This window comes from Hibiscus syriacus, unplaced genomic scaffold (genome assembly GCF_006381635.1).
Source record: "Hibiscus syriacus cultivar Baekdansim isolate YM2019G1 unplaced genomic scaffold, ASM638163v2 tig00003507_pilon, whole genome shotgun sequence".
Classification (NCBI taxonomy): domain Eukaryota; kingdom Viridiplantae; phylum Streptophyta; class Magnoliopsida; order Malvales; family Malvaceae; genus Hibiscus; species Hibiscus syriacus.
Window position 1 is genome coordinate 1,266,259 of NW_024061975.1, and position 63,485 is coordinate 1,329,743.

At 33.2% G+C, this 63,485-nt stretch overlaps 2 protein-coding genes across 4 annotated transcripts; both read left to right on the forward strand.

Annotated features, from left to right (window-relative positions):
* The first annotated feature begins 27,139 nt into the window (after positions 1-27,139).
* Positions 27,140-55,568, forward strand: LOC120178470 (MADS-box protein SVP-like). Of its 3 annotated transcripts, none has more exons than XM_039184305.1 (9): positions 27,140-27,332; positions 27,786-27,985; positions 28,860-28,941; positions 53,875-53,936; positions 54,034-54,133; positions 54,232-54,273; positions 54,932-54,973; positions 55,064-55,161; positions 55,414-55,566. In XM_039184305.1, exons 2-9 carry the CDS (start codon positions 27,804-27,806, stop codon positions 55,430-55,432), a joined length of 627 nt encoding a protein of 208 aa, XP_039040236.1. In that variant the 5' UTR covers positions 27,140-27,332; positions 27,786-27,803; the 3' UTR covers positions 55,433-55,566. The 3 variants fall into 3 exon arrangements, with proteins under 3 accessions (XP_039040236.1, XP_039040248.1, XP_039040243.1); XM_039184317.1 differs by lacking the exon at positions 27,140-27,332 and adding an exon at positions 27,362-27,443 and having other exon boundaries at positions 55,414-55,568; XM_039184312.1 differs by lacking the exon at positions 27,140-27,332 and adding an exon at positions 27,601-27,646 and having other exon boundaries at positions 55,414-55,567.
* Positions 55,569-55,910: 342 nt separating this feature from the next.
* On the forward strand, positions 55,911-60,207 carry LOC120178286 (guanosine nucleotide diphosphate dissociation inhibitor At5g09550-like). Its single transcript, XM_039184182.1, has 5 exons — positions 55,911-56,073; positions 56,365-56,427; positions 56,529-56,612; positions 59,366-59,446; positions 60,019-60,207. The coding sequence occupies exons 1-5, from the start codon at positions 55,987-55,989 to the stop codon at positions 60,205-60,207; spliced, it is 504 nt and encodes a 167-aa protein (XP_039040113.1). The 5' UTR covers positions 55,911-55,986.
* The last annotated feature ends 3,278 nt before the right edge of the window (positions 60,208-63,485 follow it).

Here is a 63,485-nt window from a genome sequence, read left to right on the forward strand (position 1 = left end):
AGTATAAAAGGACATCAAAAAAGGGGAATCAAAACAAGAAAACAAAACCCTAGAAGGGCACAAACTTCAAGAAATTAGGAAAGGTCAAGGCTGCAAAAACATTCATCAAGTACTATGTGTACAGTGAAGTCAACCACAAAGTTTATCAGTTCCAACATCGTTCCAACTACCAGAATGAGAACAAACCACAATTTTATGTTACGAAGAACAATATTGATAATGTTATCGTAGAAATGGTTTTAGAGGTGAATCTAGTGGAGAACAATGTTGAGTGCATCGTAGACACCGATTCTTCCATACATTTATACGCAATGAGGTAGTTTTTTACCAAGTTCAAAGATGTGGACGAAGGTGGATTTGTGTACATAGGGGAACTCTAGCAGCTCTGAAGTGCTAGACAAAGGCAAGGTTTTATCAAGCTGACTTTTGGTAAAACTTTAGCCTTAAATAATGTTCTATATGTACCAGCCCTGCATAGAAATTTAATAAGTGGTGAAATTTTGAATAAGGTAAGGATTAAGTTAGTTTTTGAGGCAGATAAACTTGTACTTTTTCAAAATGGTAATTATGTTGGGAAATGTTTTTTAAATAGAGGTTTATTTGTCATAGAAACTCAACTTAATAAAAATAAAGCTACCACTTCTACTTACACTGTTGAAACTGTTGATATGTGGCATGCTAGATTACGACATGTGAATATTCACTTTTTAAAGAAACTGATATAAATGAATATTATGCCTAAACTAGACATAACTAGCTCTAACAAATGTGAAATTTGTGTAGAAGCCAAGTATGCTAAACCTCACTTTAAGACTGTTTCTAAGAGAATAACTAAATTGTTAGAGCTTATACACATTGATCTAGTAGACTTCAGAAAAACTGAGAGTAAAGAAGGAAAACATTACATCACTTTTGTGGATGATTATTCAAGATACACATAAATATATCTCTTTAGAACTAAAGATGAATCTAAGATATTCTTTCTTATTTATAAGGCAGAAGTTGAGAGTCAGTTAGATAGAAGAATTAAACGAGTTAGATCCTATAGAAGTGACTATGGATCAAATTTCTTAAAAATGTGTGTGAGAAGAATGACATAACTCACGAAACTTTCGCTCACTATTTTCCTCAACATAACGATATACCCGAGAGGAAAATCAAACTTTAAAAGAGATAATGAACTTATTTTTTTTATAAGTTATAGGTTGTCTGACAACATGTGGGGAGAAGTCATTCTATTGGCAAATCATATTTTGAATCAAGTACCTCACAAGAAATTATATTCTACTTGATACGAATTGTGGAGGGCTACGCTCCAAATATGTAATACCTAAAAATGTATGGGTGACTGGCTAAAGTGGGCTTACTAGACTTTAAGGAGTTCACCATCGGACCTGAAACTGTTGATGCAGTGTTTATAGGTTATGCTACACACAGTGATGTGTTCAGGTTCATGTACTTACAATACTACTCTATTTGTGAATCTAGGGATGTTGTTTTCTTTGAAAATACTTTTCCACTAAAGAAACCTAGATTGAATAAGGAAACACAAATAGAAAAATGATTATGTACTTCTTATAGTGTACCTACTAGGTATTTTCAAGAGATTGAATTTGAGACTAGAATAAGTAAAAGACAAAGAACTGAAACATCTTTTGGACCAAACTTTATAACTTTTTTATGTTTGAGATAAGTGATTTAGACTCTTTATCTGATCCTATAACTCAAAATTTTCTATTAGATGAGGATCCTAATACTTATGAGAAAACTATAAGATCGATTGATGCTAGTTTCTGGAAAAGCTCTATCAATGATGAATTATAATCAATAATGTCTAACCATACTTGGGAATTGGTTGACTTGCCTAGAGTATTTAAAATATCAACAAAAAATGGGTTGTTTGGAAGAAACTTAGACCAGATGGTTTAATCCAATGATACAAGGCAAGGCTAGTTGTTAAAGGGTTTACTAAAAAATTTAACTTAGACTTCTTCGATACTTTCTCTCCCGTAATGAAAATCTCAACGATCTGTGCATTATATGCACTATCCTCCATTCACAATTGCAAATACATAAGATGGATGTGAAGACTACATTTTTGAATGAAGATATAAATGAGGAGATCTATATGGAGAAACATCTTGGTTTTGACGTGCCTGGAATAGAAGCAAAGTGTGTAGAAAAAAAAGTCACTTTACAACCTCAAGCAAGCTCCTAAATTGTGGTACGAGAAATTTAAAAAAATTATCCATAGTTTTGGTTTTGTTATGAATGGTTCGGATGTATGCGTATATTCGAGGATGTTTTGTTCTGATTGTGTCATCATAAGATTATATGTTGATGAATTGTTGATTTTCAGTACTAACATTGAGTCCATTAACAAAACAAAGAGTTTATTATCTACTAAATTTGAGATGAATGATCTGGGAGAAGTCAATGTAATCTTAGGATTCAAAGTTACCAAGATGGAAAAGGGATTTTCTTTAAAATAAACACATTATATTGAGAAAGTGTTAAAGAAATTTGACAGTTTTTAATCATCCATGTTCAAACTACTCATGACCCTGGCATACATCTCTTTAAAAATAAAGTAACATTTACCAAAATGAATATGCTAAAATAATTGGAAGTCTAATGTTCTTAATGAACTATACTCGGTCTGATATTGCCTACGCTATGAGCAGACTTAGTATATATACTAACAACCCAAGTGGAGTAGTGATCATTGGATAGCTCTTCTACGCTTAATCAAGTATCTTAAAGGTAAGATGGATTGGAAACTTGAGTTTTTTGGCTATCATACGGTATTAAAAGGATATTGTGACATCAACTGAGTTTCTAATAATGATGAGGCAAGCACTATGAGTGGGTATGTTTTTACTTTAGTTGGAATAGTGATATCGTGCAAATCTGCAAAGCAAACATGTATTGCTCGTTGCATTATGAAGTCAAAATTTATAGCTTTTGACCTAGTTGCACAAAAACTCGAGTGACTCAAAAATTTATTAGCAGAAATTCTGTTGTGGGGAATATCAACTCCTCCAGCCTCTTTATTATGCGATTCACAAGCTGCGATTAGTGTGACTAAGAACTAAGCTTACAATGGTAAGAAAAGACACATTCACAAAATACATGAATATGTTAGACATTTAACAAGGAATACCATACTCTCTTTAGAGTATATTAAGTTGGAAAGGAACCTAGTAGATTTGCTTACCAAATCGTTAAGCAGAAAACTGGTCCTAGATTTATCGAGGGGGATGGGTTTAAAGTCTATTGGTTGAGGAATTCATGGTGGATACCCAACTTAGTTATCTAAGTTCAATGTGGTCAAACGAAACTATGGAAAGACTCATAGTGTGCATTTACCTACCTATCCATATGACGAACAATGTACATGCACATGATGAGCTTGATTGCTCTTAATAAATTCATAGCCCATGATTGAGTGGTCTTAGTGAGAAAGATTTGATGAATTTACCGACTATGGCTTAATATATATTCTTAATAAGTTCATAACCCGGAGTTAAGTGGGTAGTCGTAATTGAGAAGGGCAAGATGAATTTACTGCAAGAAAGGTTGAGTTTTATGAAAACTCTCAATGAATTCAAATCTAAAATTTTGTATGGTCCTAGTGTGAAGGACATATCAAATTAACCGATAAACGAGGATGAAAATTTATTCTTAATGATTTATTATCCTAGAGTTTGGATTGTTCGTTTATAACGAACTTGAAGAAAATCAACATAATCTTTGAGAGGTTGAGCCATTGTAAAAGGCTCTTAATTATTTCATAGCCCAATTTAAGGGTGGTTTATATAGAGATAAACTTGATGAAATAACCTATGTAAGTGATAATGATTAACCACCTTCTATGAAAAACGTTGGGTCACTTTTCTAGTACATTTACTAAAATCACAAGGAAAGATGGTCAAAAATACACTTGTTTATATATATCTTACACATCGAGGACTTCGATGGATGAAGGGGTTAGTTGTGTGTTATGAATTTACCCCTATCTTAGAAAGTTCAAGACTAGTTTCACTTATCTAGGAGAAGGATTGTTCATCATCACTAGGTACTAGTTCAAGATACAAACACTAGTGCTTAAGCAACTAATTTCGTTGTTGCTATTCTGACGAAATTTTTGTTCAAGTTTCAAAAGAATTCTTTCATATTAGTGGGGGAATGTTAGTAATATGAAAATACACTATCCCACATTGAGTGGGAAATATCATCGGGTTGGATACTTATAGTGTTCATTTTCCCTCTCCTTGTTGAGTGATAGAGAACAAGGGGATATCCCTTGCGCCGTCGCCATTCGTTAGTCTTCTGATTGTTCTCACGAACGCGGTTGTGGTCGAGAGTCATGGCTCATGGAAATACGTGTCTTCGACACGTCTGAATAGATACTATATTTTTAGGGAAAATTCGTAAAGAATTTTTTGAGCAAATAAAAATGTGAAAGAATTTTGTTCTGATATTTATAGGATGCATAGTGCTTTGTATAATTTAAATTTTTCAAAGACTAACAATTGATTTCATAGTTGCCGTTTGATTTCTAAAAATTAAAATAAATCAATCTGTTTTTGGAATAAAACCCGTGAACGTTTGAATGAATCTGAACCTTTTACAATTATATTCAAAGCTAGTAATGAGCTGCTAAGTGTGCCAGTTACAAGTGTAATTACAAGAGTTACAACAATAATTACAAGAGTTACAAATGACTGGAAATTAAATCACAAACCTGGACAGCTTTTGGGTCAGGTTTATTAGGTTATGACAACAGTTTCATACAAGGTTTAATTTCATAAATTAAATATGATTTTTGCATTGACATTTTTGTCCCTAAATCTCAGCCTATAAATAGAGTCTCTCTCCAAGCTTCTCAAGTTTCACATATCCTCTGAACCTAAAGCATTATGTGATTCCTTTCTCTGCTATCAGAAGAGCAATACCATCGGTGATCCACTACGATTTTAAGTGTACAAAATCTCAAAGCGACTTTGTTAACCTCGGAGGACAATCCGCCTGAAGTAGCGATTACACACGTAAGAGCAATTTTTTTTCTAAGGCAATAGTTTTCATCATGACAAAGTTTTGGTTGATTCGTTTGTTCATTATTTTTATTGTTCAGTCAGTACTAACAGTGTGATTTTGTAATCTTTATTTCCAATATTTTTATCCAAACGAAAGTATAATTTAATAAAATATCTTTTAAAAGCAAACCCAACAACTTGGTGCTGATAAATATAATAAATACATAAGAAAACCAATAAAAAATCTAAAAGAAATAAACCCTAACAAGAATTTTACATTCAGAGTTATGTTTGAATTTGGAACTGAATTGAGGTGGACCAAAGAAGGAAGATGGATAATTTGCATATTGATGTTTGATGTTTGACATTTGACATTTCATCTTCAAAATATATTAAATAAAAACAAAAGAATAATCTTATCTAAAATTTAGAAATATATAAAAATAAAAAAAGAATTTAGAAGCTTGATCTTACTTAGAATTTTAATAACAATCTTCAACAAGATTCAAACACCACAATTGTTGATAAACAATTGTAATTTTGTGTTCGTGAGAAATATGAGAAATTGAAAAGTAGAAGTAATATAATTTTCAGATAATTTTGAAATATGAAAGAGAAAAGAAAGATGTTAGTTATACTTAAAATTTATCCTCTCATTGAGTTTTAAAGAGAGAGAAAATAATCGTTAATAAAAAAATTGAGAAGTTGGAAAGACCAAAGTTAAGAGTTCTAATTGATTTTTTTAAATTTTGGGAAGAAAATTTTGAATTAAAGTTTTAAGGGAAGTCATGGAACCAATTCTTAAAAAAAAAAATCACCATTTCAAACAATAAATTTATAGATTAATTAACCCTTAGCCATTTATTTATTTTATTTTCTATTGTTTTCACTTGAACATCTATGTTTTCATCTTTCGCTGAAACCATCATTTTCTTCATTTTCCACATATTAATCCTTTAATCATTTTCAAAACAAACTATATTTTAATTTTATTTATACAATGAAATTAATCCTAATTTTTATTAAATCCATTTATTTAAAGACTTGTATTACAAACAAGTTACTAAGGTATAATATCTTTTTTTATCTAACTACCTGAAATATAATTTAATCAAAATAAATATCTACAGTTATCATCTTATGATCAAAATAAGTACTTAAAATATTCAATCTTTTTCATCTAAAAAATAGGCACATGGCATTATTTAAAATATTTTAGGTGCTTAGATTAAACAAATAGAATGCTTTAAATACATGTTTTAATCAAAAAGATAAGTTTAAATACTTATTTATCATTTAAGCCTTACTAATTATGAGCAAGCCAAATTGTCCAGCGGGCTGAAAATTTTGCCCATATCCAGGCCGGATGTGCCACTCGACCATAGAAAGGTTAATTTCTTCCTATTTTCAACACCAAGGGAATCAAGCATTTTACACCCTACACTGAATAAATTATAATGTTAATAGGTGCGGATGCAAATGTAACCCCTTAGGCTCGACCTATACATTACGATTAGATCTAGTGAGTTACTATAAATTTTTTCAAAAACATTCTTCGATAATTTAAATACGTATTATGAATAATCACCTTTTAAAAAACATAGTTGTTAATAATAAATTCTAATTCAAGTAAAATATAAAATCATAAATGACTAAGTAAAACTACATCTTTCACAAATAAGTATCGATGAAATTCTAACATCGGTCGCAAAAGTAATATACGTCGCAGGACAAGTATTTCAAAATAATTAGGCACATCAGTAGTGTTTTTAGCTTAAAATACGAAATCGCCCTCCAATCGAACACCATATGCAGTTCCTCAGAACTGCATCCATAAGGACTTACCCTAGGCCCAAAGGGCGTATGTGCCAACCTAAAGTCGCACCTTGGGTCCATAAGGTATTCCCCTAGCCGAAGAGTAGGTGCCCACCTGAGGGGTGTGCCCTCAGTCCCATAAGGACTTACCCAATTCACATAGGAGAGAAACCACCCTAAAAGAGTACCTTAAGATCAATAAGGTCTTACCACTAGGCCCATTGGACCCAAGGGTCGCCTTAGGTCCATAAGGAATTATCAGCTTGATTGGTACAGACCCATATAAGGAATTACCAGCTTGATCAAAGTTGAACCTGTCTTCATACCATATCCCAAAGTACCCCGAAGAAAATAGTTTTCAGACAGTAATTAGCAGTAGCAAAAAAATCAGAGTTCAGACATATATTAATTTAATAAAAATAATAAACAATGAACACAATCAGATAAACATGATTTGAAACATATAAATCATTCGAAATCAAGTCAAACCAGATAGTCACATTGCAAATCAGATAAAATAGTCATGTGTACATGAAATTTCAAACATTTATTTAAAACATATACATATATATAGCACAGCTCACAAAAAGAATCAGTCCGGGAGATCTATCGAGCACCAGCTTCGCTACACTCTTTTGCTAAACGCGAACCAATGTTATGACAGAACAAAATTACTATCAGAGTAGTACATTAAACTGAGTATTTAATTGGGTTACAGAACTATACGAGTAATCACGGGCTCGCGCTTAAGGACAAATTGAGAGGAATCAGGTCGAGCAGACGAACGGTTGGGAGATCCATGAGTACCTTAATTATAAGATAACATAAATTAATTGAACCAAAATTAAATTAAATGCACTTAGATTAATCTCTTAAATAAATTACTTAAATTATATATGCATATTCGAGTTTATGCGTCAATTCTGAGGCTTTCGGGATCGAATTTGGCAAAATGGACTTCAAATTCAGACTCAGGACATTGAAAAACATAAAATTTGACTTTTTGAAAAACTTGACTTTTTTGTCAAAGTCAACGAGCATGTCGACGATCAACGATCAGGTCAAAGTCAACGGGTCATATCGTTTTGGGTTGACTTAGGCTAATTCAAGTTGATTCGAGTTGACTCAGACCGATTTGAGTTGACTCGAACCAGTTTCAGGATGTTTTAAGGTCGGAAGGAGCCCTATACGCACGCGACGGCGCGTGGCGAAGACAAGGAGGTTGGGTTGGTCGATCGAGCACTCCGGGAACATCCCAAACACTATATCAACCAATATTTAACAAAAAAAATCAACCAAAACCAAAGATCGAGTTTCCTAAGTTAATTTGAAATAGAATGCTTTAAAGAAAAAAATGGTTAATTATAAAAGCAATTTTCAATTTTTACTAGGATATGTAGAGTTGTCTTTAAAAATTAGATTTATAATTTAATAACGGTTAACCATCAATTAACCATTTTATCAAAATCTTTAATCATACTTGTAACTTGTACAAAAAATCATAATCCTAACTATTAAACTTTATTTTTAACATTTTGGTTAACTGAAACCGTTTAATCTTAACGATTTAGCTAATTAACCTATAAAAGGTGACGGTTACACCGGCTAACAGTTACAGTTAACAATTACATATTAATTTGCACACCTCTGACAGGTCTTGAAGATGAAAAATTTAATGTTGTATGTCACTATTGTGGTTTTTGCTCATTCACCTAGACTGAAGTTCACTCGTAAATTTTTTTTGACCTTATTGTAACACAATTTCTTTGCTCGACTTTTATGAAATGATGGAGAAAATATTTATCCTTGGTCCTCTAGAATTATTTTGATTAGTGTTTAGTGTAGAATTAACTGAATCTTCTATTATGTCTTTATCAAATTACAATGATGTAATGATAATGATACATATTTTACCTAGGAATAGATATATTCATATCTATTCACAAGGTAAGGGTATTTTTAAAATGGCAGTGTTAAAAGTAATTGTACTGAAAGTTGTGGCACAAAAATGGATAATACTGAAAGGGGTAATGTTGAAGGGGAAAGTGAAGAAGATAAGGCAGGTGGTGAAGAAGGTAGATGAAAAAAAGATAGGACTTCAATTGATTTTGAAGAAGTTGTTGTAGAAGATGAAAACAATGAATCTGATGAATTACATTCTAATTTTGGAGAAACTAATGGTGAAACTTCTTTTGATGAAGAAGAAACTTTATCTATTATGGTATAGGAGGATATTAACAATATTTTAAGGGACAATGGTAGGCATGATGAAATGTTTGACTCTGATACTATTAATTCAGAGGAACTAAATAGTGGGAAAGAATCTGATTCAGATGCTCATATCTTTATTGAGTTCAATATAGAGATTGATATAGAGAACTCTAAATTTCAAAAGGGTTTATTATTTTCTAGTAAAGAGATTTTAAAGGAGGTAGTTAGACAATATGGAAAAGTGAATAGAATTGATGTCTTGTTCAAGGTTAATGAAAAAAAGGATTAAAAGCAATTTGTAGGGAGTCTATGAAAATTATGGGGTTTCTCATGCTTCTATAATGATTCTGATCCGAAAACTTGGCAGATCAAAACTTATGAATCTAAACGCACTTGTGCTAAGTTGTTGAAAAATAAGAATGTCACTTAAATGTTCACCGGGATTAGATACATTCAGAAATTCATCTTTGATATGAATTATTCTTTGACTTCCCTAAAAAATGTAATGAATAATTGTGGAACATATTCCTCTTTAATTAAATGTGGCAGGGTTGAGGAGCATGCCTTAAATTGATTCAAGGTAAATTGAAAGAATAATATTGAAATATCTATGAATATTTACTTGAATTCAACAAATGTTAAAACTACAACTATTTGCAAACTAGACAATAAACTATTTCAAAGAATATTTGTATGTTGTAAAGCTTGCAAAGAGGGGTTTAAGGCAGGTTATAAAAGGATTATCAGCCTTGATGACTGCTTCTTGAAGAGTTATTATACGGTTTACTTGCTAGTAGTAGTTGGTATCAATGATAATGTTAGCATGTATCCCATAATGTATGTTGTTGTGGAGAGTGAGAATCAATATTCATGGTTATAGGTTTTGGAAATTCTTGGAAGAAACTTGGACATTGAAAACTTATACGGATGATGTTTTATTTCTGATAGAAAGAAGGTTATGTTATTAACTTTTGAATTTATTATAAAATTCTTCCATATTTATAATAATTATTTATTAGTTTATCCTCTTATTTTGTAGGGACTTGTTAAAGTTGTGGCAGACTTATTCCCTAATGCTAAAGCCAGAAATTATGCAAGGCATGTTTATGGAAACTTCAAAAAAGTTCACAAAAGAAAAGCTCTTAAGGATGCATTGTAGAAGACTGCTAGAGCAACTTATGGTAAAGAATTCTAACGATGCATTTGAGTAGCTGAAGGATCTTAACCCTCAACAGTGGTCCAATGCACATTTTTTACCATTACTAAGTCTGATATGCTCCTCAATAAGCTTTGTGAATGTTTTAACAAGGTAATTTTATTATAAAAGTGTTTTTATCTATATATTAGTTTTTTATAACTACTAACAAATTATATATTGTGTAGATCATTTTTGAAGCAATGAACAAACCCATCCTTACTATGATGGAGCTCAAAAATTTTAAAGAGAGTTATTTACATATATGAAACAACTGAAAAGACTAATGGACCATTATGTCCAAATATCCAGAAGAAGATGAACATTATAATTGAACAAGCAACTAGGTAACTAATGTTTACATATATGAAACAACTGAAAAGACTAATGGACCATTATGTCCAAATATCCAGAAGAAGATGAACATTACAATTAGAACATTATTGTCATAGTTATGTTTATTGTATATGTTAAAATTCTGCCATAATTTAAAAAATTAATGTTTTGATATATTGAAGTTTCATATTCAAAAAAATATGTGTAGTTTTATAGTTATGTTTAATGTATTGTTGAGGTTTATATTGAGGTTTTATATTCAGTAGCATATATTAAAGTTTCATATTAAACAACATATTTTTAATGTTATGTTATTTTTAATGTTATTTTGGTATTTTTTTGTATTGTGAATTATCCATTTGGACAAAATTAAGATTTTATTTATTTACAACAAATTCATAATATAAATTGTTTTTCGTTAATATATGCAAGTGTTGGGCTACATATACATGAGGGTTGAAATATCAAGTTGAATGTGGGTCGAGACACTGACATGTGATGGAAATAGGCTACATCTCTTGTTCTTGTAGGAAATGGGACTTGATAGGCATCTTTTGTATCCATGCAGTAGTGGTCATGCAACTCCACCATGATCAGCCTGAACCTTATGCTCATTAATGCTACCACAAATTTACCCAGTCACAATATATTCAAATTTCATTTACCCTATTAAAGGTGAACGACTCAACAATTTAAATATAAAAGAATGATTTATGTTACATTAATTTTCTAAACCATTTTCTTCTTCATTAACAGATGCTAAGGAATGGACTCTTATTACTACATAGAGCCCATTCTGCCTCTAAAATTGAGAAGACCACCTGGAAGGCCAACTAAAAAGAGGAGGAAAGAAGTTTATAAAGAAAACAAGAATGTAGCTGTTAACTTCCTAAAAAGACTACTTTTAAGGCCTTTTTCACTTAAGTTATTATTTGTTTAGAAGCCCATTCTAGTCATTTTAGGATCATGTAGTTGCATTTGTGGTGGTAGTGTTGTTTTATTTCTTAATGGTACTGTATGAGAGGAAGGTGCAGTTGTTTGTGGTGTACAGGGAATAGCAGACAAAAGGACTCTTTGGGAAGTAATGCCGCAGTATCACATATTGCTAAAGCATATTGAAATGCCTTGGCATTTCAGGCGCAGAAAATGACAAAAATATACAGATGGAGCTGCACGTGAAATGATTATTATAACCGCCTGCTAGAGGACCATTTCCACTTGGAGGATAAAGTTCACGCTTATGGTGTGATTCTAGGGGTGTGAGGGGTATTTTACACCCAACAACCTAATCATTACCCTTAGATATTTTTTATTATATATAACACCTCAAAGGAGAGAAGGGATATGACGCAAGAGACACACACATAGAGCAGAAAAAATCATATTTTTATTCTTCTTTTTCTCTTCTTCTTCCTTGGGTTTTCCTCCATTGATAAAGCTTCAAGGAGTGGCGAGCTAAGCGCCGAGAGGATCTAGTGAGCTAAGGTGGTTCGTGGTGGCCGAGGAGACCTCCAGTGGGGCGCATCGAAGGCTTCTTCTCACTTCCATTTGCTGCTATTTTTTCCATTTATTTGTGGGTTATTGGAACGAATATTTTCATGACTTTGTGTTTGGATATTTCAAACCCCACCTTGAACTAACTTATTTGGTGGTGGTTGGTTTTATGGTTGTTTAAACTTTATTTTAATGGTATATTTATGTTTATCTTGGTTATTTGCTTGTGAATACTTCACCATTTAAGCTTGTAAGAGGCATGAGAGTGTCCATTTCTTAGATGAAGGTTAGGTGTTTGAGAGAAACCTAAGCTAAAAATACTTGTAGTATTCGAGAGAAACACAAGATAATATCCTCATATGCAATGGCCTATAGTATTTTCAAGGGGCTTTGAACCGGCCTAGGAATACTATAACCTAATCCCTTAGATCTCGAGAGAGACTAGGATAGGATTTCAATGACTAAAAAGGGTGTCTTTATCAATAGGGTAGGCTGACCAACATCGTTGAGTGAGAGAAGATGCCTTGGCATCCTATTCTGTTAGGTTCCTTTGCGAACACTTTAGGAAAGCTCTGTCAAGTAAGTGAAGTCCATAAAACTTAAATATACCTGAGAGATAAATTTAGCATCCTTAAATCAATCCCCACTATTCACTCCATTGAAAGCTTGTCACGTGAGGATTATCTTCTTATCATTTTATTTGTTATTTATTTACTGTTTTTACCATTTCTTATTGCCTCGCCATTACACCATTTTCAGCACTAAACATCTTACCTTGCCACTGCATTTCCATTCACTACACTATCAGACCATCCTCCATATCCACCTTCATACACTTTTTATTTGCCGTGACATTTGTATATATCAAGACTAACTATACATAGATAAATTAGTGCTTTGCTTTGGTTAGACTTTTGTAATTTCACCTAATCCCTGTGGAGACGATACTCACTCATCACTGTATTACTTGAGCGATTGTGTATACTTGCACATTATTTGCGTATAATTTTATAGTACTCACAACACTCAACAAGATTTTAGCGCCGTTACCGGGGATTGGCAGCTTGAAGTTATTTAGTTTTGCCAGAGCATTTTATTTTTGCATTTTTATTTCTGTATAGTTTAATTTATATTTTTGTTTTATTATTTTTCAGGTTTATTTAGTTTAGGCCTAGAAGAAATTCTGAAGAGCCTTTAGAAGCGATAGAACCTGAGATTGAAAGACTCTTTAGACAAAGGAGACATGCTTAACGCGCTCGAGGAAATATGTATCAGATTGGAAACCAAGGCATTGGTCATGATGACGGAAATCAGAATGTCGTGGCATTAGACAATGCTGAACATGTTGGTAGGTCGCGTGTTATTCGTGATCATTTAAATTTGATGCTGGATGATCTGAATCCTAGGATTGTGACACCTGAAATTCAAGCTGCACATTTCGAGCTTAAACCAGTCATGTTCAACATGTTGAATTCTATTGGGCAGTTTGGGGGTATGTCAAATGAAGATGCCAGACAGCACATTCGAAATTTTCTAGAAGTTTGTGATTCTTTTCACCAAGAAGGAGTGCATGAGGATTTTCTAAAATTAAAGTTGTTTCCATATTCATTGCGTGACCGAGCAAGGGCTTGGTTGAGTGGTGTACCTTACGTTTCGATGGAATCGTGGGCTGATCTTTGCAAGAGTTTCTTATTAAGGTACAACCCACCGAACATGAATACGCAACTAAGGAATGATATAACATCTTTTCGCCATGGCGACGACGAATCCATGTATGAGTATTGGGATCGTTACAAGAGTTTGCTTTAAAAGTGCTCAAATCATGGTTTTCACGACTGGACTCAAGTAGTCATGTTCTATAATGGAGTCAATGCACCCACGAGGATGTTACTTGATGCCTCGGCAAATGGGACATTGTTGGATAAATCACCTACTGAGGCATTTGCTATCTTGGACAGAATTACTAACAACGATTATCAGTTTCCTTCCTCAAGACTTGGGAGTGGGAGGAGAGCACCTAGAGCATTCGAGTTAGATACCAAGGATTCGGTGTCCGCTCAACTCTCAACTATCATTAATATGCTGAAAAATTTACAACGATCCCCCAAGGTGAAGGAAGTGAAAACAACTAGCTTGGCATGTCTGTTATTCCAAGGTAATCATCACGAGAGCGAATTCCTGACTAACCATGAGTCCATCAACATTGTAGGCAATTACAATCGAGGCAACAACAATCCTTACTCTAACACTTGTAATGCTGGATGGCGTCAGCACCCCAATTTCTCATGGGGAAATTAATGAGCCCACAATGCTAGTCATCCTACTCGGCAACAGAATCATAATGAGACTCAAGGTTACCATAATGTTATGCCATGGCATAATGCCAACAAAGGAGCTTCAACTTCAGCAAGCATGAGTTCCTTGGAAGCTACAATTCAAGAATTCATATATACTACGAAGATAACATATATACTACGAAGACAATGTTGCAAGACCATTCTACTTCAATTAAGAATCAAGGAGCTTTACTTCATAGTTAAGGCGCCTTACTTCAAAGCCATAGCTCGTCTCTGAGAGCTTTGGAAGGTCAAGTTGGTCAGATTGCTATGGCATTGCAAGAGCGTCAGCAAGGACGTTTTCCAAGTGATACTAAAGTCACTAAAGGGCATGGAAAAGAGCATTACAATGTGTTAACTCTTAGGAGTGGAACACAAATCAATCAACAAGTCAAAGCTAGTGGGGCACAACATGATGACTCTATTCCCACTAATGACAATAGTGAAGCTGAATTGCATGATGATAGCATTCCTGAGAATGACAAGGAGGAGGATTCTGTTAAGGTACCAGATTCTGATGCCAAGGCAAAAGCTATTCCTACTATTGCAGTTAAGGAAGCTAGACCTCCACCACCTTTCCCGTAAAGACTAAAGAAGCATAATGATGAAGTTCAGTTCAAAAAGTTCATGGAAATTCTTAATCAGCTCCATATCAATGTACCTCTCTTGGAAGCTATTGAACAGATGCTGATGTATGCCAAATTTCTGAAAGAAATCTGTACCAAGAAGAGGAAAGTAGAGATTGTTGCCACGACAACAAAATTTTGTTCTTCATTGATTAAGTTACCACCAAAGCAAAATGATTCGGGCAGCTTCATTATTCCTTGTTCGATTGGAACTAATTTCGTTGGAAAGTCACTATGTGATCTTGGTTCAAGTGTCAACTTAATGCTGAAATCGATATTCTTGAAGCTTGGCATAAGAGATGCAAGACCCACCTCGGTTATTTTACAACTTGTCGACATATCCCATGTGAAACCTGAAGGGAGAGTCGAGGATGTTATAGTATGGGTGGATAAGTTTGTGTTTCCAGTTGACTTCTTAATTTTGGACTACGAAGTTGATGCCAATGCACCTATTATTCTGGGAAGACCTTTCCTAGCCACTGGACGTATCCTGATAAACTGTGAAAAATGTGAACTCACCATGAGAGTGGTTGATCAGTGTGTGACTGTCAATGTGTTTCGAACGCTCAAATATATCGATGACACTGAAGAATGCCAAGGCATTTCTGAATTGAACTCAGTGATTGAAGAAGAGATTGTACATCTTTGCCAGAACAATTTCATTCAGCTAGCAGAAAATGATTATTGGGTGGATGATGAAAGCTTAATGGAGTCTGACAACTTTTCAATTTTGGAGGAGCAATCTAGCTTACTACAAGTTAGATTAAGTATGAATTTTGAACCTCTAGATTTTGATGAATTTATTCCTCCTAAGCCTTCATTATTGCACGCACCTGCTTTAGAGCTTAAGACTTTTCCAGGGCATCCTAAATATGCTTACTCATATAGCGATGAGACTTTACCGGTGATTATTTTCGCTAACCTTACTGCTAATCAAGAGCAAAGTTTGTTAAGTATTTTGATGCAGCATAAGAAAGCAATTGGTTGGACGATGGCCAATTTGAAATGCATTAGTCCCACGATCTGCATACACAAGATTCTGCTTGAAGATTGTCACGACAATTCAATCGAACCACAAAGGAGACTCAACCCCATTATAAAGAAAGTGGTGATGAAAGAAATTCTGAAATGGCTTGATGCTCGAGTGATTTATCCTTTCTCGAATAGCTCGTGGGTGAGCCCTATCCAATGTGTTCCGAAGAAAGAAGGCACGACTGTGGTTACTAATGAGGATAATGAGTTATTACCCACTCGCATTGTTACTGGATGGAGGATATGTATGGACTATCGAAAACTTAACAAGGCTACTCATTTTCCTCTACATTTCATTGACCAAATGTTGGATCGATTGGTCGGCAAAGCATTTTATTGATTTTTGGATAGGTATTTGAGGTACAATCAAATTTTCATCGCACCAGAGGACCAAGAAAAGACTACATTTACTTGTCCCTATGGAACTTTTTCCTTTAGGAGGATGCCTTTCGGACTCTGTAATGCCCCGACAACATTTCAGCGATGTATGAAAGCTATATTTTCAGACATGGTTGAGGATTTTTTGGAGATTTTCATTGATGACTTTTCTGTTTGTGGGGACAATTTTGAACGATGCCTCGACAATTTAGAAAAAGTTCTCAAAAGATGCGAGGAGGCTGAGTTGGTCTTAAATTGGGAAAAATGTCACTTCATGGAGATTGAAGGCATTGTATTAAGCCACAAAATTTCTCACAAGGGTATTGAGGTGGACAGATGAAGATTGAAGTGATTGAAAAGTTGCCACCACCAACTTTGGTCAAGGGTATAAGAAGTTTTCTTGGACATGCTGGATTCTATATAAGGTTTATCAAAGACTTTTCCAAGATTTCTAAGCCCTTGTGCACATTACTTTAACAAAACCAACCCTTTGTGTTTGACGAGTTATGCCTCGGCGAATTTATTGAGCTAAAACGACAACTGATTTGGGCACCCATTGTAATTCCTCCCGATTAGACAACACCATTTGAGCTGATGTGTGATGTAGGCGATTATGTCGTAGGAGCTATTTTGGGGCAACGTCGAGGTAAAATTTTTCATGTTATTTATTACTCTAGCCGCCCTTTAAATAAAACACAATTGAACTACACCACTACTGAGAAATAATTACTTGTCGTGGTATTTTCTTTTGATAAATTTAGACCTTACCTAATAGGCACTAAAGTTATTATTCACACTGATCATTCGGCTATAAAATACTTAGTGAACAAAAAGGATGCCAAGCCTAGACTTATTAGGTGAATCTTACTTTTGCAAGAATTTGACTTAGAGGTGGTAGATAGAAAAGGGATTGAAAATCAAGTTGTTGATCACTTATCTAGGCTAGAGAACAATTCTGAAAGCCATGGCACTGTAGATATTCAAGAGGAATTTCCTGATGAGAAAATTTTATATGCCTTGGTATGTTGACCTTGTTAATTTTCTTGTTAGTGGAATTTTGCCTTTTGATTTTGACAGTCAGGCTAAAAAGAAATACAAGCATGATGCAAGGCACTATTTTTGGGATGAGCCATATTTATTCAAGCATTATGCTGATCAGCTCATTAGACGATGTGTACCCGAAGAAGAAGAACGCGACATTTTGTACCATTGTCATTCATCCCCATGTGGAGGCCATTTTGGTGGAGCAAGGACTGCTGCTAAGGTCCTGCAATCAAGCTTTTACTTGCCAACTCTGTTCCAAGATGCCCAAACATTTTATAAAGCTTGTGATCGATATCAGCGGACTGGAAACATCTCCAGACGTTATGAAATGCCACTGCAAAATATTTTGGAGATAGAGCTGTTTGATATGTGGGGCATCAATTTCATGGGACCATTCTGATCTTCTGGAGGAAATCTATATATCCTGCTTGCTGTGGATTATGTATCGAAGTGGGTAGAAGCAATAGCAATATCAAGGAATGACTCTAAGACCGTGCTCAAGTTTCTGCACAAGTATATTTTCACTCAGTTTGGAGTACCTCGTGCTATCATAAGTGATGAGGGAACCCACTTTGATAACAAGTTGATTGCCAAGGCATTGAAGAGATATGGAGCTAGACATAAAATTGCCACAACATATCATTCGCAGACAAATGGCCAAGCAGAGATATCCAATCGAGAGATCAAGCAGATTTTAGAGAAAGTGGTGAACCCAAGGCGTAAGGATTGGTCTCCAAAGTTGGATAAAATACTTTGGGCGTATAGGACAACATTTAAAACTTCTTTGGGGATGTCACCCTTCAAGCTGGTATATGGGAAAGCTTGTCACCTCTCGGTTGAACTTGAACATAAAGCTTATTGGGTCATTAAGCAATTGAATTATGATGCTCAACTAGCTGGGGAGCAGAGACTACTGGAACTTAATGAAATGGAAGAGTTTAGAGCACAAGCATATAAGAATACTCGGATTTACAAGGAGAAAACCAAGAAGTGGCATGACCAGAAACTGATGCCACGGTATTTTCATATGGGCCAACAAGTCTTGCTCTATAACTCCATACTTAAACTCTTTCCTGGAAACCTCAAATCTCGATGGTCAGGGCCATTTGAGGTGCATTATGTCTACTCCCATGGAGCTGTGGACATTAAAAATACAGATGGGAAAATCATTAAAGTTAATGGTCAGCATCACAAAGACTATACTGGAGTTCCACCATCGCACAACAAGGAAGTGTTGCGTCTGGACGATACTGAAGCATGCCCAGAGGAGAACCAAAATTCGATACCACGACATTGAATTTGTGTCTGTGCATAAATAAAAATTTAAAATTTTATTTATTTTAATTTTTGTTCTTCTTTTATTTGATAAATAATTTTTATTTGATTTGTAGGGACCACAGTGCTACAAACCGTGAAAGGAGCGGTTACCAAAGGGAGGAAAGGACAACATATTAATTGGAGAGATATTCTTTTGGTTTGTTTCTTTTTAATTTATTTTTTTTCTAACATTTCTTTTTCTCTTTCCTCAGGTTTGTCCTATCATCATCATTACCTTTTGGCAGTTTTTTCTTCCCCATGCACGCATTAACCTCCGTCCCCTCCACTCATTTCTTAACCGTCCCATCACCCCATTTCCCTCTCAACTTTTTAACTTTTTATTTTCTCTTTCACCCTTAACTTTTTCTATTTCATTTTAACTTTTATTTTCTCTCTCATTTCTTCATCTTCTTCCTTTATTTTATCCATAGCCGAAACTCCCCAAAGCTTTCAAAAGCTAATTTCTTTTCTATTTTTCTTACTTCACAATCGTTGAAAATGGTGCGCACAAGACCGGCTGCACCCGAAGGTTCCATTTTTCAACAATTTGAGAACGAGGAAGTCAAGGCTCGGTTTCAAAACTTCAAAAACCGGAAACTCTTCTTTGAGTTGGGTTTCATTTTTACTGAGGAGACCGATGGTGGCTTTAGTCCCAACGTAATGGACATCGTTACACCGTTCAAATGGAAGAAATTTGCAAGGCATCCGGGTTCGGTGAATGCCTCGTTGGTTAAGGAGTTTTACACAAATATTTCCAAGCCAAACCAATATTCCATTTTCCTGCGAGGTAAACAAATTTGGTTTACACCCTCTGCAATTAATCGGTATTATCATTTGCAGGATGTGGAGGACCGACATGTCGCATTTGAAAATGAGGCCGATAGCATCACCTATGATGGGATTCTTGAGGACTTATGCTTTGAAAACACTAAGTGGAATGGCCATCAAACCAATAGATACTCGGTCAACCGGGAACGTCTTCAGCCACACTGCTTTTACACTCGATAATTATATCCCATCCTATTGATGTTGGTTATATTATTGTTCATCAAGTTCATTACTGTTTGGGTAAAAAGGTAAGTTCTTTAATGTTTCCTAACTTAATTACTGCTTTGTGTCGTAAGAAAAAGGTCAACGAAAATGCTTTTGATGAAATTTTACCTAGATTATCGGGCATTACTAGGGCTAGGTTACCACTGCTATTGGGAATTGAAAATCCCAAGTCTAAAGACCCTGTTCATGAGAAATCTGCAGGTACTACACAATCAAATGTCGAGGCAATATTGCTTGCTCTCGAGAAAGCTGTGATGCAGACTCACTTGCATGCTTTACACGGTGACATCCGTAATTTCTTTGGATATGCGAAGCATAGAGATGATGTGGTGGAATCGATGATTCAAGAAATTATTCCCCATGGTCAACGGAATTTCCTTGGTTTTCCAGACGAAATTCAGCCAGCATTTAATGCCGAGGCATCTCCAGAGCCCGAGCAAGATGCAGCCAATCCTCCACTTGATGACCCGACTCCTAATCAGTATCGTTCTGAGACACCTGATCCGCACCGTTTCGAGACCCTGAATATCCGCCTACTATCCCTATTAAAGAAACACCAAGTCTCGTTCCTGCACCACTTAGTGGCCGCCGCACCAAAACCACGGCTGGGCGTAAGAATATTACGCATTATTACTCTACTTCTTCACAGTCCAGCCCAGTACCCCTACGCAAGCGCACCAGACGAGGAGTTGCCAGTAGCTCCAAGGCAACACCACCACGCAAATCCTGAGGTACCTCAATTGCATTCATTTTCATTTAGTTTGCATTTCATTGCATGACATTTAGTTTTTATTTAGTTTAGTTCTCTTTAAGCATTGAGGATAATGCTTCCCTTAAGTTTGGGAGAGGTAGTGATCTTGGTAGGTCATATATATGATAGAATTAGCGTAGTATTATGTCATGGCATCAGTAAATAGTAGGACAATTAGATAGAATGTTTTGAGGATACCCGATGATGATAATTTTGTTAGGCTAGAATTGGAATGTAAATGACTATTGAGAATGATAGAACTCATTCTAGGGCTTGATGCTTTGTGAAATTTTTACACGATTTGTATGTTCTCTATACTTAGAAAATTTGAAAAAATTTTATGAAGGAACTCTAGTTAGTTTTGGCATTGAAATATAGTATTGTGCTTAAATGAAAAATCAAAAAAAACTCCCTTATATATGAAACTGTGAATAAATGCTTAGGCATAGCTGTAGAGGGACACTCCTTTTTGTCGTGGCATTGCCTGGAATTCTCTTTAATAAATGGCAGCCTTGTGTATATGAGTGAATGAAAGAAGTCACGGGATGACTCTACTTAACTAGCTAAGGGGTGGAAGGTATGCTCCCTTTCACCTAGAGTGTGGAAGAGTATGTGTGATGAGCTGACTCCTTTCGTAACAGCATATAAAAAAATCAGTATAAAAGGAGTAAAAATATGCTTAATGAATAAGTAAATGCCTTAAAAAAACTAGGGGACTTGAGCAGAAATTGACTAAATTTGCTAAGTATAGATTGGATACAATCACGCATACACATGACCACAAATGATTTTGACCTAGGGAAAAGTACTTGAATTCTTGATATGTCTAGCATGTTGAAGCCTATTGGTCTGAGGGTTGAAATTCAATTTTTCCTATTGTTCTATTGTTGAAAATTGACATGACATTCTACTTATGTAATTGCTATCAATTGCTTGAGGACAAGCAATATCTTAAGTTTGGGGGTGTGTTAACTTCCTAAAAATGCTACTTTTAAGGCCTTTTTCACTTAAGTTATTGTTTGTTTAGAAGCCCATTCTAGTCATTTTAGGATCATGTAGTTGCATATAGTTGCATTTGTGGTGGTAGTGTTGTTTTATTTCTTAATGGTGTTGTATGAGAGGAAGGTGCAGTTGTTTGTGGTGTGCAGGGAATAGCAGACAAAAAGACTCTTTGGGAAGTAATGTCGCGGCGTCACACGTTGCTAAAGCAGATTGAAATGTCTTGGCATTTCAGGCGCAGAAAACGACAAAAAGATACAGCTGTACGAGGACAGTTGGCGCAACACGTGAAATGATTGTTGTAACTGCCTGACAGAGGACCATTGCCACATGGAGGATAAAGTTCACGCTTATGGTGTGATTCTAGGGGTATGAGGGGTATTTTGCACCCAACAACCTAATCATTACCCCTAGATATTTTTTATAATATATAACACCTCAAGGGAGAGAAGGGATATGACGCAAGAGACACATACATAGAGCAAAAAGAATCATATTTTTATTCTTCTTTTTCCCTTCTTCTCCCTTGGGTTTTCCTCCATTGATAAAGCTTCAAGGAGTGGCGAGCTAAGCGCTGAGAGGAGCTAGTGAGTTAAGGTGGTTCGTGGTGGCTGATGAGACCTCTAGTGGCGTACATCGAAGGCTTCTTCTCAATTCCATTTGCTGCTATTTTTCCATTTATTTGTGGGTAGTTGGAACGAATATTTTCATGACTTTGAATTTGGATATTTTGAACCCCACCGTGAACTAACTTATTTGGTGGTGGTTGGTTTTATGGTTGTTTAAACTTTATTTTAATGGTATATTTATGTTTATCTTGGTTATTTGCTTGCTTTGCTTATGAATACTTCGCCATTTAAGCTTGTAAAAGGCATGAGTGTGTCCATTTCTTAGATGAAGGTTAGGTGTCCGAGAGAAACCTAAGCTAAAAATACTTGTAGTATTCGAGAGAAACACAAGACAAGATCCTCATAAGCAATGGGCTATAGTATTTTCAGGGGGCTTTAAACCGGCCTAGGAATACTATAACCTAATCCCTTAGATCTCAAGAGAGACTAGGATAAGATTTCAATGACTAAAAAGGGTGTCTTTATCAATAGGTAGGCTGGCCAACATCGTTGAGTGAGAGCAGATGCCTTGGCATCCTATTCTATTAGGTTCCTTTGCGAACACTTTAGGAAAGCCCCGTCGAGTAAGTGAAGTCCAGAAAACTTAAATATAACTGAGAGATAAATTTAGCATCCTTAAATCAATCCCCACCATTCACTCCATTGAAAGCTTGTCACGTGAGGATTATCTTCTTATCATTTTATTTGTTATTTATTTACTGTTTTTACCATTTCTTATTACCTCGACATTGCACCATTTTTAGCACTAAACATCTTACCTTGCAACTGCATTTCCATTCACTACACTATTAGACCATCACTCCATATCCACCTTCATACACTTTTCATTTGCAGTGACATTTGTATATATCAAGACTAATTATACATAGAAAAATTAGTGCTTTGCTTTGGTTAGACTTTTGTAATTTCACCCAATCCCTGTGGAGACGATACTCACTCAGCACTGTATTACTTGAGTGATTGTGTATACTTGCACATTATTTGCATATAATTGTATAGTACTCACAACATGCAACAGTAACTAAACTAAGCAAGAATGGTTCTCTCAAAAAATGCTCAAAGTGTTAGAAGCATAGCCACAATAAGAGGACTTGTAGAAAAGAAGTTGGTGGTAACAATAGAGTAAACCAACATGAAATTGGATCCAACCAACGACATATAACTCACCAGAAACAAGCTTGACATGCACCTAACCAGCCATCCCAACAACCAACTCCAAGGCAGTAACAAATAAGACACAAATTACCTACAATGATGTCACTTAATCCACCTACAACAGTTCGTTGGATGATGCCACCACCTACAACAATTTATTGGATGATGACACCTCCTACAACAGTCCATGCGATATCTGTATGTAAAAATATTGTGTATCTAACCCTCCCACTCAAAAATTTCACACTACATAAAAGGATTGAAGTATGTCTGAGTGATGATGGAACTTTTTGTGTAGTTTACTTATGAACATGACTTATTTTGTCATATACCTTCTACTTATTGAATATATATTATTTTGATTATATTGGCTTTGACGTATAGCTTTTTTGTCCTTATTTTGACTTAAATTAAGCTTAGGCTTATTTTTATATTGAATTAGATTAAGTTTGACAAATTGTTATTTTAAATTATATTTTGACTTGTATTAGTTTACTAATATTGAATTAGACCATATTTTAACTTTTATTGTGTTATTGAAGTTGTGCAAAATTACATTCAAGTCAATTTTTCTATAATTGATTTAAAGTTAATGTGAAATTATTTTGGTTATTCTTGTAGTTCAATGCAAAAGGAAAATTCTAATGCGATAACTTATCAATGAAAAAGGAAAAATTTCATTACATAATTCTATCATTACAACATAATACTATCATTATAACATAACACCCACCATTACAAAATAAAACCTTATGAATTCATTCGGAAATCCATATAAACTGTCATTACAAAAAGCTTTCATCCACCATTTAAATAAAAACAATTTTCAACAAAAACCTTTGATCCATCCAAAAAACCATTCCACTCACAGAGATAGAAAATCAAAGAATTCTTCATTTGCTAACCCAAAGCTTATAGAGATATAAATTCAAGATAAAAAAAATCCAAAAATCATCTCATTTCTCTTTTCCCTTTCCAATTTTTTTTCTATTTCTTCAGGAGCCCTAAGCATACAATTTTTTCCTGAGGCATCATCAGAGGATCCATCTAAATAAAAAATGACATTTTTAGTCATTTCCCCATAATTTCAGCAACCAAAGAACCTTCTCCCACAATTTTCCTTCATCCAAGTCGTGACCACCTTAGCTGGTTGTCCACAATTGCAAAGCAGAACATCAATGGAGTCTTCCATCTTCACCTTTACTAGGTTTTCTCTTATGAATTTTTTGAGAAATTTTAAACAAAAAGAGAATATAAATGCAAATGGATAAATTAAGGTTAAGGATTGAGTTTTTATTTAAAGGGGAAGAGGTGAAAATTTGAGCCATTTGACTGACCACTATGGCAATCCAAGTTAGCAGATAATGGTCCAACTGTGATTTTTGTTATGCCTATTAATGGTTGTTAACGTCAAGTGACTAGTTTGTAACAAACGATAACGTTAGTGTCTGATTAGTGACTTTTGAAACATCAATTGTGAAAATGAAAACTTACTCAAACTTTAGTGACCATTTGCGTAGTTTTACTCTTAAATAATTCATGGTATGCACGAACAAAGTTACCTCAATGGTTAAAGGGATAATTTATACATGCTCGTCCTTGAGCCTAGACAAAAGGGGCACTTATCAAGCCCAAAATTATAAATTTGTATATAATTAAAAAGGATAAATGATCTATTTAGACAACCACATATTATTTTATTCCTATTTTAATCATTCAATTATTTTTTTTTTTAAATCGCACTTAACGTTATAATTTGTTTCTTTTTTTTTGTTACCACCATTAAAAAATTAATGGTGATGATATTGTGGTATTTTTAATCACTTTTCACTCAATTATTATTTTATTATTTTTTGACAGTATGAGAAATATTAAAATCTAATATGTATACTCCTAAAAGAGGACCATGCTTGCTTTGTGTAAGTAGCTCGATGTTCAATAAAATGTCTTGATGTTTTATATTTAAAATTCGATGTATTTATTAGATAGTTTATTAAACATAATAAAAATAATTTACAAGCAAATTTATTTAGTTTTATTTGTTCTTATGATTCATTTTTTTCCGATACTTGTTATTAGGGGCCTAATTTTTATATGTTCACCCCATGCCACTAAAATCTCAAGAACAAGCCTGGATTGATATCCCTAGAGATTTCGGGTTCGAGCACCAATGACTGTAAAGTAGTTGAGCATTCGTTGTCAAATGATTGAAAGTTACTACACTAGATACTACCACTTGTAATACTCTAAATAAAAAAAATAGTCGATGACGTAAAACTTTATGTATCAAATTAAGAAGAAGATATACCACATTAAGAAATTGAGTATAAATTCCATTTGAACTTAATGAATTTTTTCGCTACTCTAAAATCAATGTGTGACACAAGTCTCTCAATTGAGAAGCTCCTCAAAGCCTAAAAGTAATAAATTTTATCTTTAATTTTATTAGCTAAAGTGATTTTGGAAAAAAATTAAATTGATAAAGAGATAAATACAATAAAATGAGTTTATCAATGCTTAGAATAATCATAAAAGACATACAAAAAAATGACGATTTACGAATATAGCTAATAATGAGTAAACCCTCAACTTTTGGTGAAGATCGAAGATGATGATGAGTTTATCAGGACGAGACATTAGAATTGAGATAACAAAATATTACGATAGAATTAATATAAGATTAAAATTTTATAATATATTGATAGATAAATAGATATTAGGATGAAAGAGCCAAGATAAAGAGCCTCGGAGAAGAAAACGGGTACGAGGGTACAAAGGAGTCATAATTTTCTGACCGCTATTGAGCATGGTCCCTATACCATCTCTTGCCACGAATTTACTCGTTTTCATGTAATATGATTTATTTATAATTTCTCAACTATTTCAAAAGACTTGATTCACAGTATAGTCCTTAAAGTATACATGTTTTCTCATTTTATACCTTGAACTATTTTTCTTTCCCAATTGCCCCCTTTAACTTACATTTTTGTCTTATTTGCCTAAAAATTATCGACATCCAATAATGTGTGACCTCACTTTTTTTCATGTCAAGATAAATTATGATGAAAATGATAGTTTAAGAGGTAATACGAGACAAAAAATTAGAATGCAATGAGAAAAAATAATATATTTTATGGTTTAAATTGTAAATTAAGCCTTTTTTAGAGTATATTTTCAATTCTAAGACTATTTTTTCTTTTAATTATGTCAAATAATTTGGTGTGATTTACTTTTTAAAAATGTAATGGCGTGGTATGTATTAATGCATACATTTATATTCTTTTATGATTGAATAAATATGATATATTTTGTTTTTTTTAATATGTAAAAATTTTCCAACTATATATATATATATATATATATCGTCATATAAGGAGAAACTATTAAGTGATTTTAATGGTAATAGAAAATATTATATTTTAAAGGAGTTAAATTCGAGCATCTGATCTGTAGATTGTATAAGCGCAATTAATGGCTAAGAAAATAATCACATAATAATTACACATTCTGCAAGATAGATAGATTAGAAACGGCTAAATAATTACAGTGAATGAGCTAAATTCACAAACAAAATAAAAATTACAATGATAACTCATACAATTTAACCAAAACAAGGCCATTGAAATCTAAATTTATTTCTGTTTTGATCTCCAAAACTAGGTGATTTTCTAATTTGCAAGTCAGTCCCTCAATCCTTGTTTGGTATATAAAAGGAATCTTTCCATGTCTTTACTTCGTCCTTTTTCTTTTCTTTCCAAATTCTCTCTCTCTCAAAACAATCGGTGGCTTTGTGCCTGGTCCTTTGTGAAGTGTCACCACTAATAAAAAGCAGACATATTGTGTGAAAAACCAGAAAAAAATTTCGGTTCAATCCATCCACTTGTTCTTGCTTCCATTTTCCTTGCTAAATGTGCTTGGCTTGGTAGGTTTTTCATGTCCCTTCCTCCCCTTTGGCTACTCCATGTTTATCCTTTCCACCTAGTTTCTAATCCCCATCTAGGGTTTTCTGTATTCTTTTGCTTTTGATGATGAGGTAGTCTGGGGTTCTTTTGCTATTTTATTATTTTCTTTTATAGTATTGTTTATGCTGAGCTTAATTTGGAAAGAAAAACTGTAAAGAGATTAATTTCGTTGCTTTTTATATCACTGATTCCTTTCCTATGCATTTTCCCATATCTGGAAATGTTTTCTCAGGTCTCAAACTTGCTTCTTTCCTTGTATTTTGCTCGATCTGTGGTGAAAACTATTTTTTTTCTCGTTTCTGGGTTTTTTTTCCTTAGTTTGATTTCTTGTTAATAAAGTAAATCACCTTAGATTGGTAATATTGCTGTTTTGGTTTCTTTAATTGTACTTTGTTTTGATTTTGTATGGAAAGGTCTGGATAAATTGGAGGATGACGAGGCAGAAAATCCAGATCAAGAAGATCGACAACATAGCGGCGAGGCAGGTGACTTTCTCCAAGAGGAGAAGAGGGCTTTTCAAGAAAGCTCTCGAGCTTTCCACTCTCTGCGACGCCGAGATTGCTCTTATAGTGTTTTCAAACACCGGCAAGCTCTTCGAGTACTCCAGCACCAGGTAAACATGGCTCTTTCTTCTTCCCTCTTCTCTCAATATTATATGTTTTTTCCTTGATTCTTGCTGTACCAGTGATTTAAATAGCGGTAGGCCATCGGAATAGCGGCATTTATATTATGGCATTGAATGAAGATCTTTAGAATCAAGAAAACTGTGTTCATAGTATAATCCTTAATGACTGAAATGTACCGGATTCGTATATATTTATATTAAAAACTTTCTTCCTTTAGTAAAAACATAGGCAGTGCTACTGTAAATTGAATCCCACTAGATTCTTAAGATGGAAGATGATATCGTTCACGTGAAAGTCCGATATTTTGTTCTGCAGCATGAAATCCCATTGTCAATATCTTCCGAGCTCATAAAATATGGAACAAAGGTCGGCAGACTTGTACAATGAAGAAGAAGTTTTAGTTTTGGAGGTCTTTCTAAAACATAGTACTCCAACACTGTGGAGAAATAGGTGGAGTACGTACTACTAAAAATAGTTTCTGATTTGAAAGTGATTATGATTTTGATTTGATAATGTAAATCATTGATACAAGTGTTTAATACTTATTTAACCCTAAGCATATCATCTACATAATAAAAAGAAATGATCAAATTTTGCCGGAGAACGAGCATATCTTTGCTAATATGCATATATAGTATTAACTAGATATATTTCACCACAACCAATACCAGCAAATCAGTAGCTCTTGTATAAAAATAGCCTCTACATAAACTAAGCAATTGCTCGGTTTGAATTTCTGTGGGTTTGTTTATGTTTATATTTATTTGTGGCATGGAACCCCATCTTTGCAATGCATACTTAGGGTATAATATATATATATATAAGAGTTACAAGTACTGAGAAATTGCTCTCTATCCTAAGTACGAGGCTAGTGATTGAAAGGCGAAATCTTCAGTCGGAAAGGATTGACAGATTGGATCCAATTCCATACCTTGAGCAGCAGGTTAGAACTTTGAACATCTTTATATCCTTTTCTTCTTGCTTTTTTTTATTAGGGATATTTGATCTTTATTAACTATTAAGTTTCAATCATACATATATATATATATATATAGTGAGGATAATATTGAATTACATAATGTACAGTTCTTTTAGTTTTATATAGATTTAAAATCGTTGGATGAGTGAAAATAGATAATTCAGATTAACAGCAGGAAATGAGAAGATATTCACTGAAAAAAACAATAAATTAATTTCAACCATATATTTTCACTTAGTCAACGGTTTTAAATCTGTAATAATTGACTCAATGAGAAGATCTCTTTTTTAATTTGAAAATGTTTCTTATTAGAGATTCTTTTTCTTATTATTGTAAGTTCGAGTTTAAATTTATATTATTTTCCTTTATAGTATGATAAATTATTTTAATATTTATGTATAATTAAAATTTTCTTTCAATACACAAAATAATCAAAGCATGCATCAATGGTGTATGAAGCCAACAAAGTTAACTTTATTACCTTCGAATTTCTTGCTATATTGCTTTAATTTTCCATTTCTCATGAAGTAATCATATCGGATATATATAATTAATAAAAAAAACACTCGAATGGTTAGATACAGTGAAGGTTGGAGAGTGTTAGCCCAAAAAAAATTGAATCTCACAAAAAAAAACAAGATTTGACGAGGTTTCTGTCTACCTCAACAGGTGAAATGAATAACAATCTACTATAAACGTAAAGAACACAAACAATAAAAGCACATGATTCACATGTATTTCAAAACTCGGTATAGATATCAAAACCTTGTATATCTCAAAACATTCTTCCAACATCCCTACAAAATTATCTCTGTAACTTAAGCCCCAAAAGTTACAGTTATCCAAAGAAAGATTACATCTCTCCAAAATAATTCTGTCTCATATTAACTTAAAGACTAAGACATAACCTCTGTTTATAATAATTATTTTATAAAATAAACCTAATTACCTAATAATCTTTATCCACTAAAATTATAATAAAATTCCACTTAATTGCCAATTATAATTTAAGTCATAATATAAGAAATCTCCTCATTGACCTAAATTTCGTCAAAAAAGTAGTCTTCAAGTCTTCAACAACTTCAATATTTATGTAAGACGCATATTTGTTGAAACATCATGGTCAAGTCTTCAACAACTCTAACTCTTATGCAATATTCATTTAAGTATCACTGGATCAATCGAAAATTACTCTCCTGCAACTAAAAACTCATTGCAACAAATTCATCTTGCATGCCTCTAAAAGCGCTAATAAAATCCGTAGCAACAAATTCTTTCAAAACTCCACAGCCCGAACCATAGCTATGATACAACTTGTAAGGAATTCGAGAGCAAAAAATAAAAATAAAAAAATAACCAAAGTGATATCAATATAAAATAAGACATACACAAGAAACAAGATTTAACGTGGTTTGGCCTTGTCTACCTCCACAGGTGAGATGAACAACAATCTACTATAAACATAGTGAACACGAAGAGTACAAACACATGATTCACATGTACCCAAAACTCGGTATAGATATCAAAACCTAATATATCCCAAAACACTCTTCCAACATCGCTACATAATTATCTCTACAGTATAAGCCTAAAAATTACAGAGATCACAAAAAGAATTACATCTCTCCAAAATAATTCACCTTAAATTACCCTAAAAACTAGTAAATAATCTATATTTATAAAGTCAAATACTTTATCACCAAAAATTCTCATATAATAAGAATTCTTACCTAAAATAAATATTTATTTTGTTAAATAAACCTAATTACCAAGTAATCTTTAACAACTAAAAATATAACAAAATTCAACTTAATCACCAATTATAATTTATATAAAAATATAATAAATATATATATTAATATGTATTTATATATTAAATTAAAACTGATAATTTTAAGATAATTTTTTTTATATGTCTATGATTTAAACTTCTAAATTATAATAAAAATAAAAATAAATTTCTTAATTTTTTTTTTCATTTTTCTACCTATCACTTCACAAATCTTCAAACTAATTATCATAAATAATAAGTCATACTCGTCTAAACTTAAACTATTTTTAAATATTAGTTTTCTCACTTATGTCCTCAACCAATAATGTTGAAATAATTTTTTTCGGTTAATTACTTACATAAGGACCTAACCTATTAGGATTTGCTCATATAAGGGCTTAACCTTTTAAAAATGATCAAATAAGGGTCTAATATTTTTAAATATACTCAAATAAGGGTATTCCTTTACCTTGATTGAACGAGGGGCCTAATATTTTCGAATAAGGGCCTGATATTTTTTGAATCTGCTCAAATAATCACCAATTTGATTAAATTTGATGATGTGGTATTATTATTGTTGTTTCGTATAACAGCAAATTCAACTTTTTAACATTTATCCATGTTCTCACTTTGACCCAATTTTTTTATAACTTTATATCTCAATCTTCAAATTAGGCAAAATACTATTTTTAAAAAGTTGATTAGACTGCTAAAATTTTAATAATTCTAATACGACAACTCACATGATAATCCATGTATATATATATATATATATATATATATATATATATATATATATATATTTCATTGGGTTTTATAAACTTTTTTAAATGGACATTTTTAATTTTTTATAATTTTGATGTACATTTTGAAGTGTGTATGAATTTCTAGACATGCTTACACATCAGAACTGACACAAGTTTTTTAATGGTCCAATCTAGTTTGATGTCAAAAAGCAAAAAATAGGTTGAATTTTAGAGATTAATGATCAAAATGTCCAAAAAAATAGAATCAAAATGATAAAAGGAGTAAATTTTGGATATTAAATTTGATATTATATCTATATTATGAAAGCAGTGTGAAATTAAAATGAAATCCTAATTGATATAATAAAAGAAATTTTAATCTCATTTTAATTTAAAATAATTTTCATATTTTTCGAAGATACGTTCCTACTTTCAAAACTATGGAAGTTTAGAGATTTATTGTGTGAATGTCCCTTTTTATTTAAGTTTCATAACAAGCAGTCATCTCCACGTTCTTCATAGCTCCTAGAATCGTCTTCACACCATCTTTCATCCTTCCTTCACCATCCGACATGTTTTTTCGCTTTTCATCACCCCTTTGTGATATCAAAACAACCTCACCACTCACCTGACGATTTTCTTGTCCTCTCATAGTCGCTTAGCTCACTACAACCTTACATCCTCCACCCATCTCTCGTCATTGTTGCTCTTCTACAAATCACAAAACCTTCGAACACCATCTTTTCATCGTTCTTATCAATTTTCTCTCCCCACATTCATTACTCTTATAACTGCTTTATTTTCTAATATTGGGGATTTATTAAATTATCTTGAATTATAACCAATTTGATAGAATGTGTAAGTTTTAAGGACTAAGACTATTATTTATAACATGCCACATCACTATTTCCCAAGTCAACATTCAAACCTAATGACAGATGACCAAAATAGAAATGAAACATGACATTAGGTAAGCTTTTGAAAAAAAATAGTTGGGTGACCAAAACAGAAACACATGAATTGGTGGGTGACCAAATAGGTAGTTAACCCTAAATTAATTGATTATAGTAGTAAATTAAAAAGAAAAAATGTTGTAAAAAGATTAGGTTTTATTTGACTATTTAAAAGATTATCCTTGACTATTTAAAAATTGTGTAAGCATTTAACACTAAACTATCAGTAAAATCTACTAATACTATATTAAACTTAATATAAACATAAATTAACAAATTTAACCAAAAAATATCAAAAGAGTGTATGAAACAAATTCAAAGTGTAAACACCAAAATAACAATTCATAAATATATTAAAATAATAATTAGGGTTTGATTTTGAGTGTAGTAAAATAATAATTACTAATTAATAATTTAGTATTTTAATGATTTATTAAAAAAATTAATAGATTATTAATTTATCATTTTTTATTATCTATTAGTAAATTAGTAATTTTTGAATGAAATAATTTTTTAATATAAACTAAAAAGTTATATAAAAATTAACGAGTTGCTTGTGAACTTATCGAGTCAAGTTAAACTTTGCTCGACTCATCTCGTTAAGGTTTCAAGTCAAGCTCGAGTTCAAGTCGAGTCAACCCGAGTTAAGCTTTTATTGGATTTTGATTGAGTTGAGTTCGAGCTGCTCACAATCTGCTCAATTCATTAAGAACCCCTAATTATTACTTAATATTTTCATGTTTTATATTCTTTTTATTGTTTATGTCATTGTAAAATGTGTCACACCCTCGACTCGTACACAACCCGGATATGAATATGAGGTGCAACATTACTTTTCAATGCTTTGACTCTTTGAAAAATCCGACTAAAATTTGACTTTTTTCTTTATTTTAGTGGCGAAGCCCTCATTAACACGAGTTAAAATCGAAATTAATTTTAGACAGTGAACAAATATTTAATATATTTACATAAACCTTAATTAGTATAGTTACAAAACAGATCAGAGCATTTGCGATTTAAACATTTATAGTACATGCCAACAAAATTTCAAAATAACAAAATCACCTACTATTCAAATCGGTCTGATCTGATCTTCTTCAAAGGATATGTTGTCATGACCTAGCTTTACTATGTTGACTTCTTTGAACCTATGTGTGAAAACACTCACACACTAAGTCTTTGACTTTAGTGAGGCATAAATGAACATAATAAAACATTTGCTTAAATATTTCAGGATAAACATTAAATACGAAAAACAAGATACATTTCATAAAAATAACATATATTGTCATGCACTATTCAATTCATATTAACTAGTTTAAATAGCCTAACGCATATCACTGGGAACTCAAGGTATGTGAGTACTTTGAGGTAGTACACTGCAATTGCAGTCGAAACTACCGTGTATAATTTTGCACCGAAGTGTCACGTAAAATATGCACCGAAGTACTACATTGATTTGTCCCGAATGACCACATAAAATTGTCCCGAAGGACTGCGTAGAGTCCCTCTACTCTTAGCATGTCAATTATACCTCTAATTCTAATAGCACATACTTTGGGCTTTAACCATATAAATATTTCACATAGCATTATTCAAATTATCATTTATTCATATAAAACATATATTCATAGTAATTAAATCAAAACAGTGCTTTTGAAATACGATTTAGGTAAAACCATAAAAATTAATATAAATAACTATTCAAAATTTTATTTTAGTTAAAAATCATTGGAATTTGACTTATCACAAGTCTTCTTCCCTTGTATTAATGCATTAAAGTAGTATGCTCTCACTTTTGCCTCACTTAAGTCCAAAGCAAAAATCCTTTTCACTTTCGCTCAATCTCTTTATTACGTCGATTCGTTTGGTACTTGCTTTCGATCGAAATCTACACATTAACATGACCAAAATGAATACTGAAGCTCAATTAATTGTTAGTCAATCAACATTTACATAAACTAAATAAAACACCTAATTCATAATTTCAAGCTGAATAGTATCGGTACTCTACACCCAATATCGATATTTCCCTTCTATGGTACCGATACCTACCTCAATATCGATACCCAATTTGCTTTCAGGAATTTCCTTTTCAATTATAGTATCGGTACCCTACTATTGGTATCGATACCCCCAGTATTGATACTACCCTTTCAGTATCGATTATGTTCATCTTATTCATATAGTGTCGATATTGTTCTTCCAGTACCGATACCCTTGCCCATAATTCACTAATTTCATTTCGAATTTGACCCAAAACCCATCTAAATCTCATAGGTTCTAACTCCATTCATGCCCTTAAACTCAATAACACTTATCACAACCAACTTTCATCAATTAAATCCTCTTTAACATCTAAAAGTTTCACTAGAACACTTAAAACTAAAAATCACACTCATTCTTTAAACATGTTCCCAACCCTTTCTAATACTTAAAATATGCACTGGTTATTCCTCATAGGTCAGGTCAGATTAGACTTCTATCTCTTCTGGTGCTATGATGTGAGAAGGATCTGATCGATATCTTCTGAGCATCGAAACATGAAAAACATTGTGTATCTTCTCCATTTCATGTGGAAATGCTAACTGATATGCCACTGGTCCCACTCTCTTTATAATCGCATGCAGTCCAATGAATATAGGACTGAGATTTCCCTTTCGACCAAAACGAAACACTTTCTTCCAATGAGAGACTTTCAAAAACACTTTATCTTCTACTTGATACTCAATCTCCTTTTTTTTCAAATCCGCGTAGGACTTTTGTCTGTCTTCTGCCACTTTAATGTTATGCTAGATCACTTGGACCTTTTCTTCTACTTCTTTAATCAAATCAGGACCAAGAACATCCGGATTTTTTAATTCATAGCAATTAAGTGGTGTTCTATATTTTCTTCCATACAACACTTCATACGGTGCCATTTTAATGCTCGATTGATATATGTTATTGTACGCAAACTCTACGAGTGGCATATACTTCTCCCAAGATCCATGGAAATCAATTACACACGCCCTTAACATATCTTTCAAAACCTGAATAGTCCACTCAGTTTAACCATCTATCTGTGGGTGAAAGGATGTGCTAAATTGAATCGAGTACCCAAGGCTTCATGTAAAGACTTCCAAAACCTTGACGTAAACCTTGGATCTCTGTCAGATACTATTGAACTCTGCACTCCATGAAGTCTAACAATCTCCTTGATATGTAATTCAACATATTTATTCATTGAATAATTAGTTCAAAAAGGAATAAAATGTGTTGTCTTCGTCAATCTATCAACTATCACCCAAATATATTCTTTTTTATTTGGTATTAATGGTAACCCTGTTACAAAATCCATCGTAACTTTCTCCCATTTCCATTGAGGAATGGAGATCGGTTGTAAAAGTCCTGAAGGTACTTGATGATTAGTTTTTACTTGTTGGCAGGTTAAGTACTTTGCAACAAACTTTATAATAGCTCTTTTCATACCTGGCCACCAGTATCAGCCTTCTAAATCTTGATACATCTTGTTCCCTCCTATATACATAGTCAATGAACTACAATGTGCTTCAAAAAGTATATTTTTCTTCAATTCTTCATCACTTAGAACACAAACTCGGCTTCTGTAGTATAAACATCCATCATAATTTACTTCAAAGTCTTTGATTTCACCTTTTTCCATTTGTTCCATTCTTGCTAAACATTTTTCATATCTCCTTTGTAGCTCCTTTATTCGCTTCAATAATAAAGACTTTAGCTTTAATTCAGCCACCAGAGTACCACTGTCCTTTAAAAATAATCGGGCATCTAACATGCGTAAAGCTGAAAAAGTCTTTCGGCTAAGTGTATCAGCTACAACATTAGCCTTGTAACACCCCAACCCGTACCTGACCCGGATACGAATCCGAGATGTCACATTAACTTTTTTAAAACCACATTCTTACAAAATTTCAAAATATTTGAACTTATATTAAGAAAATATGATCATATATTGTTGAATTGTGTTCATTATAACCAATTTAAGAAAATATACATTTTATGAACAGTAAAATAAGGTATGAACAGTAATGAACAGTTCTTTTATTTGCTAAAGGATTAGTTCTTTCACCACTCACGTTCACTTCAGTTCCTTCTGGACTTCTCAAAGTTACCATTTTATATCAACAATCAACATTTCCATAATAACGAAACAACCAATCCATTCCCAGAATTACTTCAAATTCATCAAAAGGTAGTTCCATTAAATTAGCAGGAAATTTAATTCCCTGAATCCTTATGGGGCATCCCTTGCAGACCTTATTCACTCGAGCAATGTGCCCTAAAGGATTAATTACTATCACTTCATTACTCGTAGCTTCTAATGGATTTCTCAATTCTTTTATTAATTTACTGGTAATACAAGAATAATTGGAACTCGGATCAATCAACACCAATAATAATTTATCATACAGCTGAAAAGTACCTGTTATAATATCGGAATCATCATGGTCGTCACTTGTCTTTAAATTGTACACCCGTGCGGTAGAGCGAATTTCAGGTTGTGTAGAGGATTCAGACTGATTCCTTCCTCTACCTCTTCCTCGTCCTCGCTGTGAGACAGAAACATTTCTTTCAGATGGTGCAAACTCACCAACCATTAATGGACAATTCCGGATAAAATATACGAAATCTCCGCATCGAAAACAGACTCCAGAAGCCATTCGATATGTTCCAAAATGATTTTTCCCACAGTGCTGACATTGTCTTACTTGACCTTGATTGCTCTCCCAGTACCGGATCCCATTGATTGCGTCTGTCGAACTCTCATCTGACTTGCTCCTCTAGCAGAAGATACAATTGATTCTGATCTAGCTTGAGGTCGGAATCTTGAATCCCTTCCTCTTTTTGGTGGTGCTGTGCTTGAAGAAGAACTAGTTCTCTTAGACGTCTGAACTCTTGAGTCCCCAAATCTCTCATTCTGAGTTATTTCAAGAGCTTTAGCACGATTAATCACCTCTTGGAATGGGGACAAGTTCAACACTATCAGCATCTCTTTCAATCTAGGGTGCAAGCCCTCCAAAAACCATTCACAAACATCTTTCTCCGTAGTCACAAGCTCCGAAGCAAACCAACTCAGCTTATTAAATTCATATTTATATTCGTATACGGAGCGATTCATTTGCTTCAAATTCATAAACTCCTGCTTCATTTTCCTGATGAATTGATCTCCAATGTATTTGTCCTTAAACTCTTCCAAGAACAGAGACCAAGTTACTTGACCACTTGACATTCTCATTGTAACATTCGTCCACCATATTCTAGCTTGCCCTCTAAGTAATGACACAGTTCCATCCAGCTTCTCCACGTCAGAATAGTAGATACCATCTAACATTATTTTCAAATCATTTAACCAAAGATCCACGGCAACCGGACTTTCCTCGTCTTCTTCCTTAAATTCGGGAGCTCCTAATCCTCTCAACTCCTTTGCTACATTTACTCTGGGAGTTGATGGAGCAGGAGGATGGAAACGCGTCAATACTGCATCTAACGTTCTAAAGAACATATCTTGATCAATTACAGACACTCCAAAACGTGTTTATTCTCCACCTTGCCTGGCCAGGGCAGGTGAATTACTGCTTTCAATGGGCCGATCATCTCCCGCTTCACTTCGAGAACTATTATGTTCGGACATCTATTAAGACACAACCATATCATTCTATTAGCAAAACAACATACTCATTACTATACCAGATCAAAAGTTTTCACTATTTTGTTGGCTTGTATACCTTATAAGACACTCTAGACTTCTACTAAACCGTAGCTCTGATACCATTAAATGTAACACCCCAACCTGGATACGAATCCGAGATGTCACATTAACTTTTTTAAAACCACATTCTTACAAAATTTTAAAACATTTGAACTTATATTAAGAAAATACGATCATATATTGTTGAATTGTGTTCATTATAACCAATTCAAGAAAATATGTTTTTTTTAAAACAGTGCATCGATGCATTGCTACGGTGCACCGATGCATAAAACTTCGAATACAAATTGTGCATCGATGCACTGCTACAGTGATTTCGTAAAACTTACATAAAACTCGTAAAAATTTAACCGTTCATTACTTTGCATTTATTTTTACATAAATATGTTTAAAACATTACAAAACTCGATCAGAGCATAACTACTTAATTTACCGACTTTGTTTACATGCCAACCCATTTTCACCTAGTAAGACATATTATTTAATCTACTTCTGATCTGACCTTCCAGTGGGGTTATGTTGTTCTGCTGAGCTTATAATGGATACCTACGTGTAAAACACTTACACGCTAAGTCATAGACTTAGTGAGGCATAATAATAATGACAATAAAATATGATGAAAATGTCATAATGAAATGCAATATCATGAAATCATATATTCAATTCATACAAATTGCATAATCATGTATCTTACCCATAATATGATCAAATTAATCATCATGAATTCATATAATAAGTTCAATAGGTTCAATAGCCCATGATACAATACTGAGAACCCGAGGTATGTGAGTACTGTGAGGTTGTGCACTATGATGTCACCACAGCTCGTATAAATTTGCACTGAAGTGCCACGTAGAATTTGTCCAGAAAGACCGCATAGAAATGCACCGAAGTACCACATAGAATTGCACCGTAGTACTATATAATATGTCCCTAAGGACCACATAGAAATTCATTAAGAATCATACACATATACCAAGGATCAAGTAGGTGTCTCCAAAGACCTCATACATGTTCCAAAGAATACATATATGATCGAAGGACCACGTAGAATTTGTCCCGAAGGACCGCGTAGACCCTCTACTCTTGGCATGCCAACTATACCTATAGTTCTTATCTACATAACATGGGATTTTACAGTTCACATAGTTTATATCGCGTAGACATATTATTTGCATACCTTTATCACATAGACATATTATTTTCATACCTTTATCACATAGCTCATATAACTTTTCCTGCATATTCATGTCACGTAATACATATAATATGAATTCATGTCATGTATCATAATATGGAATGTTATCATGTGTCAAAATATTGAATCTAGACTTATCTCAAGTCTAGAACTGAATATACTACTATATTCATGCTATGCATATGCACTCACCTATATCTCTTTGCCTTTTCCTCGATCAATCTTACTTGTCACTTGTTTCAGAACTTGTTTTGACTCGATATCTACATAATTATAATTGTCAAGATAATTATAAAATTCCTAAACCTTATAATTCGATACTAATAACTTGAACTAATTTAATAAACCCAAAATTCAATTTTCCTTTAGGGGTGTACCGATGCACTATGGATACATCGGTACACAAATTAGGTTCGAAATTCCCATGCATCGATGCACCTTCAATTTTGCCTTAGTGTATTGATGCCCATTCATAGTGCATCGATGCACATGTCAATAATAACTGGTTTTACCCAAAAATTCCACAACTTTTCATTAAATTTCCTCATATAAAACTCCTTTCATACCACTAAACTTAACTACAACCATTTTAACTAACTTTTATCATTCCAACACCTTATTATCTCCCATATCTTATCCAAATTCTTAAGGCTAAGAATCATACCAAATTTTCCATGTTATCCAAATTTAATTCTAACACTTATAACTTATTATTCACACCCATGACAAGTCAAATTCAACTTCTAAATTCATTTATACATCCTTATTCAAAATTTCACTAATCCATTTCCTATCTTTAATCCTTCATAACTTACAAATCTTTGAGTTTCTATGATATTTTTCATCTCCATCATCTTTCCTAAAGCTTCATGAATCAAACCCATACTTTAATTTAAAGGATTAACCAAAAGAAATCCAACTTACCTTGGCTTATGTGCTTCAAGGTTGGGAGAAGAAGATGAAAATGTGAAATCTCTGGAAACTCTTGTTTCCTAAAAATGGGTTCCACATGGGTTATAAAATACCCACCACCCATATTTAATTATTTTCTTAATAAAGACCCATTTACCCTCTTAACTTCTCATTATTTGCTAATTCATCCTACATGAAATATTTCCATTAAATCTTTCAACTTTTTAATTTATTTACTTTGATCACTGAAATTTTAAAATCTTACACTTAAATCACTAATTCGGTATTGAGGATGTTACAAATCTCCCCTTTAAAAAAATTCATCCTCGAATTTTCATTGCACGAACAAATGAGAGTACTGATATCACATATCCTCTTCACGTTCCCACATTAATTCTTTTACCTTGTGATTTCTCCATAGCACTTTGACCAAAGAAAGTCTTATTCCTTAATTGTTTCACTTTGTGAGATAATATCTGTATTAGTTCTTCTTGATAAGTCAGGTCAGATCGGACTTAAATCTCTTCTGGTGTCACGATATGAGAGGGATCAGATCTATATCTTCGAAGCATTGAAACGTGAAAGACATCATGTATCTTTTCCATTTCAGGTGGCAAGGCTAGTTGATATGCCACTGTTCCCACTCTTTTTATGATCTCATAGGGTCCAATGAACCGATGACTCAACTTTCCTTTCCGACCAAACCGTAATACTTTCTTCCAAGGAGATACCTTTAAGAACACTTTTTCTCCAACTACAAATTCAATTTCTTTTCTTTTGAGATCATAATAGGACTTTTGTCGATCAAATTCCACTTTGAGATTATGTTGAATTTCCCTAACTTTTTCTTCCACATCTTGAATCAAATCCGGACCAAGAATACTTCGATCTTTGAGTTCATACCAGTTCAATGGCGTACGATATTTTCTTCCACATCTTGAATCAAATCCAAACTAAGAACACTTCGATCTTTATGTTCATACCAGTTCAATGGCGTACGACATTTTCTTCCATATAAATCCTCGTAGGGTGCCATCTTGATACTGGACTGATAACTATTGTTGTAAGCGAACTCTTCCAGTGGTAAATACTTCTCCCACGACCCTTTGAACTCAATTATGCATGCTCTCAACATATCTTCCAAGATTTGAATAGTCCTCTCTGATTGTCCATCAGTCTAAGGATGAAAAGATATACTAAAATTTAAGCGAGTTCTCAACGCTCCATGTAGGGATTTCCATAATCTCAAAGTAAATCGAGGGTCTCGATCAGAAACTATAGAAACAAGCACTCCATGTAATCTAATAATTTCTTTAATGTGCAACTCTGCATACTTTTCTATAGAGAAATCGGTTCTAACCGAAAGGAAATGTGTTGACTTAGTCAATCGATCAACAATCACCTATATTGAATCTCTTTTGTTCGGAGTCAAGGGTAACCCCGAAACAAAATCCATCGTCACATTTTCCCATTTCCATTGTGGAATGAAAAGCGGATGCAATAATCCTGACGGAACTTGATGCTCAGCTTTAACTTGTTGGCATATTAAACAATTAGACACAATTTCGATGATGCTCTGTTTCATCCCTGGCCACCAATACCGATCCTTTAAAACCATATACATCTTGGTTACACCCGGATGCATCGTTAATGGACTGTAATAAGCCTCTGTCAATAAATCTTTCTTCAACCCCTTATCATCCGGTAACACTATTCTTCCTTTATAATACAATTTCCCATCTGACTTAACTTCAAAATCCTTAATCTCTTTATTCTTTACTTGCTCTATTCTTTTCAAAAACATTTCATCTTTACTTTGTAATTCTCCAATTCGATCCAACCACGTTGGTTTAAGCTTTAACTCTGCATATAGACCACCGTCTCGAGTTAAAGATAATATTGCATTCATAGCTCGTAAAGCTGCAAACGTTTTTCTGCTTAAAGCATCTGCTACCACGTTAGCCTTTCCGGGATGATAGTCAATTATCACATCATAATCTTTTAAAAACTCAACCCATCTCCTTTGCCTCAAATTAAGCTCTTTTTGAGTCATCAAATACTTCAAACTCTTATGATCCGTATACAAGTAACAACGTTCTCCGTATAAGTAATGACGCCAAATCTTGAGAGCAAACACTACAGCAACCATTTCCAGATCATGTGTCGGATAATTTTTTTCATACGCCTTTAATTGCCTCGAAGCATAGGCCACCACCTTGACTTCTTGCATTAGCACGCATCCTAATCACTATACACCACAAAATTCTTATATGTTTCAGGTTGAACCAATACAGAAGCTTCTGTCAAAATTTTCTTTAAAGCTTCAAAACTTTCTTGGCACTTCAAAGTCCAGATAAATGGTACGTTTTTTCTCATCAGCTTTGTTAAAGGTAGCACTATCATCGAAAAATTCTTAACGAATCTCTAATAATAACCGGCAAGTCCAAGGAAACTCCGAACTTCAGACACATTCTTTGGAACTTTCCACTCTATAATGGCTTTAATCTTTTGAGGATCCACTCGAATTCCTTCTGCAGAAATCACATGTCCAAGGAACATCACTTCATTCAACCAGAATTCACATTTAGAGAGTTTAGCATAAAGTTTCTTTTCTCATAAAATCTGTAACACCTTCGTCAAGTGTGAACTATGTTCTTCTTTGGACTTTGAATACACTAGAATATCATCAATGAACACCACCATGATCTGATCCAAATAGGGTTGGAATATTTTGTTCATGAGATCCATGAAAGCAGCCGGTGCATTTGTTACTCCAAATGACATTACGATAAACTCATAAGGACCATATCTCATTCTATATGTCGTCTTTGGGATGTCTTTCTCTTGAATCTTTAATTGATGGTAACCAGAACGTAAATCAATCTTCGTGAATATCGAAGCTCCCTTTAACTGATCAATCAAGTCATCAATTCGGGGAAGGGGATACTTGTTCTTGATTATCACCTTATTGAGCTGTCGATAGTCAATGCAGAGACGCATTGAACCATCATTTTTCTTAACAAATAACACTGGAGCTCCCCAAGGCGACACACTAGGTCAAATAAATCCCTTTTTTATCAACTCTTGTAATTTCTTCTTCAATTCCTACAATTATTTTGGAGCCATGCGATAAGGTGTCATTGCAATAGGAGCTGTTCTCGGTATTACTTCAGTTTGAAATTCTACCTCTCTATCTGGAGGTAATCCTGGTAACTCAGTAGGGAACACATCAGGAAATTCTCTGACTATCGGAATCTCATCTAAACCTTTCTCTTTAACTCTTGTATCTACTATGTTTGCAAGGAAACCTTGACATCCTTGTAGCATCAATTTCTTTGCTGCCATTGTCGATATTACATTTGCTAAAGGATTAGTTCTTTCACCACTCACGTTCACTTCTGTTCTTTCTGGACTTCTCAAACTTACCATTTTTAATCTACAATAAACATTTCCATAATAACAAAACAACCAATCCATTCCCAGAATTACTTCAAATTCATCAAAAGGTAGTTCCATTAAATTAGCAGGAAATTCAATTCCTTGAATCCTTATGGGGCATCCCTTACAGACCTTATTCACCCGAGCACTGTGCCCTAAAGGATTAATTACTATCATTTCATTACTAGTAGCTTCTAATAGAATTCTCAATTCTTTTATTAATTTACTGGTAATATAAGAATAATTGGAACCCGGATCAATCAACACCAATACTAAATTATCATATAGTTGAAAAGTACCAGCTATAATATCAAAATCATCACGGTCGTCACTTATCTTTAAATTGTACACCCGTGCGGTAGAGTGAATATCACGTTGTGCAGAGGATTCCGATTGATTCCTTCCTCTACCTCTTCCTCGCTGTGAGACAGAAACATTTCTTTCAGATGGTGTAAACTCACCAACCATTAATGGACAATCCCGGATAAAATGTCCAGCAGCTCCGCATCGAAAACAGACTCCAGAAGCCATTCGACATGTTCCAAAATGATTTTTCCCACAATACTGACATTGTCTTGCTTGATCTTGAGTGGCTCTCCCAGTACCGGATCCCATTGATTGCGTCTGTCGAACTCTCATCTGACTTGCTCCTTTAACAGAATATGCATTTGATTCTAATCTAGCTTGAGGTCGGAATCTTGAATCCCTTCCTCTTTTTAGTGGTGTTGTGCTTGAAGAAGCACCAGTCCTCTTAGACGTCTGAACTCTTGAGTCCCCAAATCTCTCATTCTGAGCTCTTTCAAGAGCTTTAGCACGATTAATCACCTCTTAGAATGAGGACAAGTTCAACACTATCACCATCTCTTTCAATCTAGGGTGCAAGCCCTCCACAAACCATTCACAAGTATCTTTCTCCGTAGTCACAAGCTCTGAAGCAAACCGACTCAGCTTATTAAATTCATATTTATATTCGTATACAGAGTGATTCATTTGCTTCAAATTCATAAAATCCTGCTTCATTTGCCTGATGAATTGATCTCCGATGTATTTGTGCTTAAACTCTTCCAAGAACAGAGACCAAGTTACTTGACCACTTGACATTCTCATGGTAACATTCGTCCACCATATTCTAGCTTGCCCTCTAAGTAATGACACAGTTTTATCCAGCTTCTCCACGTCAGAACAGTGGAGACCATCTAACATTATTTTCAAATCATTTAACCAAAGATCCGCTGCAACCTGACCTTCCTCGACTACTCCCTTAAATTCGAGAGCTCCTAATCCTCTCAACTCCTTTTCTACATTTACTCTGGGAGTTGATGGAGCAGGAGGTTGGAAACGTGTCAATACTGCATCTAACGTTCTAAAGAATACATCTTGATCAGTTACAGGCACTCCAGAAGGTGTCTGTTCTGCACCTTGTTTGGCCAAGGCAGGTGAATTACTGCTTTCAGTGGGCCGATCATCTCCCACTTCACTTCGAGAACTATTATGTCCGGACATCTATTAAGACACAACCATATCATTCTATTAGAAAAACAACATATTCATTACTATACTAGATCATAAGTTTTCACTATTTTGTTGGCATGTATACCTTATAAGACACTCTACACTTCGGTTTATGCCGAAAATCGACTAAACCATAGCTCTGATACCATTAAATATAACACCCCAACCCGTACCCGACCCGGATACAAATCTAAGATGTCACATTAACTTTTTTAAAACACATTCTTACAAAATTTCAAAACATTTGAACTTATATTAAGAAAATACGATCATATATTGTTGAATTGTGTTCATTATAACCAATTTAAGAAAATATACATTTTATGAACAGTAAAATATGGTATGAACAGTAATAAACAATATCTTACTACAGTACTACAGTGCATCGATGCATTGCTACAGTGCACCGATGCATAAAACTTCGAATACAAATTGTGCATCGATGCACTGCTATAGTGATTTCGTAAAACTTACATAAAATTCGTAAAAATTTAACTGTTCATTACTTTGCATTTATTTTTACATAAATATGTTTAAAACATTACAAAACTCGATCAGAGCATAACTACTTAATTTACCAACTTTGTTTACATGCCAACCCATTTTCACCTAGTAAGACATATTATTTAATCTACTTCTGATCTGACCTTCCAGTGGAGTTATGTTGTTCTGCTGAGCTTATAATGGATCTCTGCTTTTCGGTACCTACGTGTAAAACACTTACACGCTAAGTCATAGACTTAGTGAGGCATAATAATAATGACAATAAAATATGATGAAAATGTCATAATGAAATGCAATATCATGAAACAATATATTCAATTCATACAAATTGCATAATCATGTATCTTACCCATAATCTGATCAAATTAATCATCATGAATTCATATAATAAGTTCAATAGGTCCAATAGCCCATGATACAATACTGAGAACCCGAGGTATGTGAGTACTGTGAGGTTGTGCACTATGTTGTCACCACAGCTCGTATAAATTTGCACCGAAGTGCCACGTAGAATTGCACCATAGTGCTATATAATATGTCCCTAAGGACCACATACAAATTCCTTAAGAATCATATAAATATATCAAGGATCAAGTAGGTGTCTCCAAAGATCTCATACATGTTCCAAAGAATACATATATGTCCCGAAGGACCACGTAGAATTTGTCCCAAAGGACCGCGTAGACCCTCTACTCTTGGCATGCCAACTATACCTATAGTTCTCATCTACATAAAATGGGCATTCACAGTTCACATAGTTCATATAGCGTAGACATATTATTTCTATACCTTTATCACATAGACATATCATTTCCATACCTTTATCACATAGCTTATATAACTTTTCTTGCAAATTCATGTCACATAATACATATAATATGAATTCATGTCATGTATCAAAATATGGAATGTGATCATGTGTCAAAATATTGAATCTAGACTTATCTCAAGTCTAGAACTGAATATACTACTATATTCATGTTATGCATATGCACTCACCTATATCTCTTTGCCTTTTCCTTGATCAATCTTACTTGTCATTTGTTCCGGAACTTGTTTTGGCTCCATATCTACATAATTATAATTTTCAAGATAATTATAATAATCTTAAACCTTATAATTCAATACTAATAACTTGAACTAATTTAATAAACCCAAAATTCAATTTTCCTTTAGGGGTGTACCGATGCACTATGGATGCATCGGTACACAAATTAGTTTCGAAATTCTCATGCATCGATGCACCCCTTAATACATCGATGCACCTACAATTTTGCCTTAGTACATCGTTGCCCATTCATAGTGCATCGATGCACATGTCAATAATCACTGGTTTTACCCAAAAATTCCACAACTTTTCATTAAATTTCCTCATATAAAACTCCTTTCATACCACTAAACTTAACTACAACCATTTTAACTTATTATCTCCCATGTCTTATCCAAATTCTTAAGGCTAAGAATCATACCAAATTTTCCATGTTATCTAAACTTAATTCTAACACTTATAACTTATTATTCACACTCATGATAAGTCAAATTCAACTTCTAAATCCATTTATACATCCTTATTCAAAATTTCACTAATCCGCTTTTTATCTTTAATCCTTCATAACTTACAAATCTTTGAGTTTCTATGATCTTTTTCATCTCCATCATCTTTCCTAAAGCTTCATGAATCAAACCCATACTTTAATTTGAAGGATTAACCAAAAGAAATCCAACTTACCTTGGCTTATGTGCTTCACGGTTGGGAGAAGAAGATGAAAATGTGAACTCTATAGAAACTCTTGTTTCCTAAAAATGGGTTCCACGTGGGTTATAAAATAACCACCACCCATATTTAATTATTTTCTTAATAAAGACCCATTTACCCTCTTAACTTCTCCTTAATTTCTAATTCATCCTACATGAAATATTTCCATTAAATCTTTCAACTTTTCAATTTATTTACTTTGATCACTGAAATTTTAAAATCTTACACTTAAATCACTAACCCGGTATTGAGGATGTTACAAGCCTTCCCTGTGTAATAGTCTATGATTATATCATAATCTTTAAGTAACTCGATCCATCTCCTCTGTCTCAAGTTTATCTCCTTTTGAGTCATCAAATACTTTAAAAAAAATTTATCAGTGTAAATATAACATCGCTCACCATATAAATAGTGGCGACATATCTTCTGTGCAAACACCATCGCTGCTTACTCAAAATCATATATCGGATAATTCCTTTCATGTGGCTTAAACTGTCTCGAAGCATATGCTACCAATTTTCCATCTTTCTTCAAAACACATCTCAGACCATTGTGAGAAGTGTCACTATAAATTGTACAGTCCTTGCCCGATTCTGGTTGTACTAGAACTGGAGCCTCTGTTAGAACTTTTTTTAAAGATTCAAAACTTTCTTGGCATTTATTCGTCCAAATAAATGGCATAACTTTCCTCAACATATTTGTCAATTGGGAGGCAATCATCGAAAAGTCCCTTACAAATATTCGATAATATTCAGCTAATCCTAAGAAACTCCGTACTTCAGAAACATTTCTTGGGACTTCCCAATCTATAATAGTTTTAATCTTCTGATGATCCACCCGAATCGCCTCTGCAGATACTACATGTCCAAGGAATGCAACTTCAGGTAACCAAAACTCACACTTAAACAATTTAGCATAAAGCTTCTTATCTCTAAGTGTATAAAGAATCACTCGAAGATGGGCGTCATGTTCTTCATTCGTCTTTGAATAAACCAATATATCATCAACGAAGACGACAATGAACTGATCGAGGTACAGTTGAAATACCCTATTCATAATATTCATAAACGTTACCTGTGCATTAGTTAATCCAAACGACATTACCACAAACTCATAATGGCCATATCAAGTCCTAAAAGTCACATTTGGAATATCCTATTCTTGTATCTTCAGCTCGTGATAGCCAGAACGCAAATCAATTTTGGAGAATACTGAAGCTCCCTTGAGTTTATCAAATAAATCGTTGATTCTCGGGAGATGATACTTATTCTTTATTGTCACCTTGTTGAGCTGGCGATAATCAATATATTATACGCATTGAACAATATTTCTTCTTTACAAATAGCACTGTCACATCCCAAGGTGATACACTGGGTCTTATGAATCCTTTATCCAATAACTCTTGCAACTGAGCCTTTAACTCCCTCAGTTCCTTCATGGCCATTCTATAAGGATCCGTCGAAATTGGTGACGTTCCAAGCATTACCTCAATTTGAAATTCAATCTCTCTATCTGGAAGTAATCCCGGTAATTCATCTAGAAACACATCTAGAAATTCCCTGAGCGTCGGAATGCCCTCTAATCATATCTCTGGGGCTCGAGTATCAATCACATTGTAGATAAAAGCTTGACATCCTTGCAACATTAGCTTCTTAGCCGATATTACAGATATCATATTAGATAATGGATTAATTCTCTCGTTGACCACAATTATCTCTAATCCATCAGAACTTTTCAAAATAATTCATTTCAATCGACACTCAACATTAGCATGGTAACAATACAATCAATCCATTCCCAATATAACCTCAAACTTATCAAAAGGGTAATTCCATCAGATTAGAAGGGAATTCAATTCCCTGAATCCTTATAGGACACCCTCGATAAATCTGGTTCACCCAAGCACTATGTCCTAGCGGGTTAGTCACAATCACATCACTACTTATAGTTTATAATTGAATTCCCAAATCTCTCACCAGCTTTCTACTGATATAAGAATAAGTTGATACAGGGTCAATCAATACCAAAACAGGCTTATCAATTAATTGGAAAATACCTACGATGATCTTCATATCGTCATTATCTTCATTAGTCTTAATGTTGTATACCCAAGCAGTAACACGACTTCAGGTTGAGTGATCGATTCATACTGATTCTTTCCCCTGCCTCGTCCTCTACCTCTCTAAGATATAATAGCGAATCTTTCTGATTGTGTGGGCTCTTCAGTCATTAACGGACAATCCCGGATAAAATGTCCAATGTCCCTACATCTAAAACATGCTTCAGAGACCACTCGGCATACACCACTATGATTTTTTCCACGATGCTAACATTGGCCTTCTAGCTCCTGATTCAGTTGATTGAGTCTACCTAGCTCTCACAGGATTTGATCCTCTGCCTGAGAATACAACTGACTCGGATCTAGTTTCAGGTCAAAAATCTGAACCTTGACTTCTCTTCGATTGTGTTACACTCAACAAGGCACCCGCTCTCTTGGTCAACTGGGTCTTTTGCTCCCAAAATCTTTCATTCTGTGCTCGCTCCAAGGCTTTAGCTTGATTCACTACCTCTTGAAACATAGAAAGATTCAACGCTATTAGCAGCTCCTTCAATCTGGGGCGCAAACCCTCCACAAACCAATCACATGAATCTTTCTCAGTTAGGACCAATTCAGCTGCAAATCTGCTTAATTTATTAAATTCGCACTCATACCCATACACATCGTGACTCCCTTGCTTCAAATTCATGAAATCCTGCTTTATTTGTCTAATGAATTGATCACTGATATATTTGTTCTTGAACTATTCCAAAAAGAACGACCATGTCACATGATCACTAGGTACTTTCATCGTCACATTAGTCCTCCATACACGTTCTTGACCTTGTAGAAGTGAGACTACTCCATCTAACTTCTCTATTTCAGAATAATGGAGATCATCAAGCATAATTTTCACATCATTTAGCCAAAGATACGTAGAAATGGGACCTTCCTCAGCTTCTCCCTTAAAGTCGGGTGCTTCTAAACTTTTTATTTCTTTAAAAACATTCATCCTAGGAGGAGAGGAAGTAGACAATTGGAAACGCTTAAGAATCACTTCCAACTTTCGAAAAAAATACTTTTTGATCTTGCACAGTCACTCCCTAATGCGCCGTTCTTCACCTTGCCTAGTTGGGGAAGGTGAATTGCTACTACACTCATTAACTCCATCTCCCGTTTCACTTTGGGAGCCCTCGTAGTCTAACATCTATTAAAATATAATCACTTAACTATATTAGCAAAGTCAACATACCCATTACACTATCAGATCAGAGCTTTTTGATATTTCGTTGGTATGTACACATTTTAAAACATAAATTACTTCATTTTGAGCCTAGAATGGGTTAAATCTTAGCTCTGATACCAACAAATGTCACACCCCCCGACCCGTACTGGACTCGTATAAAAATCTGATGTGTAACATTACTTTTCAACGCTTTGACTCTTTGAAAAATTCGACTAAAATTTGACTTTTTATCTTTATTTTAGTTTTGAAGCCCTCATTAACACGAGTTAAAATCGAAATTAATATTAGACAGTGAAAATAAATATTTAATATATTTACATAAACCTTAATTAGTATAGTTACAAAACAGATCAGATCATTTATGATTTAAACATTTGTAGTACATGCTAACAAAATTTCAAAAATAACAAAATCATCTACTATTCAAATCAGCCTGATTTGATCTTCTTCAAAGGGTATGTTGTCCTGACCAAGCTTTACTCTGTCGAATTCTTTGAACCTACGTGTGAAAACACTCACACGCTAAGTCTTTGACTTAGTGAGGCATAAATGAGCATAATAAAGCATTAAAACACTTGCTTAAATATTTCAAGAGAAACATTGAATACGGAAAACAAGATACATTTCATAACAATAACATATACTGTTATGCACTATTCAATTCATATTAAGTTGTTTAAATAGTCCAACGCATATAACTGAGAACTCAAGGTATGATAGTACTTTGAGGTTGTGCAATGTAATTGCAGTCAAAACTGTCACGTAGAATTTTGCACTGAAGTGCCACGTAGAATATGCACCGAAGTTCCACATAGATTTGTCCCGGAGGACCACATAAAATTGTCCCAAATAACTACGTAGAATCCCTCGACGCTTGGCATGCCAATTATATCTCTAATTCTCATAGCACATACTTTGGGCTTTAACCATATAAGTATTTCATATAGCATTATTCAAATTATCATTTATTCACATAGAACATATACTCATAGTAATAAAATCAAAATAGTGCTTTTGAAATACGATTTAGGTAAAACCATAAAAATTAATATAAATAACCATTCAAAATTCTATTTTAGTTAAAAATCTTTGGAAGTCGACTTATCATAAGTCTTCTTCCCTTGTATTAATACATTAAAGTAGTATGCTCTCACCTTTTCCTCACTTAAACCCTAGTGAAAAATCTTTTTCACTTTCGCTCAATCTCTTTATTACGTCGATTCGTTCGGTACTTACTTTCGATTGAAATCTACACATTAACATGACCAAAATGAATATTGAAGCTCAATTAATTGTTAGTCAATCAGCATTTACATAAACTAAATAAGACACCAAATTCACAATTTCAAGTTGAACACTATCGGTACTCTACACCCAGTACCGATACTTCCCTTGTATGGTACCGATACCTACCTCAGTATCGATACGCAATTTGCTTTCTAGAATTTCCTTTTCAATTACAGTATCGATACCCTACTATTGGTATCGATACTCCCAGTATTTATACTACCCCTTCAGTATCGATTATGTTCATCCAATTCATATAGTATCGATAATGTTCTTCCAGTACTGATACCCTTGCCCATAATTCACTAATTTTATTTCGAATTTGACCCAAAACGCATCTAAATCTCATAGTTCTAACTTCATTCATGCCCTTAAACTCAATAACACTTATCACAACTAACTTTCATCAATTAAATCCCCTTTAACATCCAAAATTTTCACTAGAACACTTAATACTAAAAATCACACCCGTTCTTACCTCAAACATCTTTTTCAGACATTTGACAAGTCAAATATATCTTGAAAATCCAAATACTAATCAATTTTCATCAACTCCCTTAAAAACCCATTTTACCAAATCATCATTCACTCATCAATCCCATATCTTTTAATCATCTTTAAGCTTTCTTAATCTTCTATACCACCCAAAAACTCAAAATCATTTCAAAAATGCAAGAAACAACCAACTTCAAGATTACTCACCTTAGCAATGGAGTTCACGGTGGAAATGAAGAAGAGAAGATGAAGAAAGCTTCTAGGCTTTCTTTTCCTTTTCTTCTTTTCCTCACATGTTATATATACCTTAAAAATGAATTTTAAATTCATTTCATGCCAAAAGACCACTTTGCCCTTCCATCCTTCAATCTTTGATAATATATCCCAAACCAAAATTCCAAATAAATCCTTGAACATTTCAATCTATCAAAATCAAACCGTTAAATTTTGAATTCTTACACTTTACTCCCTGACCCGATGTTTGGGGTATTACAAAATGAGTATCTCTTACTCAAATTAATCATTGGTTAAGGGATTTATTATCATTTGAAGTTTTGGGTTCGAGCACTACATATATTCAAGCATTTGTATCTACAAGGTATATACACATTATCAATGGTTAAGAAATATTATGAATTAATATTACCTTAAAAGCACTAAGAATATTTAAAAAAATGTATTTGATAAACTACCAAAAAAACTGTGCAACATAAAAATAAAATTATATTTATTGATAAAAGTTATAGTATTGTAAGTTTTTATTTTTCTTAATATAGTAATTGCTTATATGTTTTTATATCAGTGAAACATAATATATATAGTTTAACCACTAATATTTGATCTATTAATCAATTAATCTAAATCAAGTACTACATATATTTGATATGGGAACAACCATCCAAATTCATTTTTTTCATTTACAGTATCAGGATTCGAACCCTAACGTTACTTAAAAACTCTCTAATCAAAACAAATAAACATAAAATCTATACTAACACAATAAATAAAACAAGTACACATATAACTTGTTTTAATACGTTTCCTCTCCTTTCATTCCTGCGAATCAATTGCATCAAAATTCTTCATTAAAAATACATACTTAAGAATAACACTCAATTTTGTGTCCAAATAGCATAGATATTTTGTTGCATATGCAATACATTATGAAAGTTGAGTGACTAAGAATTTAAGACCTTGAAAAATGGAAGGCTTGGTATGCATAAAACCACATTCACTTATCTCCATTTCCAGGGAAGATGAAAACCATTTCATGCTAAGATTCTGATCTTTTTTGGTTCTTCTTGTTTTAGCTTCAAAGCAGCACATGTGCCATGTTGAGCAAGGAAATAGCAGAAAAAACCAGAGAACTGAGGTAAATCTAAATGTTATAGTTGTTTTTGTTGTTGCAATGTATGAGCTTATGCCATGCATGTGATGTTGTGATGTTGTGCTCATCCTTTCATTGATAGACGACTGAGAGGAGAGGAGCTCCAAGGGTTAGATTTAGAGGAATTAAAAGAGCTAGAGAAATTACTTGAAGGAGGCCTTAACCGAGTCTCGCAAACAAAGGTTTCAACTCACCCTCTCTTTCTCAGTAAAGCAGGTTTTCATGTGAAACTTTGTAGATTGTGATTTAACTCATGGTGATTGGTTTTTTTATGTTTCAGGATGAAAGGTTTTTTAAAGAAATCAACGCCCTCAAAATGAAGGTAATAAAATAATTGCCTTGCAATAGTTGATACATACATACATATATGTATGTACTATATTTATATATTTTTTTTATTTTAGCAAATCTACTTAGGTTTTAGGGGAAAGAAAGAGAAATTTTGCTCCTAATTGGTATTGAACTCACAACTTAAGAGAGAGATATCAATTGAGAGTTTTTAACCACATGATGTAGAGATTATTGACTATATAAACATAATGTTAAAATATGCTTTTTAAAGTTTGACTAAATAGTCACTTTGATTATTTATTTATTTTGAGCATTTTGGCTCCTTACATTTCATTTTATGGTGAAAAAGTTTAACGTTTGATTAAATATTCAATTTAACTCATTTTCTATTTTTATGAAGCATTTTGACCCGTAATATTTCATTTTAGTGAAAAAAATGTCATATTTTAAAGTATTAACCGTTTTAACTAATAATTTTTATCTTGAATAGTTTTTTTTGACCAAAAATACTTAACAAATAGGAGATTAAAGTCACTATCAAACATACGACGGGTAATTGTTTTTAACATTATGCAATATATATATATATATATATATATATATAAAGATCCCTTTATTTTATTCCGCAATAATATGTCTCTCTTTCTTAGTGAAATGATAAATTACTTGTACCCTTGTTGAATATGAAGGGAGCAGAACTGATGGAAGAAAACCAGCAATTGAAAGAGAAAGTGAGTGTATATCATCTGGAAAAGAAAAAACTTGTCTTAGTTTCTTGCATGCTTTCATTTCATTTGATGGCAAAAGTTGATTTTTGGTAGATGGAGAATTCTTCTCATGCGGCTGAGCAAGGCCAACCGTCAGAAACCACTGGCCATGCGTGGAGAACCTTTAGCTATGACTTCTCTCTCAGATTGGGGTAAAACTAAATTTAACAGCATTCATGACCAGGGATTTCAATTTCAATTACTTGCGTTACGTTTATCGCGATTATGGATATAATAGATGCTATTGTGGTCACTGCGATATCGCGGTCATACAATAACGATTTCGGACGATATCGTTACCTCTATAAATTCTTGTTCATAATGACACGAAAACCCCTTTTTTGGTGTATTGATTTCTGCCATAGCTTTGTCTGAGTTCATGTTGGAATGCTTGTTTGTTGCAGGTTACCTTCCCCTAACTGATTGTTGAAAGGTTGGAGACGATGATGCCAAAAAGTGTTCATCATCATCATCTCCTTGCATCATCTTATTATTGACTCCTGTATGTATTATAATATTTATAACCAATTTATGGCCACTAATACAGCTTGTTACTCAGTAATATATACAGTAAAGTGTATGAATTCCATTGCAGTATATTTGGGTTTTCGATGCCTATTCACGTGTATAAATGATTATACGTATAGCTTATCCATTTTAAATGTATAAATATCTCTTTAAATAAATTTTCAAAGTATAAATATCAAAGATATTATCCTTAAATTAATACGTATAAATATCAAATAAATTTAGAGAGGGCTACGCATTCCACGCGCATAAAATCGCGTGAATTTAGTACTTCCCAAAAGCGTTAGTTTTCCCGTTATAGAACTGTTCCAAACTCATAACAAACAAAAGAAACCCGAATTTTCTTTCCTTTCCATCTCGCTTGCACCTCTTTACAGTGAAAAAAAAATAGTAACAGGAAAAAAGATTGAAGAAATAAAAGAAAACCCATATCGTGAGGTTACTCAGCCATGGATGAAACGTACGATGTGATAGTCTTAGGTACCGGCCTTAAGGAATGCATTCTCAGTGGTCTTCTCTCCGTTGATGGACTCAAAGTACATCTCTATTCACTCTTCTTTACATTTGTTATGCATTAAATTTCATTTTTTTTCACGTCTCATATCAATTTGGAATCTGGGTTTTTCTTTTAACCATCATGGGCACTCTACTGTTTATTTTCATATACTGAATGTGGGAATTTGTTTCTGGGTGTTGGTTCAAGCTGATGAACAGAAATGGATTAGATTTGTTAGGCTTTTTTTCTTCTTCTTTCAATTCTGAATTAATTATGAAGCTTTTATCCAAGTATATGAAGCTTTTATCTAAGTATCTGCACTTCAAAACAGGTTTTGCATATGGATAGAAATGATTATTACGGTGGAGAATCAACTTCTCTTAATCTTGTACAGGTCATTTCTCCTTTTGTTATTAAATGATGGAACTTATACTTTTGTTTTTAACCTTGATCTAAAATGTAACATTTTCTGAAAATTGCATTTGTGGTGTATAGCTTTGGAAGCATTTCAAGGGAAATGACAAACCTCCAGAACAGCTAGTCCCTAGCAGGGAATATAATGATGATATGATTCCCAAGGCATGTTTAACATTTTTCTTAACTACTATTAATTTTTTAGTTTTGTTTAGTACTTAATTGTCTACTGGATGCATATGTATGTATGCATGCATGCATCTTGGGTTGCAGTTCATATATGCATCTTGGGTTGCAGTTCATATATGCAGTTCTATAAATTTAATAAATGACTAGAATAAAAGATTTTAAAGTTAATACTCAAATTAAGACATTAGACAAAATAAAGACAGAATCATGATCAAATTGAATTAAATGAAAAATTCGAGGAAACAAATCATATACAAATAGTGACCAAAATGGAAGAAAATAAAGCAGGGTGCCTATGTTGCGAATATGTAACTTTACAAGGACCAGCATCCTAATTATACCAATTTTGTTAACTGCCACGTAAACACTTCCGTTAAATCTGTTAAATGTTAACGGCAGGTTGCTATATTGAAATCATTTAAATAATTCAGTGGTCATATTGATGCACATTTGAAAATTGTGGTCATTTCAAGATCAAACCCATAGTTGGGTGGTCCTTTATGTAGTTTATCCTATATTTTTTAGGTAAATTATAGCAATGACTACTTAATTCGGGATAGATTCTAATTTTACTATATATATATTCTAATTTTATCAATTAAACTACTTAGATTGTTTAAATAATGTTAATCAAAACATTAACCGTTAAATTTAATAGAAAAGATGAGATGAAAAATTAAAAAATTAATATAAGTATGCATTAATATAATGTGTAAGTAATTTGAGCTAAATATATAATTATATCAATTTTAACTGACATATTATATTCTTCATTAAATATTAATGACTTGTAGTTTGATTGACAAATTTAAAATATTAATGAGATCCATTTGTTAGAATCCTTCGTAATTAAGTGATCATGAGTCAAGTTTATCTTAAAAAAAATCATGGGGTTCATTGATTAAACATAATTATCCTCTAATTTCACGTCTACAATTAACTAATATATTATGTTTTAATTCTGACATAAATCCTAAAATCTCTTGAATAAAAATATTATTGATATTAAATTCTTTATCATGCTAATGTCTAACTTAGTTTTATAGATAACTTAGTTTGATATAGTCATATATATTTAACTTAGTTTGACACCTTAAAAATTTGAAAGTGTCATTAAATTTTAAATTTCAAAAGTTATATATATATATATATATATATATATATATATATATATATAGATGAGTATACAGCGCACGTCGCATATCACAACATACCATTAAAGTGACGTATTGGAACACACCACTAATTAAATTATCATTATTAAGTAAATATTAAAAGGGTAAATTATACATTTAATACTTACGCTATCAATTTTTTTTAATACCTTAACTTTATTTTTTTAAGAACCATTAATGATCATGTTGATGTGACATAACATGTTAACTTTTTTAATTTTTTTAATTACCACATCATCTTTTTCTTTATTTTTATGTATTTTTAATTAATTTTATTTAACCAATTAGGTAGTGACACATGTTACAACCATGTCACCACCTATGCGGATAAAAAGTTAGAAGTCATTTTACTCCTAGTATACATTGAACTTTCAACCAATGAGCTAAACTAGTCATTTAATTATATTTTATCACATTTTGTATTAAACTTATATAATAATATCACCACAAAATCAAAATTTTGTTTAGAAATACTTATTCATTATTAAAATAAAAGACTATTGTTTCACTTTATTTAAAATAAAAAATAATTAAATAGTTTATATATTTTTATATGAAATAATTATAAAAAAGTATATTTATAATATTTTATAAATATTTTATAAATTTTTAAAATCAAATTAATTATTTTTTGAAATAATATTATTTTTAAATTATCTATTTAATTTTAAATAATTTTAAGTTTAGGGTAAATTATACGTTTAGTATCCAAGTATTATTTTGGTTCTATACAATATTATTTAAAATTAAATAGATAATTTTAAAATAATATTATTTCAAATAATTAATTAATATTATTTCAAATAAATAAATAATATGATTTTAAAAATTAAATAAATATTTTAAAATAATTCAGATACAAAAAAAATAAATTTTAAATATTAAAATGAAACAAAAGTGATAATTTAGGTACAAAACATGTAATATACCCTTTTAATATTTACTTAATAAGAATAATTTAACTAGTGGTGTATTTTAATACGTCTCTTTAGTGGTATATCGCGGTGTGCAACGTACATTGTATAATTTTCCATATATATATATATTACTTTAAGACATTAAATTAAAATTATTCTTATAATCAATATATATATATATATATATACAAACTTAATTTGATCCATTTTTTTAAATATTTTTTACATTAAGTTTCAGTAAGATTTTAACATGTTATAAGGGGTCTTAAAATTTAGCTGTCAATAATTCTCGTAGAGAATGATGACGTATTACAAACGTCCATAATCATAGATCCTCTCTCTCTCTCTCTCTCTCTCTCTCTCTCTCTCTCTCTCTCTCTCTCTCTCTCTTCCCTTCATTTTCTAAATTTTCCTTCTAACCTCTTTCCAAGCTTACCGACACAATGAAAAAAAGATGACAATGTTAATTTAATTAAATAATCACTCCATTATCTATACTATAAAATTTTTTTAAAATTTTTTTGTTTTAATTTGAGTAAATTAATTTTGATATTGGGAACACCTTCTCTACAACAATAAAGCAATTCATGACTAACTCGACCCATTCTTCTAATAGACTCTCCATTTTACTGGTTAGGGTGTTCAAGAGGATGGTGGAGGTGATGACAGAGAGCAACAAATTAGCCTTGAGATAGTCTTTTATCTATTGTTGATGAAGGTTTGTCATGGCTACAGCGGTGGAGTTAGGGTTTGGCTATGGAGGTGAGGGTCGATCGCGATAGAAATTAGGAAAAATTGAGAATTAGAGATTCAGGTGGTTTGAGGAATAGTCTGAAGAAGCTGATACAAATTGGGGGAATTCGAACGATGTCGTGTGGATTATTAAGGATTGGCTGGATTGGGTGTTTAGTTAATGGGTCATGAGTTACTAAAGCCTAATAGTCTAGATTAGTGGGGTTCCATGTCCAAATATGGTTGACTACCAGCAACGGTCAATTTTGGGATTAGTTGTATAAAATGGGATCAAATTATAAACAAATAAACTCATGAATTCTAATCAAAATTATGAATTCTTCTTCCTTTTTATCTTCTGAAATCTTACTATCTTCTCGAATCACAACAATTGGTAATCAGAGCAAGTTTTGGAATCCATTAGCAAGCTAGGGAAGACAAGAAAAATGCATCAAAAGAATGGTGATGGCACCGAATATACTAATACTGATCAAAAACAAGGATCTGTAATTCAAGAACAAACCTCTGAAAAATAAGAATTGCCATATTGGTGAGCAGGGAAAAAAAGAACCTTGGATATCAGACATGTTATCAACATTGGATTCAAGAACGGAAGAAACTCAAGGATATATGCAGAGGATCTTGGAATTAATGTCCAAATGGGCAAGTTCTATTGAATCCACACCTGCAAGCAGCCTACGAAAGTATCAAAGTCAAGAAACTTACTCAGATAACAATCATCAATGACAAAGAAAGGTATTCGTTTGATCCTAAGGAACCATTTATATTAGCATCTAAACCTCAAATGGAATATAACTCTGTTTTACAAGAACCTTCGATGCACCCACATACCACACTCAATACTAACAATAATTGGAATAATAAGGCAAAATCCTCTTCAGCAGAAAATCAAAATCATAATGTATGTCTCTCTAAGCCAAAAATTGAATTGTAAACGTTTGATGGTACTAATCCTAGGGGTAGAGTTAGGAAATGTCAAAAATATTTTTCTATACTAGATGTTACTAAATATCATAAAATATATATTGTTTCTATGTATTTAGTAGAACGCGCAGAGGTTTGGTTTGATGGGTACATGATGCAGAAGACTAGAATTACATGGCAGAAATTTACTGTTGATCTATGTTATAGATTATGTGATATGAACTATATTGATGTCATTGATTAATTTAACAAGTCTCTAAAAGTCCACAATGGCAGAGTATCAAGCACAATTTGAGGAGTTAAAACCATTTATGTTACAAAAGAATCCTCATTTGGGGGAAAACTACTTTGTTCCTAGTTTTATCAATGGCTTAAAAGAATAGTTAAAGCATAAGGTCAGAGTTCATGAACCACAATAGTTGCAGGAAGCTGTGCGAAAGGCTAAATTGTATCAATTAGCAATGGAAGTTGATAGCAGAAAGACTAGGTCAATGGATAGAGTAAATCCTTCAACCTATTACACTAATGTACTGAGATCAACCTCTTCGCCAGTCCAAACATTACAAAGAAACCAGACCACAACAAACAATACTAGAAAAATCCTAATGGATATTAGGAGAGCAAACAACTTATGTTTTCAATGTGGGAAAAAGTTTGGACCTGCTAACCAATGTAGACAAAAAAAAAACTCAATTTGATAAAGGAAACAGAGGAAATGAGTGAGTTTCAAGCTGAACAGTGTGCTATGGAGGAGATGCAACAATCACAATAATTTTTTCAGGCTGATGACAAGGATAAGGAGAACTTGGAAATTTCAATCAATGAACTTAATGGTAATATAGGACACCATACAAATTAATGGTACAATTAAGGGGAGGCCTTTGAGTATTTTAGTGGATAGTGGGAGCACCCATAGTTTTGTCAATCCAAGCTGGACAAAAAAAATGAGTGGAACTTGTGCACACCTAATCATTGGGTTATTACTGTATATAGTAGGAAAAAAATTATAAAACACAACTAATTAAAAGAAAGAATTTAGAATAGAAGATGCAGGGGTATACCTTTCAGCACGATTTCAAAGTTTTAAAAATGGGAGGCGGTGATATGGTATTAGGAGTAGATTGATTAAAGAAATATTGCCCATTTTAAATTGACTTCAATGAGATGAGACTAGCATTTATTAAGGACAAAAAGGATACTCCAATAACACTATAAAGCATATGTAAGGGGATCGATTGCAAAAGTTGGCAGCTAAGGATGGAGACATCATAGGGGAATTTATTATTTGAGTGCAGGGGAAGACTATGAATGTGAAATTCCTATAGTGCTGCAAGAATTATTAGATAAGTATCCAAGAGTTTTTGAAGAACGTACAAGTTTACTCCCATCTAGGAACCATGATCATATAATTACACTCTAGCCTAATGCTCAAGTAGTAAAAATCAGACCCAACATGTTCTCTTATCACCAAAAGATAAAAGTGGAGAAACAAATTACTGACATGTTGGCATCCTTTGTGATACAGCACAATAAAATCCCTTTGCCTCTCCATGTTTATTGGTTAAGAAGAAGGATGACAGCTAGAGGTTTTGTGTGAACTATAGACAACTCAATAATATTACAGTAAACGAAAAATTTCCTATACCCGTTGTGGAGGATTTATTAGATGTATTAGCAAGGGTTAAGTATTATTCCAAAATTGATTTCAGATCTGGTTACTGCCAGATTCGAGTTAGGGATGAAGATATTTCTAAAACAACATTTAGGACTCATCGTGGACATTATGAGTTCAGGGACATGACCTTTGGGCTAACTAATGCTCCAACTACTTTTCAAGCTCAAACGAATGATATTTTTTCCTTATTTATGGAAATTTGTTTTAGTTTTTTTATGATATTTATATTTACATCCCTACCTTAGAGGATAATGCAGGGGCGGATGCACTAAGCCCTATAGGAGGCCAAGTGCATCCCCATTATTTAGAAAAATGGTGAAAATGTTAAGGAAAAAATTAAAAAAAAATTAAAAAAAATTCATACCCAATATTTATTAGAAAAGAATATTAAAATTTTGGACCCTCATTCTTAAATTTCTGGATCCGCCACTGGGATAATGTAAAGCACCTGCAAGTGGTTTTAGAGATTCTGCAAACTTATCAACTGTATACTCGTAAGAAAAAAAATGTTTTTTTGGTTAGAGAAAGGTGGAGTACTTGGGACATAATTTCAGCTAATGGAGTGGCTACAGATTCTGCTAAGATAGATGAAACACCCTAATCCGCTCCGACCCAAAATCCAGAGGATTAGAATATTACACGGAACCACCTAAGTGGTTAACCATTTTTTTTAAAAATCAAAACCCATAGCCATCATTTAAATCAATAGTTCAAGACAACAATAAAACACATTTTTTTTATAAAATGGAGCTCCAAGACACAATTTAAATCAATTAATACAACTCAAAGTTTACAACTCATAATACATAAGTTAGGGTCCTATTAAGACACATGCCCACTAAATTAACCATACAATACTCTATAAGGAGATGTTGGAAACATTGTTGCGACGGTTCTCCTTGAATGGCTCAAGCTAATAACATGCGAACGGAAATATCTAAATGCTAAGCTTACAAAGCTCAATAGTATAATCACTAATCTAGAGTAGTATATGAATCTCATAAACATAAGAATGCTAGAAGATAAGGTAATAAACAGTAGGTACATGCATGATCGTAATCAAGTGCTACCTACTTAAGGTTCAATAGTTATATCGTTGTAGTTTGAGCCTCATGCTTCCCTTAGCATTTCACTAAGAGCCTTTCCATTAGTAATACATATATATTGGGTCTCTAACCCTATACTAAACAACAAAAGAACGCAAGAAGCATGAGACATAACAACATAACAAATGTACATATATGGTAGCGTTGCCATCGATTAATGAAAGTGCCTCAACACTAATACATTGAAGTGCCTTAGCACTGATGAGGATATATCTGGATATTGCACTTAAAATATTTTTTGCAATTGTCTTGCATATAAGTAACTCGGGTGTCCTCATCGTTTCCCGAGTGGCAAACAA

Bases quoted from the DNA above. Each gene is read 5' to 3' on its own strand.
- LOC120178470 (XM_039184305.1), top strand. From the start codon at position 27,804: ATGACGAGGCAGAAAATCCAGATCAAGAAGATCGACAACATAGCGGCG. The intron at 28,942-53,874 runs GTTAGAACTTTG...TTCTTGTTTTAG, and splicing joins TTCCATACCTTGAGCAGCAG to CTTCAAAGCAGCACATGTGC. The intron at 54,974-55,063 runs GTGAGTGTATAT...GATTTTTGGTAG, and splicing joins ACCAGCAATTGAAAGAGAAA to ATGGAGAATTCTTCTCATGC.
- LOC120178286 (XM_039184182.1), top strand. From the start codon at position 55,987: ATGGATGAAACGTACGATGTGATAGTCTTAGGTACCGGCCTTAAGGAA. The intron at 56,613-59,365 runs GCATGTTTAACA...TTTACTGGTTAG, and splicing joins ATGATGATATGATTCCCAAG to GGTGTTCAAGAGGATGGTGG. The intron at 59,447-60,018 runs GTTTGTCATGGC...ATTGGTGAGCAG, and splicing joins TTTATCTATTGTTGATGAAG to GGAAAAAAAGAACCTTGGAT.